This window comes from Dermacentor variabilis, chromosome 9 (genome assembly GCF_050947875.1).
Source record: "Dermacentor variabilis isolate Ectoservices chromosome 9, ASM5094787v1, whole genome shotgun sequence".
Classification (NCBI taxonomy): Eukaryota; Metazoa; Arthropoda; class Arachnida; order Ixodida; family Ixodidae; genus Dermacentor; species Dermacentor variabilis.
This window is the reverse complement of record NC_134576.1, coordinates 40,637,375-40,709,463: the sequence shown is the minus strand read 5'-3', so window position 1 is coordinate 40,709,463 and position 72,089 is coordinate 40,637,375. Positions and strand designations below refer to the sequence as shown.

Genomic DNA, 72,089 nt, shown 5'->3' with positions numbered 1-72,089 from the left:
GTGATCGCGGAAGAAGCACGGGCAGTGCATCCGGCCGCGTAGTGCGTTGGCAGGTCTCTGTGCTGGACTTCCTCGCCGCAACGCGAACACTCCGTGGTGTGAAACGTGCATTCCTTCTCGTAGTGCTCCAGCATGCGGTCCATGGTGCCCGTGTGCTCGCAGCCGCGCTCTTCGTTCCAGCAGTACACCTAAATAACAAAAAAAAGAACAATGCAGCTTTTTGGCAGAGAGGTTTTTACAAAAGGCGCGTTCTATCACTTTCCCTTAGACTTAGAGGGTATCTTTAATTGAACGCAGGTGTGAACCAATGTATACGCGAAATTCTACAAGGACGTAAATATACTCGAAATCATGCAGCAATATCTGTGGCTGTCTGAACATTAAAGGGGCATCAAACATGAATATTAGGTCAAGGCTAATCACCTAATTATGTTTACATCAGTCGGATACGTGTGTGCCATGGTGGTATAATGAAGCAATCACAATATGTACTCGTAGCGACTTGGCAATGAATTCTGGATGGTTCCGGCGATGAGTTCCGAATGAGATGATGAAGAGGTCCGAATGGTTTATGATTGAACGCCGAGAAAGGAACGCAAATAAATGAAAGCAAAGAACGGTACGCAAACACGTTGTACTTAAGAAGGTTTTGTTGGTGATTAACTTAGATAAGTCATTATGCTTTCGCATTCAAATCACGTAAGGATACCTAAGTGACTAAGATTTTACATCGTAGCTTGCTCCTCAAAAAGAATAGCTCATCCAATGCAGGCCAATACAGTTGTTGTAGGGCAGTTGGTTGGAGGAAACAAAGAGAGCAGTAGTGGTTGAGGAATAATGTCTTAAACTAAGGATTTGGAGAAAATGTAATGTGTGGAGTAACGCTATTGCTTACACAAATAAGTAATGAATGCATCTTTGTGATGTACCCAACTTGCTTTTCTGATGTTTCACTGCAAAGTTTACGACAAAGAAGAATAATGTTTGAAGACAAAGTGACTATATATATAGATAAATTAAATTGGCCAATTTCTGCTCGAATTTTTCTGTCGAAACCAGAATGCCAAGTCGTCAGCGTGACATGGCACATTTCAAAGTATTGTGCTTTTTTGTGTATTTCCCTCTCTCCATCTTTGAGACTAAGAAATTAATAAATATTGAGTTCCGACACGATATTTCACTTGAGCATACCGTGACTTTGTGTTGTTTTAGTGTGTTGGTCTTGATAGACACGAAGTCGCAGTTTCATCCGATAGGCGAAGAATCGATTGCGATAGCAAATTAGCGGGCAACCATAAGAAGTAAGGATAGCTTTATAGGCCGTGTAAATCTCCAAACATAGGCACACTAAGTAAATAAACAAGCATGGTGTCCCGCTCGCACAAGCAGACATGAACACATTTCACTCGATGACTGCGGGAACTCGCTGTCAAAGCGCTGGAGTGAGGAAGCGCTGCAGCAGGAGCGAGCTAATTGACCTTCGTGCTGCGTCTCGCAACTACGGGAACTAAGCCGCAAAAGCACAGCGTACGGGCCTAGTCTGCTCGCTCCCAAATGGCTTTCAATATACAGTGGCCTGCGCGGGCGCGCGCACCCGCCCGGGCCTCCCAGAGTCGACGCAACCCCTCCCTCCCTACCTTCCACCCGGAGCATTCGTTGTGACAGAACACGGCGAAGTTTTTCCCCGCTTTCCTCGTTTTCGTGCGCGAGATTGAGCCGCGATCGCCGACTCACCCTTGCAAGCTTTCACTCACATATACAGCCTACGGCGCGCGGAACCTCACGGCGACGGCGACGCCGATCGCACAGACACACCGGGAGTGTCCATATAATTGCTATACACCGCAATAAAAGGAACATTTATTCAAAGTGAATTAGTAGATTACAGTTCTGCAATAGTAGAACGGCCACTCTTATTGTTATGCATGCAGATATGCAGTAGCGCACCTAATGCTAATGCATAAATCTCCTTCCAAGCCTCTTCTCCACAATAGAACGGCGGAATTTCGCTTTCTTTCTTCTACTCACCTTCAAGCTCCTATTCCTGGCTGCAAAGTCGATACTATGGCATTCTACTTGCTTGAATGGCTCTTGATCTAATGGACACCGTGGATGAACAGCTTGAGAAATGGCGGCATGGCAAGAGTGGCACAGACCGTGTCCGCATGGCAACAGCAGCATCCGTTTCGGGATCATGCGGCAGAGGCCACATACACGTGAATTTGGCACCTCGCCGACGAACCGCGTCGGTCGCCAGTTGACGCCGGCGATGGCGTGGTCGCGAAAACGGTACAACCGTCCTTGTTCATGATGCGGCATGGCGGTGTCCTCAGGCGCGATTCCTACTGCCACGAGCTGAAGTAGAAGAAGACAAAGCATACAGCACCAAGCGGTGAAATTATACTCCTATATTTTATGCCGGATTCCTGGCAAGTATTGTGACCATCCGAAAATTGTGTTCAGAGAAACCTAAAGTAACAATGGTTACAGACGTGCTTTCGGTCTGAACACCTTTAACTTCTAAGCATCGGTCACACCTGTTGGGTATATTTTCGACTCTTGTCCCATCCGGAGGAGGAAATAGAAAGAAGAAAAGAAGGAAGGGGAGGAAGGCCGACGTGGCCTATAATTTTTGAACTGCTTATCCCGTTAACTAGTTTAGATAGTAATGTGCACAATTTTGTTAATTACTAAAAATTTCAAAATGCATTAAAATCAGCTTTACACGCTCAGGAGGGCATGGAGAGGGATATTAAAGCAATGAGCCTATGTTCCATTCTAAAACAGTCATCAAAAAAGCTCAGTTTGTTGTGCAATCTACTAAGGGTGGATCATATTGTCCCTGGTGGAATTCTGACTGCGAGCGAGATTTTAGACGTAGAAAAGCAGCGTGGAAGAAACTTTTATTCAACCAAAGTCCTGTTAATTGGGCTGATTATACATATATAGCTACTACATTTGAACGAACAGTCTCAAAAGCTAAGGAGGATTATGATTCCAAGCACTACACATACCTTTCGAAGTCTTGCAATAGAAAGGCCCTGTTTAAATTTCTTAGATCTCGTAAAGTTATACCGGCGCCCATGAATGTAGATTCTGTCGTTCTATCAACAAAAGAAGTATCGGAATCACTTGAGAAAATTGTGCAAGGACTTGCGCAACGTTTCAAGCATAAATTGCCCTAAAGCCTAAAGAAACCTCCCTTGGCAGACGACTTTGAGATAGTAACAGCGACAGAGATTGAACGCATTATTAGTTCGCAGCCAGCGTCATCCCCCGGTCCAGATGGAATTACAACAGGAATGCTAAACGTTTTATTTGATTATGCGCCTCAGGACTTCCTAAACATAATAAATTTCTCTCTCAAGAATGCATGGGTTCCAAAAGAGTGCAGAGTAGCTAAAGTTATTCCACTATTAAAGAAAAAATCAGCTGGACTTGACTTGGACAACATAAGACCAATTTCTCTTACTTCCAATGTCGTCAAATTAATAGAAAGAGTTCTTCACGGTCGTATAACAAATTTTATGCAGGATGACACCCTTCTCAGACCTTGCAAAATTGGAATTCGTCCCGGCCACTCCATATGGTGCGTCCATGTAGACTTAGAGAGCCGCGTTAAACTTGCTCGCGGAAAACGACAGTACGCAGCTTTGGTGACGCTAGATGTATCAAAACATACGACTCTGTAGAACATTGTATTCTATTCGATAAACTTCATTCTACGAATATCCCAAAATATATAACCGCTTGGATCTATGAATTTATAAGAGATAGAGAGTCTTATTGTTACCAACACGGTATTTCGACGTCCGAACACAAGCAGACAAGAAGTGTACCACAGGTTTCCATTCTTTCCCCTATGCTACTTAATAGTTTGCTAAGCGCAGTTCCTTTGTGTCCGGAAGTACATGTTTATGTTTACGCGGACGATATCGCATTTTTTACGTCTGCAAATAGTATACATTCACTACAACAGTCGTTGCAGAATTACTTAGGAATGCTGGAGACATGGCTAGATGGGTTATGCATCCCGTTAAATATTAGCAAAAGTGCGGTATTGGTATTCCCATTAACTGCACAGGTGCAAATTACTTTACAATACCGACAGGAAATCATTCCTCAAGTTGACGAAGTCAAGTACCTTGGTGTCATTTACGATGGCAAACTCACCTGGCGCAGTCACATTGAACATATTAAAACAAAGGCAGAACGAGCCGTAGCTATGCTCAGCCGGCTCAGCCACCGTCGCTCTGGACTACGCAGGGATACCTTACTGATGATCTATAAAATGTATGTTCGGCCCATATTAAAATTCGGCTGCGTGATATTTTCCGGTGGCCCCGCCTACAAAATTAAACCTTTCGTACTTTTAGAAAGAGAAGCTCTACGGTCATGCCTCGGGCTTCCTAGATTTGTTGTCAACGCTGTTTTATTTCAGGAAGCTCATATACCCAACGTAGAGTGCGCATGCTTACGGTTCAGACATTTTTAAAAATTATTGAGTTTTCAAAAAGACGTAAGCAATATGCTTTTATCACTGAACCTGCTGAGTTTTTCCAAGTATCGTGGTCCAGATGCCACAGTCCTCAGATAGTATTCGTGCAAGCACAGTTACAAAAACTGGATGTATCCATGCGCCAAGTTTACCATTCAAATGATGCCTTTACAGACCTCAAAATTGAGTTCGAGGACATATTTCCTAATCATGCTAAACTATTACCAAGGCGATATTTAATTAATATCTTACACGGCCACCTGTACCAACTAACCACTGACAACGTAATAGCTACTGACGCTTCTGTTCGCAATGAGAAGGCAGGAGTGGGGATCTTCTCTGAATCTCTTCAATGGTCCTACTCCCTTCGCCTTCCCGACTTCACACCTATATTTCAGGCTGAATTATTAGCGATTATATTAGCATTACTGAAACTCCCCCAAAAAGACCGATTAGCTGTTATCGTGACCGACTCGCTATCTGTATGCACAGCACTAACTGCATCTTTAAATTCAGCAATTCAAAGGACATTTCGTTCGATGATACCTCCGTACTTACGAAAAGTATGTTTGCTTTGGGTACCGGGACATTGTGGGTTGCACTTGAATGAAATGGCCGATTCACTCGCACGAGCATCCCTGAACGGCCTTATCATATCTGTTTTGCCGACATCAGCTTATGTCACCGCGGCAAGGTACAGAAATTTCGCTATATCTCAAAATTCTGAAATTTCCATGCTAAAACCGTGTTCTGAATTCCACGATCTTGGCTTCCCATGGAATATTCATTGGTGTCCTTCAAGGCAATTGTAAGTATCTTTTACAAAATTGAGATGTCGTATACCTCCTCTAAAATTTTACTTACACAGGTCTGGTCTCGCTATGTCCCCGCTACGTGGTTATTGCAGTGCACCTGAAACTATCGAACATTATTTTCTCTCATGCCGCCGCTTTCTAAGACAAAGAAAAATATTAGAATACTCATTTACCAAACTTGGCCTATCGCTAACCTCGACAAGCATTTTTTCTTTTGGGGCAACTTCACTGGGAGCCAGCCACAGGGATGCTTTTCTTGCAGTTTACAATTTTATTAGAGAGACAAAAAGAGTACCTTGCTGATTTTCTTTAATTATCCATAGCTTCTATTACTTCATTTCCTTACGTTAAATTACTTTATCAAAATTCTTACCAATATTTTCATTGCAAGTCTAAATTACAGTTCTATCGTCCCACGCTACACTATTCAAATCTAGTTTCTCTATACTTCTAACCTTACGGAAAACCGCCTGCTTCTTGGCGAACCCCCATAGTGGGTACGCGCCACTGTCTCGGACACAAGACAAGACAAGACAAATCAAGACAAGACAAGGAGCGACCAGCGAGGTGACAGGACACCGCTAGAGAGGAAGAACAAGCAAGAGGCGCGATCGAGCACTTGGCGGAAGGGTGGTGAACCGCTGGCGTCGGCACCGATGACTTCGACAGGAAGAAGACACCAGTGGCAACACACTAGGCTGGCTTGATCTTCCACGCCCCATGGCTGTGGCCATTGGTCTCCGGCAAAACTCAGCCAGAGTACAACGGTCCCGTCCTACGCTACGTTGACTGTAGTGGTCGCCACGCATCTGCTGGCCAGTGGTTCCCTCTGGTCACGAGCAAGGGGACGCGTTCGAAATAAAGCACTTGAAGTTTGGTTCTGAACGGGGGTGCTTGTCGTCTGGCATGCTACGCTCCGTCGTGGCCTGCCAGCACGGCCTGACGGGAGCGCAACGCGATATGGTGTCAGAAGTGTTGAAAATGGCTTCACGTAAATGGCGCTCGGGAGAATCAAATGGCAACAGGTTTCATTGAGTCCAGGTTATATGGCACAACGCATTACGGAATACAGACCACAACTCGGGATGCAGTAGAATCTAAAGAACACATTTTTAAAGATTGCGTGGGAAGATGTTAAAAGGACACAAATGGTAGATTAACAAGTAATAGCAATAAGAAGTCTGACAATTTGTGAAAGCGACAATTCTGAAACCGGCAATTTTTAATCGCCAGCTGGCCATGAAAATTTCGGCTCCTCTAGCTGGTTCACTACTTAGCGAATTACCATCAGCTATCTCACTGTTATGAAGGACCCTGCTATTACCATAGGATATGTCCTCAGCAATTGCCTATCGCATTACCAGTAACATCTTTCAACACAATAACGTCCATTGGGCTACAGTGTTTCGGCATCTGGGTCTTTTCTAATTCATCGTTCTGTATTTCCTGAACTTACATTAAAATTATTGTACCCAATCATCGCTTGAGCAATTATCATCGTATTTTGGAATCTGAACCTGGCAACGTTTAACGTTAGAACGTTATCCACTGAGGCGAGTCTAGCAGTGTTATTGGAGGAATTAGAGGGTAGTAAATGGGATATAATAGGGCTCAGTGAGGTTAGGAGGACAAAAGAAGCATATACAGCGCTGAAAAGCAGGCACGTCCTGTGCTACCGGGGCTTAGCGGAGAGGCGAGAACTAGGGGTCGCATTCCTGATTAATAAGAATATAGCTGGTAGCATGCAGGCATTCTATAACATTAACAAGATGGTGGCAAGTCTTGTTGTGAAACTTAATAAGAGGTACAAAATGAAGGTTGTACAGGTCTACGCCCCTTCATCCAGTCATGATGACCAGGAAGTCTAAAGCTTCTATGAAGACGTGGAATGGGCGATGGGTAGAGTGAAAACAAAATACACTATACTGATAGACGACTTCAATGCCAAGGTAGGCAAGAAGCAGGCTAGAGACAAGACTGTGGGGGAATATGGCACAGGCACTATGAATAGCAAGGGAGAGTTATTAGTAGAGTTTGCGGAACTGAATAATATGCGGATAATGAATACCTGCTTCCGCAAGCGGGATAGTCGAAAGTGGACGTGGAGGAGCCCGAACGGCGAGACTAGAAATGAAATAGACCTCATACTCTGCGCAAACCCTGGCATCATACGAGATGTGGACGTGCTCAGCAAGGTGCGCTGCAGTGACCATAGGATGGTAAGAACTCGAATTAGCCTAGACATGAGGAGGTAACTGAAGAAACTGGTACATTTAGACGAACTACTGGTTCAACCTAGAGGAATTCCGGATCAAGCTACAGAACAGGTATTCGGCTTTAACTCAGGAAGAGGACCTTAGTGTTGAAGCAATGAACGACAATCTTATGGGCATCATTAAGGAGGGCGCAATAGAAGTCGGTGGTAACTCCGTTAGACAGGAGACCAGTAAGCTATAGCAGGAGACGAAAGATCTGATCAAGAAATGCCAATGTATGAGAGCCTCTAACCCTACAGCTAAAATAGAACTGGAAGAACTTTCGAAGTTAATCAACAAGACAGCTGATATAAGGAAGTATAATATAGATAGAATTGAACATGCTCTCAGGAACGGAGGAAGCCTAAAAGCAGTGAAGAAGAAACTAGGAACAGGCAAGAATCAGATGTATGCGTTAAGAGACAAAGCCGGCAATATCGTTAATAATATGGATGAGATAGTTCAGGTGCCTGACGAATTCTATAGAGATTTACACAGTACCAGTGGCACCCACGACGATAATGTGAGAGAGAATAATCTAGAGGAACTTGAAATCCCACAAGTAACACCGGGAGAAGTGAAGAAAGCCTTGGGAGATATGCAAAGGGGCAAGGCAGCTGCGGAGGATCAGGTAACCGCAGATTTGTTCAAGGATGGTGGGAACATTGTCCTAGAAATACTGGCCACCCTAAATACAAAATGCCTCATGACCTCGAGCGCATCGGTATCTTGGAAGAACGCTAACATAATCCTAATCCATAAGAAAGGGGACGCCAAAGACTTGAAAAATTATAGACCGATCAGCTTACTGTCCGTTGCCTACGAAGGATTTACTAAGGTAATCGCTAATAGAATGAGGAACACCTTAGACTTCTGTCAACCAAAGGACCGGCCAGGATTCCGTAAAGGCTACTCAACAATAGACCATATTCACAGTACCAATCAGGTGATAGAGAAATGTGCGGAATATAACCAACCGTTATATATAGCTTTCATTGATTACGAAAAAGCGTTTGATTCGGTCGAAACCTCAGCAGTCATGGAGGCATTACGAAATCAGGGTGCAGATGAGCCATATGTAAAAATACTAGAAGATATATATAGCGGCTCCACAGCCACCGTAGTCCTCCATAAAGAAAGCAACAAAATCCCAATAAAGAAAGGCGTCAGACAGGGAGATACGATCTCACCAATGCTATTCACAGCGTGTTTACAGGAGGTATTCAAAACCTGAAGTGGAAAGAACTGGGGATAAGAGTTGATGGAGAATACCTTACCAACTTGCGATTCGCTGATGATATTGCCTTGCTTAGTAAACTCAGGAGACAAATTGCAATGCATGCTCACTGATCTGGAGAGGCAAAGCAGAAGGGTGGGTCTGAAGTTTAATCTGCAGAAATCTAAAGTAATGTTTAACAGTCTCGGAAGAGAACAGCAGTTTACAATAGGTAGCAAGGCACTGGAAGTGGTAAGGGAATACATCTACTTAGGGCAGGTAGTGACCACGGATCCGGATCATGAGACTGAAATAACGAGAAGAATGGGCTGGGGTGCGTTTGGCAGGCATTCTCAAATCATGAACAGCAGGTTGCCGCTATCCCTGAAGAGAAAAGTGTATAATAGCTGTGTCTTGCTAGTAGTAACGTATGGGACAGAAACCTGGAGGCTTACGAGAAGGGTTCTACATAAATTGAGGACGACGCAACGAGCTATGGAAAGAAGAATGATGGGTGTAACGTTAAGGGATAAGAAAAGAGCAGATTGGGTGAGGGGGCAAACGCGGGTAAATGACATCTTAGTTGAAATCAAGAAAAAGAAATGGGCATGGGCCGGACATGCAATGAGGAGGGAAGATAACCGATGGTCATTAAGGGTTACGGACTGGATTCCGAGGGAAGGGATGCGTAGCAGGGGGCGCCAGAAAGTTAGGTGGGCGGAGGACATTAAGACGTTTGCAGGGACAACATGGCCACAATTAGTAGATGACCGTGGTAGTTGGAGAAGTATGGGAGAGGCCTTTGCCCTGCAGTGGGCGTAACCAGGCTGATGATGATGATGAGCTTCTGCGGCGGCAGTGATGTCGCTCATCGGCTACTTTTAAAGCGAAGCTTTCTTTGCCTCTTCTGCGCAATTTTGGCCTTTTCTCTGCTCGCGGGTGCCACTGGGTTTCTCGCAACACCGCCAGTTGGCGCCCGCCTTCGCGCAACCCGGCCGGCGGCGCCGCGGCAGCGCTTCACGATTTGTGCTTACGGCACGTGCTGTGCTTGCATTCCTATGCGACAAAAATGCATGGAGATGGGCTGTGCAGGTCGCTTCCGGGGCTGTGTTAGTGTAAAGATAACGATCGTCCATAGAACGCAGAGAGCGCTTGGAGCTGGCGTCTGAGCCGCGTGCTGACCCCGTATGCAGAAGGAGCGGGTAAACGCGCGGCGGCAAAATGGCTCCAAAGCGTGCTCTCAGCGTTGAGGACACCTAGGCCCGAAAGAAGCGTCGCGTCGCGCGGAACAGGACGTCTTCGCTACGCAGCGAAACGTGGTGCAGACGGCGAATGTATGCCGGCTCGAAGACTTGAGGCAAGGCGACAACATTTGGCGGCCGCGAAAGACGAGTGTCGCAATCACTACGGCCAGAAGCGACAATCGGAGCAAGAACGTCACGGTCACAGAAGACGAGGAGCGCGGTGATCACCACGAACAGAAGCGAGCAGCACAATACCTATAGTCAGTCAAGCAAGCAGCATAAGAATCTTCGCTTATACCAATTCCCACATTGCAAGGGATCCGCATATTTTTGTCCACCTATGCACCAGCTCGGTGCGCGCAGTGCCCACCTGTGGCGCAAGAACTGCGGGCAGTCACGAGTTCCGCCTGTCGCGTTTCAATCCCTAAGCATTGTCATCTAATGGACGACACATGGTAAACGCCTTGTATTGTCAAATTTGTTGCGAATGTGAGGTTTCTAAGCATGTTTTCCTTGATCAAGTGAAATCACTTTATGCCCAGCACTCATTCTCTGCACATCATCTTGTTCTATCTTTTTAAAAACTGTAATCATGTTTCTTAAAACCTTGCATACACTGCTAAAATTACACTTTGTGGCTGTTTGGTCTTTTCATTCGCGCTATTCGGCCAGAGTGGCACAAAACATCCCAGAAAATCAAGTTACCGATTTCCATTGCAATTTCCGCGTTCGAAAATCTCATTGATTACAGTTAACAATTACTTCCTCACGAAAGTAACTGAGCATTGACTTAAGAAGAAGGTAATCGTTTACTTTTGCGTTACTCTCCTGCCAGCGTTTGTCACAAACACAGTAAATAAATGAACTGGCAGGGCTCTCCGAGTGCGTCCTCGGCATCCCTTCACATGCTGTTTGTGTTTGCCTAAAATTGATTTTGAAATTGTTTTGTCGGTCATCTCCCATCGTTTTATTAGGAAAGAATCCGCAGCAACATTGCAAACCTGCTCGATTTGTGCGCTTGACAAAAGGCATGTGTTGTAATGTACCAACAACCTGCAAGCAAGATTGCCTTAGTCAATATCGCGATGCTTTCAGACCGGTCTCTCAGGAAGCGCAGCTCTTCAGTGTTTCGGGGACTCCGAACAGGCGCTCCTGCTAAACCCGATAAAACGCTGCAAAAATCGTCCGTAGGCGATTATCTGGCATCAGCGTCTGAAGTGGCCATTGCTATCGAGAAGTGACAACATCGGTTCAATTCATCAGCGAAAAAATCTGGTGTAGCCAAATTTTTGAAAATGCGTCAGCCGCATTCCGATAAGGACGTAATGCAAAAGAACGTTGGTGTGATTACACTTATGTTCACGTTAAAAAAAACCCAGTGAGTCCAAATAATTCTTATAACAGGATCGTGGTTCTGGCAAGTAAAATCCCATAATTTTTCAGACATTTCAAGGATCAATTAGCCAGAACCACAAAACACATCGAGACTTGTATTGTCATTTAAGATTATTTTAAGGTACCAACATTCTATCCGGGTCAGCCATGGGGGAGGACAATCGTGGATTTTATTTACATGTAGAAAACGACTAATATGCTCTGGAATGTATGTACCGGCTCGTCTATATATCTCGAAAGCAATAGAAGCCAACCACTCGGGAGCACCATGATCGCACGCGTAATCCTCTCGTGGCAAAGCCAACTGTGTGTTTTTGATGCGTCTGGCATATCCGGCACGTGCCATTTCTCGCATATTTCTCTAGTGCTATGATCATGCTATGCGACGCTGTGGGTTAAACTGCACCGCATGCAGGTTCGGCCCACATTCCGCGGTCCTTTCCTTGTAGCAGCCAACAAATAGACATTGTGCCACATTGCACCCCCGCTTCATAATTTCCCCACATCGTAGCAAAACAGGTTGTAACTTGCATATTTGTTGCAGTGCAAATAAATGCCCTCGTCGTACAATTGCCAGCATAATACCATCGTCACCGCCTTTGCCGCTGTCGTCACACACGCGTTCACATTACACACACAATTGCTCGCCTTGCGCAGGCATGTTAGACTGTCTCCTTATCAGAGCCCCAACATATTCTGAACAGCCAGCTAGCTGCCCAGTTTTGCACATAGCACCATTGCAGCAGTGAAGTGGGCTATGCATAATTTTTTCCGCTTTTTGCGCATTTGCAATAATTATAACACATACAAAGGATTATTTCCAAAATACCAGAGTCAACGAAAGAAAGTCAGGCTACGCTGAAGGCAGCACTGTTAGGTAAGTATGGCACTAGAAGGCCTGTTCTGCGGTCGTATAACTTCACCATTCATTATTCCGCACCTCAACAAACAAGAATAATTTAAGTTACCTCGTGCGACATCGTCTACAACAGCTGAACTGTTCGCAATCTTACATGTGATAACATTTATATTGTCAGTAAGAGATGCGCTAAAATGGATAATTTTCAGCGATTCACAGGCGGCTCCAACATCACTCTGCAGCACAAAAGGGAAAACGTTTAGTGATAGTATAATATACGAAACACTTAAACACCTCAAAAAGGCAAGAGAAGTGAAACATACAATAGCATTCCAGTGGATACCCGGACATTGTAACATTCCAGGCAACACAGCAGCCGATGAAGCAACACGACAAGCACACATCAAAGATGATGTGGTTCCGCTCCCGATATCAAAGAATGAAATATGCTGCATTATAAGAACAACGGCTTTTAAAATGTGTAGAAACACTTGGTTTGACCAGAACTCTAAGAGCTCGGACTTCTACCTTATTGATTCGTTTATTGAATTCAAATATTCATTGTCATTAAACAGAACTACGGAAACCCTCATTCATCGATTAAGGCTAGGCGCTGCCTACACAAAGCATTTCTTACACAGAATTGGCCGTGCGGAAACCTCCTAATGGGATTATGGATTTGTAGACGAAGATGTATATCACCTCCTTCTACATTGACCACATCACGACACACCAAGATGCCGCCTTCTGTCAACCCTAATTACATTAGACCGCAGACCTCACAGTTTAAAGCAAGTTTTGGATCCTTTGAGAACAACGTCATTGCGGAAGAGCGCTTTAAAAACGCTAAAGACTTTTCTTGATGACAGTGGCATTGTTGAACGTTATTAAAGCTCGTATTGTTCCTTTCATTTCAATGTCGCTGTATATATGCATCTGTTTGTGAATTATGTTATGTTGACTGTTCTTTTGTGAACATATGTGATAATGGATTTACTCGATGCATGTACCACTCGCTGACTAGAGACTGTGTTATTAGGCGACAGCATCGTTTGCATTTTTGAGACATTTATCTACATAACTGTGGGGACATTTACCTTGTATATTGTATGTACCGTGTGTTTCTTACGTCATAGTCTTCCTGTGAAATCGTTGCGTGTTAAGCCTTGGTGCTTGTGTGAAAAGGTGGTTTGATACGTAATTTTGAACCCTGTATGTTCTATGACAGAACCATTCAAGAGATAAGGAGTAGCCGGCGCCTTAAATTGCGCGTCAACATCTCCTTATATCATATCAATAAAAAAATAAGATGTCTGGAATAATTATTTCCAAGCTAAGACCGTGCGTAGAAAATAGAAATACTCAATACTCAAAGAAATGGAAAAGTGACACTTCTAGCTAAATAAGGTGTCAAAGAGTTAGGCTGATGGTGCCTTGTGGGTCTGGTTAGTAAGGGTGTTGGATACGGTGATGGATCTATCTTAAGTTAGCGGTTAAGAAGCAGTGAAAGTAAGTCATTTCGGAACTGTTTTCGACGCGTTTTAAAAAGGGGAATGTCATTGGCTATCGTTATTTCAGATGGAGAGTCACTTCGTGAGAATTTGTTGTAAATAAACCAGACTGCTTCCCTCTGTATTCTTTCAACACACTTAATGTTTATTTGTGTACACGGGTACCATACTGCACTGTCTTATTCTAATTAGGGGCTGATTAAGGAATAACAGCATAGTACTTCAACATTGCTTGGGGTTGTTTAAAGTTTATGTTTTAGGAAGCAGAGCTTTCGGAAGGCGTTGCTTTCGAAAGTGTGTTGGAGGTAGAGAACATATGGCAGAGCGTAGAAGAGCGTGCATGTGTGTGTATATATACGGTGTGATCATCTTTAAGAGAGAGAGAGAGGGAGTGTGTGTGTGTGTGTGTGTTTGTGTGTGCGTGCGTGCGCGCGCGCGTGTGTGTGTGCGCGCTCTTCGGTTAGTGTTTGGTGTCTGCAGTGCCATGTTTTCGGACACATCCCCATACCATATGACGTAGGGTGTCTGCGACATCACAGTACTTGCACATGTGTGAGTGCTCAGATGGTAAAATACGTTTCAATAAGATTCCGTGGACGTAGATATTGGTTTGCAATTTCCTAAGTGTTACTGCTTCTTCCCTAATTAGGCTGGGGTGAGGTGGCGGGAAGTTCTTCTGTCTAACCTGTTGTGTTGCAAAATATCGGTGTATTTTTTCCAGATTTCATTCTTCCTCTTTAGCGTGTCGTGTGAGCTTACCGCAAACCTATAAAATTGCCCGTTGCGAGGAAAGCATAGGTCGCCTTGAAGAAGACAAGTCCACTTGTCGAAACGTTGGCGCCTGCTTTCACCTAGTTCTCGTTTTGCTCATCGTCTTGAATTTCCATCTCTCGCATTCCGCGTGTTTTCGTTGCAGACAACGTAATTCCTATCCTCGATCTGGATTATTCAGAAAAGCGGACATTACTTCCAGGATATATCGACACACGTAAACAACTAATTAACCAAAAATGAGTAATTGGATTCGCAATTAATTATTTCACGGCACATATTGCAACTCACGCATAGTAGCCGGTAAGTTTGCGAGGCATATTCAATTGGAATGAATTTCAAGAACGACAAAAAGTTGGGGCATATGAGCCATCAAATTCGCCATAAAAATTTATTATTGCGCTATTGTTCCACTTACTCTTTTATAAGACACTCTTTTATGCCTTGGAGCTCGAAATTAGCTGGAATGCGCATGTATTTCCTCCCACACATCGGGTAATACTATCTCGAAACTTCTGTCATCCTGAAGAATCATTTAAAGTGGATGCATATATCATATCGTAAAGTCACCGGCTAGAATTTGAAATTGTATTATATGCCATACATTATTTAAGACGTTCATTATTGATTTTGTTTGCTAAGTGGTTAAATAAGTGTTTTGTTTTCCAGCGCTAGCAATTTCCTCCTCCTTGAAAAAAATATCCAGCTCAAGGTCAAGAATTATGCTATCTGCCCCAACAGATTTCTTGAAATTTCGGAAAACTTAAAAATGATCACATATATAATGCAACTGACGGTGGTCCCCTCCGGACCGCTATCACTTGCACTTCGTTCCTCGAAGAGGCAGGACATGTGCCGAGTGAGCTCCTGAACAACTCTTTGCAATGTGGTGCAAGCGGTTTAAATCATGGATCTGGGACATCACAGAGCTGCAACGTAATGCTGACGAGTTTTCTCTCGAATTTACCTCTGAATCGCCACTAACGAAATATTGTCACGTGGTGGTGACGTTGAATAACACAGTAGCAATACTGTGAGCGACAAAACTAACTTTTATTGGGCGAACCTGTGCCCACAAAACAGGCTACACTTATAGCACAACGATAGCGGCGAACACGGTCGGCGATCAGCGGGTCAGCTGATCAGCGGGTCAAGCGCGTCGGCTACAATAGTCGTCGAATGTTCCAGACTAATTGTTGGGACCCGCGTGCCTTCCACAGAGTTCTACACCATTCGCGTCAGGCGATGAAGTCAGATAACACAAGGTTCGGCGACAACAGACAGCGGATAGAAGCATCGATAACTTGGGATAACTTTTAGAAACTTCGGACACACGTAGGCGCGTCCCACGCTGTGCGATTACATTTGTTAGGCGGCGAAACGTGGTTGCCCGATAAAGATGAGTACACGTGTTAATACCCCCCTCTTAAAGAGCATCGTCCCGATGCTACAAATATAAGCGACCGAAACACAAATAGACACTTACTAAAAATAAGTAACAAAACAACGAAAAGAAACAAAGTCCAAAGGTCATTACTCGAAGCTTCAAAGTTCATTAACGCTGGCAGTACGGCTTGAGTCGCACGACGTGGACTATTTCAGGTCGTGAGTGGCGCCGCTGTGATAGCTAAATGCCGTCTAGCACGACCTCATAGTCCAGTGCGCCAATACGTCGGATGATCTTGTAGGGTCCGAAATAGCGACGCAAAAGCTTCTCGCTCAGTCCTCGTCGGCGTATAGGGGTCCAAACCCAAACACGGTCACCGGGCTAGTACTCGACGAAGCGTCGTCGTAGGTTGAAGTGTCGGCTGTCGGTCCTCTGCTGGTTCTTGATTCGCAGGCGGGCGAGCTGTCGGGCTTCTTCGGCGCGCTGGAGATAGGTAGCGACGTCAAGATTTTCCTCGTCAGTGACATGCGGCAGCATGGCGTCGAGCGTCATCGTTGGGTTCCTGCCGTAAACCAGCTTAAATGGCGGGATCTGTGTTGTTTCTTGCACCGCCGTGTTGTAAGCGAATGTTACGTACGGCAGGACCGCATCCCACGTCTTGTGCTCGACGTCGACGTACATTGCTAGCATGTCGGCGAGGGTCTTGTTGAGGCGCTCCGTGAGACCATTCGTCTGCGGGTGGTAGGCAGTTGTTCTCCTGTGGCTTGTCTGGCTGTATCGCAGAATGCCTTGCGTGAGCTCTGCTGTAAAAGCCGTTCCTCTGTCGGTGATGAGGACTTCTGGAGCACCATGTCGCAGCAGGATGTTCTCGACGAAAAATTTCACCACTTCAGTTGCGCTGCCTTTCAACACAGCTCTAGTTTCAGCGAAGCGGGTGAGATAGTCCGTCGCCACGACGATCCACTTATTTCCGGAAGCTGATGTCGGAAACGGTCCTAACAAGTCCATCTCGATCTGCTGAAAAGGTCGGTAAGGAGGCTTGATCGGCTGTAGTAATGCCGCTGGCCTTGTCGGTGGTGTCTTGCGTCGCTGACAGTCGCGGCATGTCTTGTCGTAACGGGCGACATCGGCGGTTAGGCGCTACCAGTAATACCTTTCTTGTATCCTCGATAGCGTCCGGGAGAAACCGAGGTGCCCAGTGGTCGGATCGTCATGTATGGCGTGCATTACTTCTGGACGCAGGGCCGACGGAACAACAAGAAGGTAGTTGGCGCGGACTGGTGAGAAGTTCTTCTTTCACGAGTAGGTTGTTTTGAAGCGTGAACGAAGATAATCCACGCTTAAATGCCCTAGGGACAACGTCGGTCTGCCCTTCCAAATACTCGACTAGGGCTTTTACCTCCGGGTCTGCCTGTTGCTGTTCGGCGAAGTCTTCCGCGCTTATTATTCCAAGGAAGGCGTCGTCATCCTCGTCATCTTGCGGCGGCGAGTCAATGGGGGTGCGTCATAGGCAATCGGCATCTGAGTGTTTTCGTCCGGGACTTGTATGTTACAGTGATGTCGTATTCTTGTAGTCTGAGGCTCCATTGTGCTAGCCGTCCTGAAGGGTCTTTTAAGTTAGCTAGCCAACACAACGCGTGATGATCACTGACCACTTTGAATGGCCTGCCATATAGGTAAGGGCGAAATTTCGCTGTGGCCCAAACGATGGCGAGGCATTCCTTTTCGGTTTTAGAATAATTCCCTTCCGCTTTTGACAACGATCGGCTAGCGTAAGCTATCACGTGTTCATGTCCATCTTTTCTCTGGACTAGGACGGCACCGAGGCCTAGACTACTGGCGTCAGTGTGTATTTCAGTATCGGCGTGCTCGTCGAAGTGCGCAAGTACGGATGGCGGCTGCATGCGTCCTTTGAGTTCTTGAAATGTGTCGGCCGGCGGCGTTTCGCACTTGAATTCGACATCGCATTTAGTTAGCTGTGTGAGCGGCTCAGCGATGCGTGAAAAGTCCTTGGCAAATCGCCTGTAGTAGGCACACATGCCAAGAAATCTACGCACTGCCTTCTTGTCGGTGGGCTGCGGGAACTTTGCGATAGCAGCTGTTTTCTGTGGGTCGGGGCGTACTCCGGATTTGCTGATGACGTGGCCTAGGAACAGAAGCTCATCGTAAGCGAAGCGGCACTTTTCCGGCTTCAGGGTGAGCCCTGATGATTTGATGGCCTCTAGTACTGCCGCAAGCCGCCTAAGGTGGTCGTCGAAATTTTCGGCGAAGACAACGACGTCATCCAAGTAAACAAGACACGTCTGCCACTTCTATCCTGCTAACACCGTGTCCATGACACGCTGAAACGCTGCAGGCGCCGAACACAGTCCGAATGGCATAACCTTGAACTCGTAGACGCTGTCTGGCGTGATGAAGGCGGTCTTTTCGTGATCTCTCTCGTCGACTTCTATTTGCCAGTAGCCAGACTTGAAGTCAACCGACGAGAAGTATTTAGCGTTGCAGAGCCGATCCAATGCGTCGTCTATCCGCGGAAGAGGTTATACGTCCTTTTTCGTGATCTTGTTCAGTCGACGATAATCGACGCAGAAACGTAGGGTTCCGTCCTTTTTCTTCACTAAAACAACTGGAGACGCCCACGGGCTTTTCGACGGCTGGTTGATGTCATCGCGCAGCATTTCGTCGACTTGTTGTGTTATAGGTTCTCGTTCTCGCGTCGAATCTCGGTAAGGGCTCTGGCGTAGTGGTCGAGCGCACTCTTCGGTTATTATGCGTTGCTTTGCAACTGGTGTTTGTCGAATCCTCGATGACGTCGAAAAGCAGTCTTTGTATCGTCGAAGCAGACTTCTGAGCTGTTGTTGCTTAATCACGGGGAGACTTGAATTTATGTCGAAGTCTGGCTCGGGAACTACGGTCGTCGGGGCACATGCGACAGAATCCGAGAGGACAAACGGATCGCTGGTTTCCTGAATTTCCTCAATGTATGCGATCGTCGTGCCCTTGTTGATGTGCTTGAACTCCTGGCTGAAGTTTGTCAGCAACACTTTCGTGTTTCCTCCGTGCAGTCGAGCGATCCCTCTTGTGACGCAAATTTCACGCTCGAGCAGTAGACGTTGGTCGCCTTCGATGACGCCTTCTACGTCAGCGGGTGTTTCGGTGCCGACCGAAATAACAATGCTGGAGCGCGGCGGGATGCTCACTTGATCGTCGAGCACACTCAAGGCGCGGTGACCACCAAAGCTCTCTGATGGTATCGCTTGATCTTCCGACAGCGTTATCGATTTTGACTTCAGGTCTATGATTGCGCCGTGTTGGTTCAGGAAGTCCATGCCTAGAATGACGTCTCGTGAACACTGTTGGAGGATAACGAAGGTGGCAGGGTAAGTCCGGTCATGAATGGTAATTGTTGCCGTGCAGATTCCAGTCGGCGTAATGAGGTGTCCTCCAGCGGTGCGAATTTGGGGGCTCTCCCATGCAGTCTTAACCTTCTTCAACTGGGCGGCAATGTGTCCCCTCATTAAGGAGTAATCGGCCCCTGTGTCGACTAAGGCAGTGACTGCGTGGTCATCGAAAAGCACGTCGAGGTCGGTGGTTCTTTGTCTGGCGTTGCAGTTGGGTCTTGGCGTCGGATCATGGCTGCGTTGGTTTAACCTGTGGCTGGTATGGGACGTCGTCAGGTCGTCTTTCGTCGTCGTATTTTTTGCTTTCACACTTCGTCGGGACGGCGGCTCGTTGTTATGTCGTCGAGGTAGTTTCATCGGCGTCTTCGTCGGCGGCTGAGGATCTTCGTCAGTTCGACGAACAGCAACCGCACCTCCACCGGTTGCTGCTTTTAGTTTTCCGGATATTGGCTCGCTGACCCACCCCGGGCTGGGCCAGTGTATGGTCGGCGCTGCGGCAACAGGTAGCCGCCTGGTGATGGCGAACGCGACAGTCGTCGAGAGCTCCATTGAGTAGCGGCGAGGTAGTCGGCGATGTCACGTGGGCGCTCTCCAAGCTGTGGAAGCGGAGCGTTGACGGCGAACCCTCTCAGTCCCAAGTCGCGGTATGGGCATCGGCGATACACATGGCTGGCTTCTCTGCAGTGATAGCAGAGGGGGCGGCAGTCGGGGGCTCGCCAAATATCCGTCTTCCTCGCGTATGTGCGCTGGGCGATGGGTGGGCGTGCTGGCGGCGGCGGCGGCGGCGGCGGCGGCGGACGACGGAATTGCGGCGTTACAGGGCCCTGGCGCGGTCGTGGAGGGGGGCCTTGACGGCGTGAGACGGCGGCGTAGGTCATCGCTCCTGGCTGGGGCTGCGGTAACTGAGGTTGCACCTCAGGAACTCTAAGCGATCGCTGAACCTCATCTTTCACGATGTCGGCGATCGATGCCACTTGAGGCTGCGACGAAGGCAGAACCTTGCGCAGTTATTCGCGCACAATGGCCCTGATGGTGTCTTGCAGGTCGTCGGAACCCAATCCTTGGATGGCGTACTGCGGCGTGAGCCCCTGGTGGTTATGTTGCCGGGTGCGCATCTCCAGAGTTTTTTCGATCGTCGATGCCTCTGCAGAAAACTCAGGTACGGTCTTCGGCGGGTTACGAATAAGTCCGACGAAAAGTTCTTGCTTGACGCCCCGCAATAGGAAGCTGATTTTTTTCTCCTCCGACACTTCCGGGTCGGCGTGCGGCAAAAGACGGGACATCTCCTCCGTAAAGATCGCGATCGTCTCGTTTGGCAGCTGCACTCTGGTTTCTAGTAGTGCTTGGGCTCGCTCTTTTCGCACGACGCTTGTAAACGTTTGCAAGAAGCCGCTTCGGAAGAGGTCCCACGTCGTTAAGGTGGCTTCTCGATTCTCGAACCAGGTCCTGGCGGCGTCTTCCAATGCGAAATAGACATGCCGCAGCTTCTCGTCGCTGTCCCAACTGTTAAACGTAGCCATCCTCTCATACGTCTCCAGCCAGCTTTCCGGGTCCTCAAATGTGGAACTGGGGAACGTCGGTGGCTCCCTGGGCTGCTGCAGAACTATCGGGGCTGCTCCGGCTGCCATTGGGGCTGTCTTCTTGGTCGTCTCTGGTAGAATTCCGTGTTCCGGGGGCAGCTGCTGTAGCCGGCGGCTTGCTCGATGTTCCGGGACGGCGCTGGTGTTGTCTTTGCGGTCCGGGCTTGGATTACGGCTTGTCGGGGGCGTCCGGTACATGGACGTAAAGCACCTCCACCAGATGTCACGTGGTGGTGACGTTGAATAACACAGTAGCAATACTGTGAACGACAAAACTAACTTGGGCGAACCTGTGCCCACAAAACAGGCTACACTTAAAGCACAACGATAGCGGCGAACACGGTCGGCGATCGTCGAAAATCTGATCAGCGGGTCAAACGCGTCGGCTTTTATACAATAGTCGTCGAATGTTCCAAAGAGTTCTACACCATTCGCGTCAGGCGATGAAATCAGATAACACAAGGTTCGGCGACAACAGACAGCGGATAGAAGCATCGATAACTTTCCAGAAATTTCCGACACACGTAGGCGCGTCCCATGCTGTGCGATTACATTTGTTAGGCAGCGAAACGTGGTTGCCCGATAAAGATAAGTACACGTGTCAATATGCAGATGCCACGCACTGTGGGGGTCGATATAAGCGGAGCTTTGTCTGCTGTTTGCGTTCCCTCACGTTATTTGGCGGTGATATAATTAAAAAATTTAATTATGGGGTTTAACGTGTCAATACCACTTTCTGATTATGAGGCGCGCCGTAGTGGAGGACTCCGGAAATTTCGACCACCTGGGGATCTTTAACGTGCACCTAAATCAAAGCACGCGGGTGTTTTCGCATTTCGCCTCCATCGAAATGCGGCCGCCATGGCCGGGATTCGATCCCGCGACCTCGTGCTCAGCAGCCTAACACCATAGCAACTGAGCAACCACGGCGGGTGGCGGCGATATATTGACGGCATACGACAGTCATGACGGGTTGTGAAATGTTACCTTGCCTGATCCGCTCCACGCTCTGTGCGAGCCTTCGTCTCGTCGGCACGAAGTGCACGCTTCGGCGCCATTCTGGGTTGTAGCTCACAAAATTGTCTACTTTCTCGCTCTTTCTATTTTCTCGCTAATATTCTTTCCACCTCCTCCCGCTACAGTCATTGCTGCTACGGGTGAGCATGAAGACAAGCGTGGCAGTTCCTGCACAGCATTTGTGAGGGGTTACGCCTAGTTACGGCGTCCAGAGGGCGTTGTGCAGATGCGACGTGGCGTAAATCTTGACACGAGTTTCTGTAGCCGTCCTTCCTTTGCGCCACACTCCTGTCGTGTACTTACATAGAGAAAGAAAAAGACTAAGAGCGGACACTCCGAGAAATCTGGCCTCAGGAACTACGTCACGGCTACGTAACGAACTAATGCTCTCATCAAACGCCAGGGGACGCAGGCGCAAAAAAAGAAAATTTTGTAATGAATTCTGCTCAATCCCTTTACAAAATAATAATTATACACCCAAATTTGGCGTGTTTCTTATACATAAAAACAGAATTTATCGAAGACACCTTCCGTGCTTTTTGTTCTTCATTCGTACTGCCATCAACACCAATCACCATTCGTCCATCGAGCAGAAATGAACGACACCAGCGGCGTGCCAGCGGGAACGTCTAACGTCTCGTGAGCGTCGGCTGCGGCGGTGTTCTTGTGCGTGAGAAAGGTGAGTCGTGTTTTTAAGCGAAGCTTGGAGTAATTGACTTGTGAGCGCGACGAGGTTCGCTAAAAAAAGCAGTTTGCGGCTCTATATGAGGCGGCTAGACCCGAACAATGCGAAAAGCATGCCCCCTCTAGAAACGCGTAGCACGAGGGCTGTACTAGCTGTACTTTCTTGCTATCCCCACCGAGAACGGCATAATCTTTGTTGGTTGCGTTCCGTGAAAATAATCAAACGACGCGAAGCTGCCATTAACTTGCACCGGTTCACGGCTGTGCACTGCGCTGCGACTCGCAGCTTGTCAGACGCCATCAAGACGCTGCGTCTCGGTTTGCGAGGGTAAACCGTTCTTAGCGCTGTTTGCGATAACCGCGGTATCGGCGTTTCATTTCGGCGAATAGTTCGTGTTCAAAAACGCTCGAGGTCAATATCGGGAATTGCGCATTTCAGGAAAATTCCGGTTCCGAGAAAATTGAATTCCTAACCTGCGCTTATATGACCGCGTGACGGTTGACGGTGCATTCGTTGGCTCGTTCTAGAGGCTGACGAACGCTGGAAAGAACACAATAGACACCACGCCGATTCAGACTGAAAAACGGTGTTCCGGGGACGTGCGCTACCTAAATAAAGAAAAGCAGGACGTTAGGCACGCTGTAGCCAAGCTTTGATTGCTCGTTTCTCGTATAGAGTAAGGGCTCCTGAATATTTTAGTAATATTGCTTGAAAACAATCGCATGTGACATAAACAGCGAGCGTAGCTTATTGCGTTTTGTACTGCAGTGAGCTGTGTATCTACGGCGCACGGACGGACGGTGGTGTATACGTCCGTGCGGATTGTTTATACAGAAAGGTAACGATGGGGAAAATTTCCCAATGACTACTGCATGTACTTATTGCGGCGGCCGTGTTGGGAAGTACTGCGCATTCATGTAACTTTCAGTTCCTTACCATTTTTTCGTGGCGGAATACATTGCACAACGTATTGTCGCGTAGGCGTGGCGTGGCGTACATTTGAACAAAGGCCTCGTATTTGGACGCTTTGGAATGATCTTTACCACGCTTATGTGAACTGCTATTTTGCCTCCCAATGTACTCCCTATACTGAGTACGTACAGGGGTGTTCAAAAGTTCACAGGCCGCGATGCCATGAGATTACATATGATGTACAGGGGTGTTCAAAAGTTCACAAGTCGCGATGCCATGGGATTACATAGGATGACGGCCTGGGAACATTTGGACACCTCTGTATGTGGTCTTAACATGTATTCTTGTATGTCTGACTTTTATGGGTCAGAGGTCAGAACGTGTCGGTGGTTTCATATTGTGCATCGGTTCGCTATTCATACAAACATATTACTTCTACATATGTTTTTGGTAATTAACGAAGCGTGCACTTATTGACATTTTCAGAGCGTGCTGATGCCATGCCGTCCGGCGGTCCAAGTTACGGCAGCTACTGCTGTGTGTCGTGGTGCTTCAACAACGGCAAAACCCATAAGAAACCAGGAACGAGATTCTTCCGCATACGACGGGACGGCAGGTGCGTTAAAGCTCGTGTATGGTTTGCATGTCTTCACGCTGACTGTTTGTGCTTACTCAGTAAGGGACACAATAAAAAAAATCACTATTCAAGTAGTTCCGCTTTCCGCTGATAGTTCATTGCCAATACAGGATGACAGCATGGATGCAGTACGCTGGAAGAGACGATGTTCTGAGTAAGCCGGGCAGCGTATTGTACGCAACCTACAGAGTTTGCAGCGACCATTTCACTGCTGAAAGTTTCATGGACCCTGGGCATACAAGGCTTACAAAAATGGCTGTGCCGAGTGTGCACCCAGTGCAAGTTGCACCTTGTAAGTAGTTGACAAAAACTCGATTGTATGCAATAGCAGCAGTGGCGACAAATAATTTCGAAGGTGTTTGTAGCCGATGGACGAACCTCGCTGTAGGAGCAGTATCTCTTCGAAACTCCTAAATTCTCTGAATTGTGGGCTATTACCTACCTTGCAACTAGACATTTGCCATTTTTAACGCTGTTGGCCTGTCTAACTTGTTTTGAAAGACCTCTAAGGTCTATTGCACGTTTACTTGAAGTCCGCGTGTACTTGTATATATACCTCACACCAATGTAACGTTGCGCTATTGATAATTCCACAGATCATAATTGCTTGCTTCTCAGTTGGTTGCTTCTCTACTCTTTTTTTCACCTGCCAAGCAATACGCTTGGAAGTGCTGTTTAATTTTTCCTATGCTACAAGCTTTGCAACTTGTACCAAGTACACATATATGCAGGTTCTTTAAGCGTCGCTTCTACTAGTGACCGCCACATGACTGCAGAAGCTGCACTACAAGGTGAGGATGAGGTTCAGTTTCTTTTTTAAACATGTTACTGACAAATCGTTGGTGTTTAGTTTCTTCAGGATCTGCGGAAGAGGCTTTGAACAGCGACCCCCACACATTGAGGTGCCCTGATGAGCAGGGTGAGTTCAGCGCTGAGGTTGCTTTTTTTGCGCGAAATTGAGTGCTTACCAAACCTCTGCAGTTGGCAACTCCCTTGTAGCTGGCAAAGGGGCATCTGCTGATCTCGGCCTGCTGGAGGAAACCTTGACCAATCGTTCAGTTGTGACAGAAGGTACTTCTGTGATCGGTGAGTTTGATGTTGATTTCTGCGACAGATTGTATTGATACAGAGATTTCCACAGGCACCTTGCAACTTTCTTCCGACAGCAGTGTCCGAGGCGCTGAACAAGCTTCACAGGACACCTCAGAAGATGTGTCTGCCAACAGCTCCATGAATGAGTGCCCTACTGCAAATGGTAACTATGCCTTTAGTGTAGCTGTTTTTCACGTGATACATTATGTTTAGAACATTCTAAAAACTATCCTCAAAAGGACACTGTGTGTGCAACAACAAATTGTTAGAGTGAGCTCTCAACGATGCTTTTAATTTTTTTGGTGTCATTCTGTAACAACAGGAACGATGGAACATTTTTTTTTCAATTGTTGTTGCGTGACTCCACAAGAAAGAGAATATGTGTGCCACAATTTAGTGGTTACTTACGGAATAAGAGCTTGGAAATTCAAAGAAAAAATTCATCGTTTAATCGACCACCAAATTGCCACCGCCAACTGAGGGAAGCTTACGCACACCTGCATTCGCATCGTTATGAAATTATCGCACATGGCTCTCCGATTGTACATCTGACACAGTCTGTAAGCACACAGCACGTTTCTGTCTACTGATCCTTCCAAATGCCGCGCTCGTCCGTGTCTCCTCTTGAGTCGTCTGTTTGGCGCTTTAGTACATCAGTAACATGCACCAACTAGCCCAACAAAAACTTCTGCTGGAAGCAGAATGGAAGTGCATTAGGAACCTGCAACATAAATGGGCTCCTTTGGAAGCAGTGCAGACTATTAAGCAGCTATTAAATCATTCTTTGTATTGCCTGCATAGATTGAAATTAGGATGGGCATAATTTAGGCTTATATTTTCCCATGACTACATGATAAATCTCGGTTTATGAAGTTTTGTGGAATGGTGTGTTGGGGGGGGGGGGAGTTGGGCATCTTGGTATCTTGGGTTTGAAAAATCGAGGAAAATGCTTGTGCGGAATTATTTGCTGTTCGCTTTTACATTGATTTCTTTTGTTCATTGCAGAGCTTTCCTGCGTGCCAACGACAAGTTGTGCATCAAAAATGTACAAGGAAACCATCAAACGTCTCCAAGCCAAAGTAGCAGCACAGCGGAAAACTATCAAAAGACTGCTGAGACAGCCTCACAAATCACCGTCATCGACTACAAAGGCTCTTGGCATTATCCGACCATACGTCACCGAGGAGGTTTTTAAACTTCTTTCGACACATGTTCGCTTGAGGCCAAAAGGCAAGGGCAAGCGGTTTCCCGTTTGGTTGAAGGAATTCGCTCTTCACCTAAACTTCCGTGGCCCGCGAGCATACCGATTTCTGGCTCCATATTTTTCTGTGCCCTCCCGGCGTTCATTAAGAAGGTGGCTAGCCAATGTAAAGATGACTCCAGGCACAATTCCTGGAATCATTTCTTCCATTACAACAAATACTCAAGCTTGGAATGAACGTGACCGAGTGTGTGCTTTAGTTTTTGACGAGATAGCACTGAAAAAAAATTTGCTTTATGATGTTGCACGGGACGTTGTCCATGGTTTCACAGATGATGGCGCTCACCGCACTTCAACCATTGCTGACCGAGCAATGGTTGTTCTCCTTGCTGGTGTTTCGAAGAAGTGGGTTCAACCGGTTGCTTTTACTATAGGGCACACATCAGCACCATCATCTGTTATGCATAACCTGCTGTTGTCGCTCATTGTGGAGCTTAGAAGCATTCATATTACAGTGAAAGCAGTAATATGTGACCAGGGTAGTTCTAATGTCAGTCTCGCTAACCAACTAAGAGTGACTGCCGCAAAGCCGTTTTTTGAAGTTGATGGTGAGCGGGTATATTTCATCTTTGATGTACCACATTTAATTAAAACAACACGCAATAATGTCCAAGCGTACAAGTTGTACATAGGGGATGAAATTGTTGACTGGTCACACATTGTAAGCCTTTACCAATCTTTGCATGAGTTGCGGTTGCGACTGGCTCCAAAGTTGACTGAACGGCACGTTCATCAGAAACCTTTTGCCAATATGAAGGTCAGCAGAGCAACGCAGGTCCTCAGTGAATCGGTATCCATTGCTATCACGGCATTGGTGTATGCAAACGCGCTGCCTGCCTCAGCCATCGCTACAGCACAATTTTGTGATCGTATGGACAGGATTTTCGATTCCCCGAACAGCTCGAGTAAAAAAGAAACTTCGCAACAGCTCCGGCATGCAATCATGAAAGAGAATCCAGAACTGATTGACTTCCTTCAAGGCCAGCTTCCCTGGATTGCATCATAGAAGTTTGATGGCAGATGTCAACCACAAACCATTGTTGGTTGGCAGATTACAATTCAGGCCATTTGTCAACTGTGGTACGATCTCTCCAAAAATTAAAATTTTCAATACCTTCTAACACGCCGACTGCAACAGGATCCCCTGGAGAACATATTCGGCCACATTAGGCAAAAACAAGGTTGCAACACCAACCCGAATGTAGCACAATTTATCTGTGGCCTGAAGCACATCTGCATAAGAAAGCTGTTCAAACTGTCAGAATACGGAAATGTCGAGGATGATGAATGTGACCTCCTTCAGGAGCTCTCGCCATTCTCCCTCACCAGTGAGTCTCTTGTGAATATGAGGAGTGTGCAAAGCCACATCCTGACGACTTTCCCGCTCTGGACGATCTTTCCGAACTTGCGACTAACATTCACTCCCATGTTATTGACGACTCCGCTGCATATTATGTAGCTGGCTTTCTGATCAAATACTTTCTTCGGAACGCAGGTGAAACTTGCAGTTGCCCACAGTTATTGAAAGACGACAGCGGGACAATCAAGGGTCCCCACCAATATTTCACAATGCTCAAAGCATACCTTGTCCCTAGCAAACTTTTTGGGGATCTGACTGTGCCATCGGAAGCAGCTTTCGCATACGTACAACAACTTGAATCTCACTTTCTTGCCATAATTGAGGTCACCGCACATCACTCGAAAGTGTGCGACGTTCTGTATCGCCATCTGTCGAGCGTTGGCAATTTTCATTTCTGCTCTGCTGGGTGTCGCAAGGAGTTTCTCAAAATGTTTTGCCGGGTTCGTTTATGCTGGCATGTGCGTTTCGTGAACCGAAACTTGGATAAGGTTAGGTTCCAGTCTTCAATCTCTGGCATACAACTAGACAAGTTCAAAGGTTAGCAGTTCGCGGCAGCTTTACGCAAAGGTACTGGAGTTAAACCCAGTTCCGCGATCACTTTGCTGAAGTCATCACTCGTTATAGCAGACTTCATTATGGCCTTCTATTGAGTTCAAGGGAACTAGGCGCTCCTTTGTTTTATCCATTGTTTTGTTCACCCACTATGAGGAGTAGGAACACTACCTGTATTTGCTCGAAGGGATTTGCATGACCTTGAAAAGAAATTTGGTATATTGTCTGTATATTTGTAGCATCTGCTGGCAAACTCTACTTGCTATTGTGGGTCGGTTAGTCACTGTGTGCGCTTTATCTCTCTAGCTTAAGTAATACATTGATAACAAAAGCACTTGTTGAAATGCGTTAAAGCGGGTAGTACATATAGTGGTAAGGAACATATACTGGTACATATAGTGGTAAGGAACATATAGTGGTACATATAGTGGTAAAGAGGTTTACTTCGGCTATTAGCCGCGTAATAGCGCACTTGTAGCACCAGTTAAGGTGCAGAATTTTGGAGAAGTGAAGACTGCAGTGTATTTCACCTTCACCTTGAACGCTGCCAATACGTAACAGCAACACTCAGTATCAAATCACTTAGGCTCTAAGTTTTTCATGAAGGCGACACATAAGAGGAAAAATGCCTGCCAGTGTTGTAGCAGAACGTTTGTTTTTCATGTAATGGGCAAGCTCCAAAGCATCACCTTTTCGAGAGCATCCAGCCAATGTTCAAGCAGCAATTTTTTTTTTTTTACATTTTGGGCTAGCTGCTTTTAAGGGCAGCCTACGCACTCTCTTTGCTTTTCTGGTATCTTGCGTCGTGTGGTTTTTGTACCATCTTTCTTTCTCTGTGCATTATTTCGGTTAACCACAGTCGTGACTAGCGACTTAAGTGCTGTGTGTATGTTGCGCCTTCCTTCATCAGTTTTGTACGCCGCGTTTGTTCCATGGATTCTTGCCTACTGGGCGCTGATCAGCGCTCCATACTTCACCAGCTTGCCGGCTTCTGCCAACACTTGTGTTTCCTGTGTATTTGTTGCAATATTTGTTAACTTTGTAAGCAAAGATGCAGGTATATTTCTACACCTTCCATTTCTGTACGATGCTCTTCTCATTTTGTGCTTTTTGTCTGCTCAGCCTCTATGTTGCCTTGGAATAAAAACATTGCGAGAACTCTGTCTCTTTGATACATATGAGCGCTTGTACCAAAACACAGAAGACAAGCGCGATGGATAAAGCCGTAGTGAATTATGATTACCTCTATCTCCATCTGTTACAACTTAATCGAAATAAAAATTGCGTCACTACTTCAATTCACACCAAATATTGGACTAGACAAAAGAGTGAATCGCTAAATCAAAGCGACAAATAAATGCGTTGCCATTTGGGTGACGAAAAGTGGTCTGAAATGACAAGCTTCCGCGACAGCCCAACGTCGGTTACGAGGGGTAATCCAAATTTCGCGCCAGCGAAACCGAAACAGGAAGTGCAGGCCAGTTGCTCTCATCAACCGCCAGGCGCGCTAGGGTCGATTGGTCCGCTGGGTGTGTATGCATAGAGTTTCTCACTACATTACCTAGAGGGAAATCTGGCGCTGCTGCGCTGTGGTATGCATAGAGTTAGTAGAACAACTCTAGAGGAAAAGCTGGGCCGGAAAAGTGGGAACCTCTAGGGCGCCGCCCTGTTGCTACTGGCCAATGTGGCCAGCGCAATTACTATTGAAAGAGCTGAAAGCAAGTACAGGTCACCTTATGCTTTCTCATCTAAAAACGCATACCTGATGGCTTTATGAAGGTGGTACGTTAATATTAAGTTTACAGAAAGCGATCGCTAAGTCCGTGACTTATGTAAATCACGATCTACGCATTCATGCAATAAAAGATGACGCGAATTTCGGTTTCGAATCTGTTTTTTGGATGCGTAGTAGTTTCGCACCGTTTAGGTTTGACATGCGATCGCTCGTCGACAGCGGACGCTATGGCACACTCGTGCCTTATGTGCCACCGAAGCCCCCAAGTGCTCTGGCATATACCGTCACATGTAAGTAAACGAATGTATCTCCTTGTTGAGACTATCACGCGAGTATGCAGCTCTTGTGGTGAATCACAATCGTTTGAGAAGCGTCACAGTAGAGCATTTTTCTGCATGCGGAGCGGTGTTTTTATTTGCAGGTTTCCCTTCAGTAGGAAATTGCTGGACAGGCGGACCAGCGCACCGGAATTGTACTGGCGAAGCCGCAAGCAACTTAAAGAATCTGTTTAATTGTTGCACTTTGAACAATCATGCTTCTACAAAGGCCACAGCAGACAAACAGTCTGATGCCGAGTATTTCTCTGCCACGAAGTAATCAAGAGGCGAGTGCCTAATGCGGACGAAATCGAGTGCATCGAGACTTAGAACGGCAGAAAGCTCAGCTACTTGGTAAGGATTCATTATGCAAAACAGAGGTGAGGCGTGCAGACAGGACACAAGAGTAGAGAAGTGGGCGGCGCTCGTGTTGTTTGCTTGTAAATACTCTGCTCTTTGTGTCCTGTCTGCACGCCTCACCTCCGTTTTGCATAACGAGTGCATCAACCCACATATTAATAGCGTAGGCGTTTTATTAACTGTGCAATATTTTCAACACTTCCTTGCATGCCATTTCATGTGGAATATCTTTTCTGGTCACAAATTTGTGCAGCGAATCTATTTGCATGATTGACTCCGGGCCTGCGGGAACGTTCACTTGCACTTGATGCTGAGTCTTTTACATGTATCCATAAACTGAAGATATGCACATCGGATCCCTGCGAGCATTTTCAAAATTCAATTATTTTAGACAACAGGCACATATGCAATACTGACATAATCCCGAGTACCACTAAGCAGCTGGGACACATTTTTGTTGACCATACTCGCAGGTAAAATAAGTAGATCATGTGGACAGCTCCAGCTCATTCTCCTTAAATCAGTGTGTACAAGGGGTATGCAAAGATAATTTTTTTCTCGCGCACCGATTATTTTGCTGTATAAGCAAGAGAACCCACCACGTTAGTGTAACGTATCTTGCACATCACACTAATATGTGCTTTAATTTACCAAGTGAGATGAGTTACTTTTATGGCTCATTCAGTCATATCACACTGCAAGCTGCATTCATCAATCCTCAATTGGATTTTGCAAATGTTTAATGAAACATGTTTCCCTTTTATGCAGATATGCAATGGCAAGCCCTTCCGTGTGTTCCAAAGGTAAAATTTAAGCTTTAAATTAAAAAAGACATTTTTAGTCAGAAACAAGCAAAAATGGTGAATGCAGAGTATCGAAGCCCAAGGTACAGAAATTATTAGAAGTGTCGAATGGTTTTAAGGAAAGAGTCGTATTTGCAAATGCAACTTTTTAGTGGAGGTCAAGCAAGTCAATATAGGTAGAATAATCTGCAAGATTATGCGAGTGAGGGGATGTCAAGCAATGGGTCAGGAAATGCCTTGTTTTTCTGCAAAACAAAAGCTATGATTGTCATTACATAAGTTATTTTAGCATCATGAGACTGGTGCTTGATAAATTCAGTAATAAAGCAAAAAACAAGACAAGCAAAAATAAAAAAAACAATTTAATGATGCCCTCTCCACACTGGGATAAATAAAAATAAACACATCACATCTAATGTGGACATATCGGACGCCTTGTGAAACACGAAAGGAAAAATTCAGTTTCGAGCTATGGAACTTGCCGCATAGATGTGGGGGGCCTTGCACTAATAGTGATAGTTACCACTGCATTTAGAAATTGAAAGCATTTGTGCAGACAAGGATGATTCTTTATATTTTTGGCTACCACTTCAAATGCCTCCACCAAGTGTTACAATGCTGCACGCAGCCATACTAAGGATCTCGCAGCAACACCTGCAGGTAAAAAGCAGAAGCAGTCAAAGTCCTGGTGTGTACTGGACACCATGTTTGAAAATTTTTGGGCAAGAAGAATGCAATAATAATAATAATAATATTTGGGGTTTTACGTGCCAAAACCACTTTCTGATTATGAGGCACGCCGTAGTGGAGGACTCCGGAAATTTTAACCACCTGGGGTTCTTTAACGTGCACCTAAATCTAAGCACACGGGTGTTTTCGCATTTCGCCCCCATCGAAATGCGGCCGCCGTGGCCGGGATTCGATCCCGCGACCTCGTGCTCAGCAGCCCAACACCATAGCCACTGAGCAACCACGGCGGGTAAGAAGAATGCAAGAAGCAGACATAACTGCATTGATTTCAATAATTTCCCATTTGAATGGCCTTTTCTTTTTGTTTAGACAATGCCTACGCCTAGCCACAGCAGCTCCCTCATACAGACTCCGCAAGCCAAGAGGCCGTGGAGGCAAATGCAGGTAAGAGGCAAGAAGCAATAGCACTGGTGTCGACATTCATCTAATTTCTTTCTTTTTCTTTCGTTTAGGCAGCCAGCACACCTCGAACAGCCACTTTGACTGTGGTTGTGTCACCCTAATCGTAAAGGAAACATTTGAGGGAAAGCGGCAGGCAATGTGAACAGCCACTTCTCCATGTAAACGATACTCTTTCTCTCGGATGACTCCTACGCCTCGCCACGCCAGCACACTTGTGCACAAAGATGCCGCGGAGGCACGTGCAGGTCAGAGGCAAGAAGCAGTGGCACTGGTGTCGACATTCACCCAATTTCTTTTTCTTACACTGAGACAGCCAGCACACCTCGAACAGCCACCTTGACTGCGGGTGTGTCAGTAGATTCCTGTTGTACATATGCTCATAATAAACTTCAGTAAACTTGAACTTGATAATAAACTTGAAGGCAAATGGGACATTGATGCATTGTATTTTTGAACATTTATTGTACACATACAATATATGCTACACTTTGCAGTGCTACAGAGCGTATTTTGAAGCTTCCCCCTATATTTTGCACCTTTAATTACGTATGTGTTGTGTGGCCCTCAATGCAGTTCATGTTGTAGCAGCTGCTTTGTCTGTGTATCGCACATTGGCTTAAGCTTGTGATATCCACATACTTCTCTCACATATACAAAATAAAGTTCTATGTAGTCCTCAGTGTTACAACAAAAAATGAAAGTAAACAATCCGATCGTGGAATTGTGTTTAATACAGTGATTCCTATGACAGTTACTGAGAAGTTGACAACTTGAACTGGTCAATTGGTCCATGGCCTCCTCTATTTTTCAAAAAATAAAGGAGGCTATGGATCTGTCATGGCAAGGAATTGTATGTATACATAAAAAGAGGGGGGTATGTGTGTGTGTGTGTGTGTGTTTGTAGTAGGGGGTATAGGATTAGGGCGGTACGAAAAAAATGTACCAACACCGTCCTCTAGACCCATTGCGTTAAGGTACCGTAACAAAGCGTATTATGCATAAAGTTCACACAACCAACTCTGATATTACTGCACACGCCAGGCGACACGAGCTACATTTGTCATGACGCATTCGCGACTGCACCAGATGCCCTCCATATTATTCTCTTTAATCGTGCACACTGCACCGAGGCAAAAGAAAGATCATGGGCGCAGGTGCCTTTAAAGTATCTCGACCTTGCGAGGCTCTGCTGCGCGTGTCAGGGTAGCTGTCTGTGCGAACACTCCCTGGCACACACACCTGCCTCGGCGACCCCAACCTACGTACCGTTCTGCTTCGAGCTTTGATCCCCCCACTGTCACTTCGGTGCCCTGGAGTTCTTGCACCGCCTGCTTTATTATAATCTCAGGTGCTCTCCTGAGACTTCCGTTTGTCGGTTACATGTGCCGTACAGCTGGATCAGTACTCATAATAATAATAAAAAAAACGATCTATCGTCGCGGCGATAGATCGCGAAAGCGGCTTTTGCAACGTACCGCGCCCGTGCGAAGAGAATTACGGAACGCCAACGAGGAATCTGACCACAGCTTCGAGCTCGTAACCTCGTCGAGTAACACTCCTGCAACAGGCGTGACCGCTGAAAACCGCATACCGCCGGAAACTTCAACAGGATCATCCCTCGGTTGCATAACTGCCACCTGTACGGCCAACATGGACCACACCCGCACCGTCCCGCAAGATAGAATAAAGAACCAACTTATAAAGCCCAAACACACGGCTGCACGCACACATCACGACAGTACAAGCGAGACGCCATGCTACTACGCTGCTACTGTTGCCGGATTAAAACTAACTACTGTCACCAAGTCTAGCAAGCGTCTCAGGAGCTGGCAACCTCGGCGCGTAGCAACATGGCGGCGCTCTTGCGGTTCCCGATTTCAATGCATGGGCCCTATGGGTAGCTTGTCCTCTAGAGTCAGTATAGTAACTCTATGGTGGTATGCATGGGAATGCCGGTATATTGTGACTTCGGATTGGCATCGTTCACGGAGAGACAGCAAACCTTGAAGACGCGCTTGGCAAGTACCGTTCCGTCTGTCACAATGATTTATTTTCTACAAAAACAGCACGTGAAAAGCTGTTTTAGCTTTATTATTACGCAAAAACATGTTTTGTTTAACTATGAGAACTTGTTATTGCGTGTACGCTTATATGTTACGTAAAAAGTATCAGCGGGCCGCTAAAGTTGGAGGACAGACGACAAGGTTCCCGCTCGCTTTGAAACAGTTTGTCGTCTGTTCTTGCTTATTTTCGCTTGGTCATGCATTGTGGGTGAGAAAAGATGTAATATGCGTGAATGGAAACATTTTATGAAGATTTTACTTTGAGAACGCGTTATTTGCACAGCCATATGCACGTTTTAGACGAAGCCTCTTACAACACCAGCCAACACGAGCCTCGCAGACACATATACCGTGATTCCCATGGCGGCACGGTGCCCCCTTAAGAAACTCCCATAGGCGGTGGCGCCAGATTACCCTCTAAGTGTTATAGTGAGAAACTCTATGGGTGTATGGGAGTGGCCACAACTTGTTTTTCTTTCTCTATGGTACTTACGCGACAGAGTTAAGCGCCACTTGTCGCAGAAAATTTGGTGCCGACGAATAATCATTCTGAACCACAACCGCGCAGGCCCTCCAGGTGGCGCAGGCATTGTTTTAGATTGTTTACAACGTTACTCCTCAGAAGTTTGAGAATTGCAGCTCATGAGCAAATGCCATGAAAGAAAACACCGACAGCGCCTGCCTTTTATGTAATTTTGACATGGTCCCTTCTCGACCACCTTCCGACCCTCCCACCGTTAGCTGCGGGCGCCTCTACTACGTCCTGACGAGGCCGGCGTTACAGCAGCAGCCGCAGCAGTGGTAAGGCTAAAGGAAGAGGCAAAGACAGCTTCGCTTTATTATTTTTATTGTCCTGGTCACATGGCGCTACTTGAATGTACCTTAGTCAAAAAGAAAGGAACATCCATAAGGCATAGCGGAGAGTGCTATGCCCAGATGTAGTGAAGTCTCTGAAAAGCTCTGGCCGTAGCGCAGTAGTTAGCTCTCAAGTAACGACGCACTCCTAAATACTCGGAAACATTTCCAAACATTCCGAAACGAGGCCCATAGAATTTCCTGAAGGTGTGAGAGCTCCCTCATCAAACTTTGACGCCTTTGATGCATTACTTTTTCTTGCTTCTGCGCAGTTCGCCCGTTTTTCTTTTTTCTCCCTTAAATATTATTTTGCACAAAAGAATATATCCCAACTATTTGAGGAGCCTATCGACCTAAGCCTGTGCGAAGCACTTCAATAAGAGAAAGCTCGTCATAACCATGTGGTGCCGGATAATTTTTTTTTGTATCGCTTTCAAAACCGTCCGTATGTGTTCAGCGGCGATGCGATCCATCTGACAATGAACGTTTTTCGTAGCAGTACTTCGAAATAGTTGCAGTCGTGGCTACCATCGTCACTAACGTGGCGTCACATTATAGTCCGACACAACACAGCAATTAATTAAATGTAACCTTCTGGCAATAAGTGAAAGAATACGAGGACGACGTACTCAAAGAATATCGAGAGAAAGGAACTGAGGTAATCGAGATATAGTATAGACTGCCAAGACGCGTGAACCACACGAGGATCATCCCCGTGCCCGTATCGTACGGGGCTTACCCTCGGACCGTTCTCTACCGGACAAGATCGACGGCACCCAGGCTGTGCTCCTAGAAAGAAAGGGGGCGCAAACAAACGACTCCCGTTTCGTGTCTCGCATGAGATGTCGCCCTGACCCTCACTGTCTGATAGCCCAGTATCGAGGGCCCAAATAAGAAACTCGCCCATAGGGAGCTGTGTATGCAGCATACGTCTTTGCTGTGACCATGTGTACTATCGGCCTAAATTCAAACGCGAACAATTCCGAAGTCACTCTAATGCGTTGCTGCGTTTCCGGGTTAACCCGCATTTGTAACAGTGACTCAATTCCGGACACTGAAATACGCACTAGCGACTATTCCTCGTTGCAGAACCGGCTACAGAGCGATTACATGTCGCACCTCCATGTAATTACTCATGCCGTAAGCCTTCTGATCGATTGCTTCCTCCTTCCATTTCAATTTATGCCGATGATGCGTTAGACAAACAGTACGCTGAGCCATTGAAAGTCCCAGAGGAATTCATCAACATGTTAAGGTCGCATCAATCTCTCATCTTTTGGGACACTGCCATTCGTTCCAGTGCCATCATTTGTTCTTTTTCTTTATTTAGCTTTTCTTTCCGGAGACAAAATGTATTATTAAAGAAAACAGAAGCGGAAATTGAAGGCTATACTACCCTGACAGGGGTTCGTTTGCTAGGAAGTACAGCCATTTCGTGCCGGCACCGTGACCAGACTGTAATCCTATATTAGAACGCATAATATTTTGTATTATATTACCCTATATCATAGGCGGACGATAATTATTATTAATATTCTATTTCAAGAATGCCACTCGGTGTATAAATGAAATATCTTTGGCTCTTCGCGATGCAGAGACTGCATTTATTACCGCTAGGCAGGTGCCTACGTGTGTTTCCCGCTCCCGCGACGTGCGCAGTTTGTCTGTATATTCTGGGTGTATTTCGAGCTACTGTAAATGGCATTCCATATACACATTAACTGTGGGTGTACCTATCATGACGACAATGATGATGATGACGACGACGACGATGACGATGATGAATTATTGGCATCCCCTTTGAAACGGAGCGGTGGGGAGTAGTCACCTAGCCTGCTTGTACCACGTGACTTGTAACGTGCCGCATCGCGGACGTTTCGCGTAATCTACTATGTCGGCGTGCGCCTGCCGCTGGTGTGTGTGCGTACTTAAAGTATACCAGGTCTGCGTACCTCCAACGCTTGTTGCCGTCGCACAGGCTGTGCTGCAGCTCTTAATAGGCACGCAAAACGTCTTCTATCACGATCGTGTGTCTGATCTGTCCTGCGCTTCACGCTACAGACGAAAAACAGCAAGCTGTTAGCGACCAACTTCAGCCAAGTTGTTAAATAAAGCAAGTAGAATTTATTGGAACGTGAAAAGACCTATGGCGTTCGGCATAACCAGTCCGCGCTTTCACCGGCAGGAAATTTCGGTGCGAAAGTTATCCACGGATAGTTAGGTAAGGTTATTTCAACAAGTTCTCAATTTCTTCATTCAAGGTTTAACTTCCGAGGCGCGTTGGGGTGCGATCGTGTGAAAACTTTGCGCATGTTGGGCGCTGCGAGTGCAGCGCGGAAGCAAATAAGTACGCAGAACGGGGCGGGAGAAAAACGAACGAATTCGCTGCTTCGACGCGCAATACCAGTTATGCCATTGAAAGTCCTGCCGTGAATTCAAAAATGAGAAGCTTTGGGTATTGGTCTCGAGTAAACCGGATACTGGCGCACAATAATCATCCTGGTGCCGGATGAGAACAAATGTCTGAACATCATGGGCCTCATATTACATATACACATAACTGACCTCGTAGTTTGCATTCGTTTCGTGACTGCCATATGGTGCACCAGATCGTCGAGTGCGAGTCATATTTTGCGAGCTCCACAATTGACCGGACGCCTATTTGTAAGTGCCAGTATTGGTGGGCGTGAAATAATTTAAATAACTAAGGTTTTATTATGAAGCGAACTACAAACGAACTTCACATTTCACTTTTGTTCATAAATCAGGAAACATTTTGTATACAATTCGATATGTCAAGGTTGTTTTCCTGGAATATATGTACTCGGTTCGATTCGCAAACTTCACTGTGCAAGCCCCTCTACATTCTTTTTTACTACTTCTGCGTCACTCGCAAGTTAAAGTTCCTGCACAAGGGCGTGGTGTAGCTTTTGCGATGTCTAGATTGAGCATATAACCTGGCATGAACTAGCTCGCGAAGCGCAGAGCCAAGTCAAGAGAATTATACTTTCATTCATTGTGGGTGTCGCGCCGGCGTGGCCGATAAGCGCCCCGAAGGGAAGCGTCATCGTCGACGGCGGTAACATCCTTCCGTCGTCTGAATAACTTATCTATATTGTTATGTGTAGCTGAAGCCCAATGCTATATACACTTAATTTACAGGGAAGCTAACTGAAGGCCAAAATGGCAACGCTATATCTCAAGCGGGCCCACGTCGTCTTCTTCCTCCTCAGTGCAGCCTCACTGTGGCGGCTGTTCCGTAGCATCACCCCCGGCGGTAGAAGCATCGTCCCGGTGCTTATTCTACACATCCGCGGTCAAAGGTGTGTGGTATGGCTTTAGTCTCACCCCGTGAACGATGTCACTTGCAGCCGACGATGGCGCTGAGAGGCCGGCGGCGATGACTTCATACGTGACATCGCTCACTTGTCGCACCGCACGATATGGGCCAGTGTAGCGCGAGAGCAGCTTTTCGGAAAGGCCTACACGTCGAATGCGTGACCAGAGAAGCACCAGAGAACCCGGGGTAAAGCACGTCGCGATGGTGGCAATCATAGAGGCGTCTCTGATGCTCCTGTGAAGCCTCGAGACGGGTGCGGGCGAGCTGGCGGGCGTGGTCGGCGTGTGCGATCGCGTCGCGGGCGTATTCAGTGGCTGAACGCTTGGCCTGGGGCAACAAAGTGTCTAAGGGCAACACGGTTTCTCAGCCATATACGAGATAGAATGGTGAATAGCCGGCGGTGTCGTGACGCGATGAATTATACGCGAACCTCACATATGGTAAGTGAAGATCCCAGTCGTGGTGGTCGGTCGCAACGTACTTTGAAAGCATGTCGGCGATGGTGCGGTTGAAGCGCTCCGTAAGGCCGTTGGTCTGTGGGTGGTAGGACGTGCTGAACTTGTGCTTCGTCGAGCAGGAGCGGAGGATGTCCTCGACGACTGCCGACAGAAAGCTGCGGTCACGGTTAGTTAGTAATTGGCGCGGAGCACCGTGCACTAAAATTATGTCATACAGCAGAAAGTCAGCAACGTCAGTAGCACAACTTGTCGGGAGGGCTCTGGTGATTGCGTACCGCGTAGCATAATCAGTAGCGACGGCGACCCATTTATTTCCGCAGCCCCAGAGAGGAAACGGTCCAAGCAGGTCTAGGCCAACACGGAAAAGGGGTTCCAGTGGGATATCGATCGGCTGGAGACATCCATCTGGAGCTGCGGAGGGCTTGTTCAGGTGCTGACAGGGCTCACAAGCGGCAACGTAGCGCCGCACGGAGCGGGCGAGTCCCGGCCAAAAGAATCGACGTCGTACACGGTCGTAGCGCGAGACACCCAAGTGTCCAGCCAAGGGAGCGTCGTGAAGTTGTTGGAGGACAGTCGAACGCAGGTGCGATGGAATTACGAGTAGAAGGTCAAGACCGTGTGGATCGAGATTGCCGCGGTATAATGTCCCCTCCTTAAGGAGAAACATACGGAGAGAGGCGTCGCCAGGCGTTGACTCCAGATGGTCAATGAGGGCTCGTAATGAAGGATGGCGGCGTTGCTCGTGGCCGATTTCAAGCAACTGGGACACAGAGAAAACGGAAGCGATGGCGTCCGCATCAGTTGGTTCGTCAACGGGGTAGCGGGACAAGCAATTGGCCTCCTGGTGCAAGCGTCCCGTCTTATATACCACGGAGAAGGTATATTCTTGCAGGCTTAACGCCCAGCGAGCGAGTCGTCCCGTGTGGTCCTTAAGCGAGGATAGCAAGCAGAGCACGTGGTGATCAGCGATGACACAGAAGGGGCGTCCGTACAAGTATGGACAAAACTTCGCAACAGCCCACACAAGAGCGAGGCACTCGCGCTCTGTGATTGAATAATTGTGCTCGGCGCGTGATAGAAATCGGCTGGCATAGGCTATAACGCGATCATGTCCACGCAGGCGCTGTGCCAACACTGCTTCTATGCCGTGGCCACTGGCATCAGTTCGAACTTCTGTTGAGGCAGAAGGGTCAAAGTGGGCCAGGATTGGAGGCGTGGTAAGGACAGTAGTGAGCTGCGAAAAAGATGCGGCTTGGTCAGGTCCCCCCAAACATGGGGCGTCTTTCTTCAAGAGGTCGGTAAGGGGACGTGCAAATGTCGCAAAATCCTTCACAAAGCGTCGGAAATAAGAGCATAGCCCTACGAAACTACGAACGTCCTTGGTAGACTTTGGAACAGGAAAGTTCGTAACGGCGCGAATTTTGTCCGGATCAGGTCTCACGCCTCTGGCGTCCACGAGGTGTCCAAGGACGGTGATTTGGCGGCGAGCGAAGTGACATTCTCACGAGTTCAGCTGGAGACCGGCGCGGCCGAACACGTCAAGAATCGCTGAAAGACGGTCTTGATGCGTGTCAAATGTGGGCGAATAAACGATGACGTCGTCCAGATAGCACAAATAGGTGGACCACTTGAACCCCTGAAGCAAAGAGTCCATCATTCGTTCGAAGGTGGCGGGCGCGTTACAGAGACCGAAAGGCCTCACCTTGAACTGATAAAGGCCGTCAGGGGTAACAAATGCAGTCTTCTCTCTGTCCATGTCGTCGACGGATATCTGCCAATAGCCGGACCGTAAGTCGATAGAAGAAAAATAGGTGGCACCGTACAGGCAGTACAGGCACCGTACCCTGCACCTCCACCAAATTAATGTTACGTGTAGCCGAAGCCCAGTGCTATATACACTTTATTTACAGGGACGCTAACGGAAGGCAAAAATGGCGACGCTATATCAACCGGGCCCACGTCGTCTTCCTCCTCCTCAGTGTAGCCACACTATGGCGGCTGTTCCGTTTCATTATGCACGTTCTCCTTTCCGCAACAGATATGGAACAGCGAAGGCAAGACGTAACGGTCTGCAACTTAAGAAACGCCGACGGGACTTCCCGATAGTGAAGAACAGGCCTGTCGATAGTCATTCTGGCACGCTGTCAAGAAGGAGCCACCGTAGACTATAGTACGGGGTGCGAGTGTCTTGCCGAGGTGTCAGGCCTTCTGTCAGCCGTCTGCTTCGAACTGCCTTCCACAGTGATTCTCATTACCTGCGTCCTTCTGCACGCATCGGTACTGGCAGCACGCTTATCGCTGTCCGTTGGTCAGAACACGGTACCCGCTGGCGACGAGTTCTCACCGAAGCCGCAAGGAAGGAACATCAGCGAGCGAGCGACTTGCGCGGTCACGAGCAGCGTCGACGTGGACGCGACGAGAATCCCGGCTGAGCTGCCCGCGGTGAAGTGCAACTGCCCGAGCAGCCTGTGCAGTTCCAAGGGCGACTACCGTTGTCAAGAGGTGAGGAGCACATTTCGTGTGGCCTATCGGGGCGGCGCCAGCGGCTTGGAGCTCGACAACGGGATGGTGGAGCTGACCACGTCGTGCGTCTGCGCCGTTAGCCGGACGGCCCCTGCTGGTTCTGGAGGTGGAGTCAGGACGTCCAACGTCGACGAAGAGCCGGTCTAGAGAGAGCATCGAGTTCCAAGGCCTCGAACCGATTGGAATTTCGACTCGAATGGCGTGTCGTCGCAAGTGCGTGCGAGTTCACGTTGGGACATCTAGAGTCGTTAGCTTCAGAAATTGAACCCCCCCCCCCCCCCGCCATCTGGATGGAACTCACGGAAATCAAGGATTTCAACCGGCAAGACTTTCGAGTGACGCCTTTAGACCCGTACTTCGTTAATTTCTTTATATCACTCAGAACAACGGCTATTTCTAATCTGTATATTTCTTGTTTCTTGTGGGGAAATCATTGCAGCAGCAACGGTTCGACAGATCTATGAACTTTTGATGTTCGGTTAATGCGGTAAAAGTTCCTATCTTTCGACGTGTCTGCTATGGTACGGCACCTTTCCTCTTGCATGAATGAGCATCAATTGAAGAAGGATAATGTTGGTAGGAGATTACCGCGCTCAGTTCCTGCTAGTTTGTTGCTCTTTCCGTATAGTTTCGAACAAAATCCTCGATTTTTTAATGCAGGAAGATGTGGTTGTTCATGGTGACCTTAGCTTAGTCCTCACATTCGCTTGTATGTTTAGGCTTTTCAATAGGACCTAATGCGAGCAAATCTTCAGCGGGGCGCAGGCGTTGGCAATCCAGTGAGCCTAGTTTTTCAAGAAAACGGGAATTAACATGAGGCAGACCTCTGACGTTTAAAAAATTGAACAACAAATTAGAAAAACACCTGATTAAGAATTACAATGCTGATCCTATCCCCCTACGGAAGTAATATTTTTCTGATAGAGTGTATTTTATTAATTTTTGTAATCAATTAGATATGTGTTCTTTACCTCAAATTTATTGTAAATGTTTTTTTTACTATTTAATTACGTGCTTTATATTTCATCGCTCTGTTCCCTCTCTAATTTTTCGACGGTACGTGCATTCTTACTGATTACTATAATTTCTCATTTTTTTATCATTCTTAACCGGCCGACACCTCTTGATGCAATTCAGTTTCTTTCAAGGTTTTCTTTCTTCTTAGTCTTTTGTTATTTCCTCATTTTCAAACAACCAACAGCATATTGCTATCGCTTGTTACTCGCTTTGTGAGAAAACAGAAAGCAAATGTCTGGTACAGTTTGACGGAATGAAATCTGCAAGTAATGAATACTGAGCTGCGCTGCATGTAGCTCTAAAGTTTAAGACATACACGAAGAATTAAAGCAGGATCACCGTCACAAGTTCACGCGTCTGTATTATCATCTTTTCTTCGCCGGGGTTTTATTAGAACTGTGAGGTGCAGCTTGGAATAGACGATAAAGAAATACATGGTGTTTTAGCGAACACTTTCAAAAATCTTTAAAAGTTGCCTGTTGCAGAGAGAGAGAGAGAGAGAAAGGCAAAGGAAAGACAGGGAGGTTAGATATCACAATTCTGCTTCATGAGCTGGTGTACTACAAGCGGCGGACAATACTTGCACTGAAAAATTGAGGTGCAAAATAGACTAATTAGTAAAAATTCACTGTTTAAGTTTTCAACTAATTACATTATGGGCCATATTGCAATATACAAATGCTAGCCATGGAGTTCGCAAGACTTTGAATGAATTTTCAAGAAGGCACCAGTTTCGAGATATAAATTCCCGAACTTTGCAGAGAAACGCATTGGCGTTCCAGTTAATTTGCTAACTAAACGTCGTTTCACGCACTGAAGCACACAACTGGGACGCCAATGCCTTTCTCAGCAAAGTGCGGGAATTCGTATGTCGAAACTGATGCCGTCCTCAGAATTCGTTCAAAGTGGATCCGCCTTGTGGACTCAATGGCTAGAATTTGTAAATTGCAATATGGACCATACTGTAATTGGTTAAAAACGTACTTAGTGAATTTTTATTAATTAGTCGATTGGGCATCTTAATTTTTTGTGCAAATATTGTCCGCCGTTTCGAGTAGACCGGCTCATCAACTAGAATTGAGCTATCTACCACAGGCAACCTCTAAAAAAATTTGAAAGTGTTCGTTGAAACACCCTGTATATGCCTAGCCCCGATGCAACCGGTCGAAACGTCTTCAGGTAGAAGCGCAAGTTGTCATGTTTTCCCGGCGAGTTGTCTTGGTTTTCTCAGAAAAAAAAATTTCTTTCTCACCCTTCGATATAGCGCATCTATGTACTCTTCTTACTCGTAGGGCTGACCTTTTCTTTCTTTTTTTTTATGAATCCACTCCTCCTTGGTCAATATTATGTGGCCACAATACATAGAAACAATAAAGCTTGCTGAAACCAAAACGTTCCCTTAAAAAAATTACGAAAAAAAGACACCGACGCTATAAAAAAAGTTGTTCAAGAATTCACTGTTTACACCGCACAATACCTTTAGCCTGTTCGAACAACGAGGAATCTGTGGGATTCGAACGCAATCTTCAAAATAAGAAACAGAAAAGAAAGACCGCAACGACTTTGTCAAAAAAAATTATTTCGGAAAAAATTCACTGTGCCCATCCTCAAACTCAATTTCCAAAGCTAATGCCAACGAAGTATTATTTATTTATTTATTTACGCACGTAAAGGCCAACCTCCGTGGAGCAAACTTTCGCGACCAACTTTGTGCTGCGGCAAATCCATCGCGGAGCACCGCCATGTGTTCTTTATGCATAAAAAGGTGAGGTGTGCAGACAGGACACAAGAGAAGTGGACAACACCAGCTCCGGCGCCCTGTCTGCACGCCCCACCTTTTTATGCTTAATGAATCCTTACCAACTAGCTCAGCTTTCTGTCGTTCTAAGCGTGCGTTCGTCGCCCTACGATATCTCTGCGAGTGAGAGCAGGCTAACGCCGCCGACCCCGTTGCCGCCTGCCGTGACGGCGACCCCAACCGCTACGCAGACCGCGAGTGATCATTGTGGCCAGACCAGCTCGACCAACACACACTGTCGGCTCGACTCGGGCGCCCGACGGAAGCCAGCGGCGGTGCTACGATGTGACTATTCAGCACAATATATATATATATATATATATATATGCGTATATATATATATATATATATATATATATATATATATATATATATATGACCTTGGCATGCTCCGGTCTCTGGTGAATGCTTATCGAATGCTCTTGAATAACCAGCACACTCCGTCAGCGCGAAGTGCAATGCAAGTGCTGGATGCTCTAAATTCAGTACTTGCAACTCCTGAGTAAGCATCATGGCTAAACCGCATCATTCTATTCGCACTGAAGTCAAAAAGGCTAGGGTTTAGCTTAACCATATACTTCCACGCACTGCAACGTACTGCTGACGCCCACCGACTCCTTGGTCTTCACTGGTGACTTCAAAGTCTATCACCAGCTATGGGGAAGCACCGTGATTAGGTTCAGACACCAGAATGATGGAAGCCTTACGTATCGGCGGAGCACTTGCTTGGACTTGACTGATTTCTGGGCGTTTTGCTGGGTGCACACAGTGTTCCCTCTATCTCGCTTTCCTCTTTCTGTTCCCCGTTTCCCTTCCCTCTGTGTAGGGTTGCAAACCGCACACTCGTCTGGTTGACCTCCCTGTCTTCCCTCTCTTTGCTATCTCTCCCTATCTCTTTCGCGCCGTCAGTATTTGTGCGTGTGCAGCTATTTACAGTGGTTGACCGCAATCAATCTCAAACGCACATCAACACATTGTGTTATTTGTGCGCATAAATATTTTGCTTGCCGCGCAAAGGAAGCAAGAAGCAGCGGTGCGATGCTTCGGTGGACAGCCCAGGCGCGGTCGAACTAGCACCACATACTGCGCTCGAACTGCTGAAGAGCGCGTCGAACGAGTGGAATAGCCTGGGAAAGACAACGCGCGCCCCCCCATCTCGGAGGCTATGTCGGCAGGTACGGACTTCGCGGTGGCGCCGCCAGGAGGCGCAGCGTGTCTAGAGGGAAGCGCGAGAGAGGAGCCTGTCTGAAGTACAGGCCTCATGCATGGTGCGTTTGGGCTATTGGGATACTTGAGCAGTCAAAGTATTTATGGCAAGGGCCTACGATTTTACTAATGTCGTTATATGAATAAGATACATGCTCCTTTTGTGCTTAACGCTCAAGAGACGACCAACGTATGCAGAACGTTTTGAAGACAATGTCTTCTGTGCTAACATTACACGGCTCTTGCGTATCTGGCTATGTATACAGGTGACCGCTTAACAAAAGGAACAATTCCTTTACTATAGAATGTCGTAGCGAGTCGCAAAATTATAAGCATAAACTAATGCACGGCGAGTACAGGCTCTAATTTGTCAGCACTAAACTCCACGTGGGCGAAAGTGCAACAGGTCTTTCGTCATCTCTCTGGTCAGTTCACCACCTAGCTATCCCGACTGCAAACTAGTTTCAGTTCCGCTAATTTAGGGAGGTAATTAAGAGGCTGGTATGCAGAAAACATTCTTCCAAGTCTCAAAACAACGATAACAATTGTGGTCCATTTATTTCATATTCTAATGCTTTTATATGCAGTTGTCGAAGCCTTAATACTTTGCAAGAGCCCCCCCCCCCTCCCTTATTGCTTCTGATATTTTAGTTCTGCTCGGCCACATAAGAGCCAATTACCACAACAGGCAAGTCAGTCACATAGTTTCTATAGTTGGATATAAACATCCACGGAGTGGAGGAAATTTGGCGGCAGTAACATCCGCCGCGCTAATGGATTCGTATCAATGACTTCCAGGAGCGTGCAACTTCCTGTCGTACGGGAAGTGGGAGCGCATCTCAATCTCGTAGCGCTCACTTCCAAAGTTATCGGGCGCGTGCCGACGTTGAAGACCGAAAAGAAGAGGGAGTAAAGAGTGCTGTGACAGCTACGCCTGTATTTTCTGCTAACAAGCGCGGCTATAAATGATCGCAGCAAAGGATACGCCGCCCTCTATTGCAGAAGAAACGCTGTTTGAGGTGGAAAACAACTCCGTCGAGCTAGTCACTGTTACAGAGGCTGCAAAGTCGAGCTTGGCAGATCGCCTTGCGCCAGCTGCGTAAGAGCGCCGCCTTATAGCCCAGCTTGAGACAATCCGCCCCTGTAAATGCAAAGGTCGTTTCGAGCACCAGCATGATCACCTCACCGAGCAGCAAGTCTCCGTGGCTGGGGTCAATTTTAGCTTCAACATTCGTATTCGCCTCGTTTCTGGCCACTGTGGTGTCCTACTCAGTGACCGGCACGGCGCACTCAACCACCAAGTGCTCCGAGAAGCAGTTCAGGTGCATAACTGCAGGGAACTGCCTGCCCGGAATGCGGCAGTGCAACGGAATGTCAGATTGCGAAGACGGATCGGACGAGCAGGGCTGCAACGATAACAGGACGTGTTTCGATGAAGGATTCCGTTGCGAACAAGGTGGTCGGTTCATCCGGGCAGCTTGGAAGTGCGACGGCCAACACGACTGCGCAGACGGCTCGGACGAAAGGAACTGTACGAATTCGCCGAAATGCCCGGAAAACGAGTTCGCCTGCAGGAGTGGCAGTCAGTGCATTTTGTCGACTTGGCGGTGCGACGGCCACCACGACTGCCATGACGGTTCGGACGAGGATGGTGCCATGTGCAATGAACGTTTTACCTGCCCTCCCAACAAATTCCCTTGCAAGTCTTTCGGTTCCTTTGTCTGTCTCCCCACACAAAGACGATGCGACGGCGACATTGACTGTGACGGCGCTGTAGACGAGAATAACTGCACTAGACCCAAACAATCATGCGCAGAGAACGAGTTTACGTGCGTCGACTTACATCAGTGCATACCTGCAGCTCTGGGCTGTGACGGTAAACCGGACTGCAAAGACCGTTCAGACGAAGACTGGGTGGGCTGTGTCAGTGATGCGCCTTGCCCGTCGGGCCAGTTCGCTTGTAGACGCACTTATGGGGGCTCAGTTACGTGCTTGCCTGGGACGTCCCTTTGCGACGGGCAACCGCAGTGCGTCGACGGCTCCGACGAAGTCGGTTGCCAAGACCGCGTCTGCGAAGCGGGAGAGTACAGCTGCGTGGGAGGGCGCTGCATTCCGCAGCAGTGGACGTGCAACGGCAAGCTCGACTGCCGAGACGGAGCGGACGAAGACGCGACGTTATGCCTCCTGTATAGGTCCATGTGCCGTTTGGTGGGTCAGATTCCCTGCGACTCGCCCAACGGTAGCGCTATCTGCATCGGCGATGAGCAAAGGTGTAACGGGCACGTGGACTGCCGGGACGCCAGCGACGAGAGGCGGGACTGCGCCAAGTGGGCCTCCCATTGTCGAGGAAGCTTCTTCCGGTGCGATAACGGCAGGTGTGTACTGAAGCACTGGAGGTGCGATGGCGACGACGACTGCTTCGACGGAAGCGACGAAAAAGATTGCGCCGGTGCCCATGAACGCTCCAAGAACTGCTCCATTGGCGATATTTCGTGCTTCTCGGGTTTCGGACTGCTTCTCACTCAACTTGTGGTGTGACGGCCGCCCGACTGCCCCGACGAAGCCGACGAGCGTGATTGCCCCAACCGTGACGTCTACTTTCATGTGAGGTCACCAATGCGAGGTGTCTTCAAAGGAAGTGTCATTTTGTGCGTTTTTGCACGCGCAGAGACCAAGCGGCGCCGACTGGGGAACCGCCACTTGCGGGAAGCAGACGTATACTCTCAAAAGCACTTGGTCAGAGACGAACTTGGTGTGGCGTGTAGCATCGACGACTTCATCTGATTCCGATAGTAGGTCTTCAGGGTGTCGTAGCCGCGCATGCGGCGGCCCTTGAGTAAGTGTCTCCTCGGCAGGACGCGCGAGTTCGTTTTGGCTTTGTGCGCCACTCGGAAGGAAAAAATGCTTCGTATTGACATAGACAATCATCAAGGATGCTTTCTATCGTAACTTTTTTTGTCGAACGTATACGTGTTCTAATGAAAGTGTTAACAAAGTTCTATTTAACGTCTTTTTTCATTCTGGCCACCGCAAAAAATGTTTGCAATACCAGTGTTGCAGGCATTGAGTGCCCGACGATCAGTCGTTCTCCGCAGTCCCAGTTAGCCTTAAGGCCTCCTTTCTTCTCCCTTTTCTTGCGCTGTTCCTCTTTTAAGCATTTAAGCGTTTTGTACCAACTAGCCTGACAGCGAAATCTCTTCAAGTTCTCAACTGCCCTCAAACACCAAGCACCCCTGTTGTTTAATCTCGCTGTATCTTGCTCAAAAGCAGAACTTGTCTGTTAGATTGATGGGTGCCTCTATATTCGTTGCTGGTCCAGTGATTCGTCCAGCGACAAGGAGTCTAGATTTCTTGCTTCAAACACGAAGTTCCGGGGAAAAAAGACTGAACCTCACAATAATTAGACCCGTCAAATGGCACTCCGCGTTATTTCTCAAGGAGCCTTATGATATAACTTATAAAAATCGGGCACTTGGAATCCTTTCTTCTCGTTCACTCCGTGTTATTTGAATTTCGCGTTTCTAGGATTAAAATGCCTATAATCAAAATTATGATGACAGGTGGCATAACATGACAAACACAGCAGATGATCCGACATGGCAAGCATTATAGGTAAATCAGTATTTGGTGCCCTTATAAAAAGCCGGAAGAGTGCTTCTTCTTCTTTGGCCTCAGAAATGCTTTTATGGCTTTCGCCGTAAGTTTTTTTTATTACATTCCAATGTAAAGATTTCATGTTTGAAATAAATCAACTACGGCAATGGTCCAATTTTTCAGCTGTATTCGTGGTATCTTAAGACAACTGACACATTAACGCAAAGTGCAGTTTCTAGTTGTGCATTTCCGTTACGTCTTGGAGAATGTCTGTCTTACAAGTTGCTATTTTTGTCTTAAAGCGGGGCACAGGTTAACGGCTCCGATATTAGTGCTCGTGACGTAACTTGGCATTAAAGGGGCACTAAAGGCAAATATCAAGCCGACGTGTAGTGTTTACATACCATTCCAGAAACCTCGCAAGGTTGTTTAGTGCCAAAACTTAGTTCACAAGAAAATTGCATCTTAAGAGTCCGAATACCTTTTCGAAATTTAAATCTCCCGCCACCCAACCGGGGAAGTGGTGACGTTGCACACACCATCACCACGATTTTCTGCCGTCGGTGAGTGAAATGGCCAAGATAGCTAGGTAGCCAAGATAGAGCAGACAGAGCGGCGGATTCGCCGCTGCAGCTGCTTCTTGGTCAAGTGCTGTAGACCGTTCGGGCATCGATGCCGCGACATCACATGGAACTTGAATTCTGTGCTACTTGCAATTGGCGCGAATTTCGCAAGCCCGCAACACCAGCGCGGCATTACGCGATAACCCAACTAGTGAAACGCGAAAGCGTGGGCGGCGCAGGGTCGAGGAAAAACGAAACCTTTCGACCACTCGCGTCGTCGTCAAGAGTAATTTCATCGAGTTCCTTTTGTTAATGAATTAGAACTGGAGAAGTAGCATTTTATGTCATAATAAAATACAATACAAGGACGTTTATTGCGAAGAGTAGTTTAGTACTAGTGACAGAATTTAAGTGAGGAGTGTTTTCGTCATCGGGCAAATGCTTGAACGTCGTGCGGGAGTCTCTATGTCCTGCATTTACCGCAATTTCTCGATTATTAAGGCTCTGTTTGCGATAATATTGACGCCTTAAGCATTATTTAAGGATTCTCGGGCCCTAATCTGTCACTTTAGCTTGACCTAATATTCGCCGCAGGTAGACAGGTGTCACTCACCATAAAATTCAGTAAAGGGGGCGATCTTTACAGTTGACAGTCTTGCGAAGTTACAAATATCATAACCGGAGCTATTACGAGCTCAAGTCAAGCACGACCTAGGGGCGAAGATCCAACATCACAGCCCTGCCCGAGCCCGCATAAAAACTTGCATACCGGATCCATGATGTAGGGTAAGTGCGAGTCCGTGCGGTGCCGGCAACAGTTCCTCTGGCTATAATCCACTGTTATTACGGAAAGACGCAAGGTTCTTAAAAAAAATTAACATGCTTGTGGCGAAGATTTGGCTGGGTACCCAGAGATGATACAGCAAAAATACCATATGGTTATCACAAAAATTCACACTCCCCTGAAGAATCCGCCCCACCCACAGAAGAACACCATTACTGGAGCTCAAAAAAGTTTTCACGCTTCTTTACTCATTCACATGCTTGCCGGCACTTACGTAAGGTTTCGCGTGGATAGCTCACCTGACAAGTGTAAATAGTCATATCTTATGTGGAGCAAGCGTGTCTCACATTTATTGCATACCTCACAGATACTCTCTGTCCAGGAGTGAAAACACGGCAGAAAACTCCCAAGGGTGCGATAGGCGAGGCCGAGAAGAGATCGCCTCTTTTACTCGGGTGTGTCTCTTTGGCCTGCGCGTATATGCGCTCCTAAAGGCAGACGTATCTTAGTACGGGTCGAAAAACTCAGCCCTTTTCCACGCACTGCAGGCCACCAAACTGGACTCGAGGCTCAATAAAGTACTGTGTCTCGTGGTTACTCCATTTTCGCCTCCGTTCTCCCCGCCTTCATTGTCATCTTTCATTGCTGTTTTTTGCCACCTCTCCTTCTTTCCCTGTGCAAAGCAACCTGGTCAAAAGATACTGACTCAGCAAGTAAACCTGCTGGCCTTTTCGGTAATAATTTCTCCTAACTTTCTCTCCGCGCTATGGCCGAAATGACGTGCGAAGATTGCACGCCACTTACAACACTGAGTGGTAGGCCACTGCACCTGAGAGCTACCTGATACTCTGTCGGGAGAGGTCTATTTATAGGGGAAGTTGACTTGCTGCCTTTAACTGAAATCGGCTTTATTTATGGCTTGGGCCGATGCGCTTATGTAATGCTTACTTTTTCTGTAGGGAGAGGTATGTTACGCACCCTCGCGAACGCTTTAAAAAAATAGATAGTCGAGCGCAGGGTAAACGGTGGAGAAGGCAGATATATTTCTCTGGCTTGTAAGACCTGAGTCCCTGTACTAAACTTCCACATTCCTAGCCCATATCCGATGGCCGCAAAAAGCAAGCTCATAAGGCTTCGCAACATCCATGCTGCTTGGCTCTCGTTCGACATCAGCGAACAAATACACCCGTCAGTTCCTCACATATCGACCAATCACGCATCAGCAACAGAGTGACATAGCCTTTCCTCCGTAGGCGTTGCGGAACGTGCTGCAATAAGGCTGGAAATATAGGGCATGCATGCAGACTTAGCCTGCGAGAGTTTCAGAGCTTCACCGACATTGAGCACGCGCTCAAGCTCGAGCCTTTTCAAAACCGTTCCGCAGTCCAGAGGCTTGCAAACACAGCGCCACCGGTCGACAGCATCATCCCTTTTAGTGGTTTAGGACAGATGATCACATTCTGCTAAAGTTTCTCTTCTTTTGATCCCCAGCTGAACGAGGGACCGGTGTATTCATGTCTCCCATTCCTGTAACCCCTCCTGTCTCTGTCGGTCTTCCTCAGCACTCTCACCCCAGCAGTGACCTACAGCGTTCAGCTAGCTCGAAAATCGGACCCTTGCTTGACAAACGAGTTCAAGTGCGCAATCAATGGTAACTTCATTCGGACGGCGTGTCTCTGCGACGGAATAAATGAGTGTGACGACGGCTTCGACGAAAGTGACTGCGCACGAGACAGCCGGTGTTCGGTGACGGAGTTCCGTCGCCAAGATGGCCAGTGCATCTCGAGCTGGCAGCGGTGTGACGGCAGGCCGGACTTCGACGAGCGTTTGGACGAAAGCAAGGCACTCTGCAGGTCCGAGAGGTGTCATGCTGATAACTTCGCGTGCAAGAACCGCCCAGGCGCTTGTATTCCCGCCGAGTGGCACTGTGTGCTGACGGCTCCGATCAAGGAGACTGCCGGAATGTGACCTGTTCGGACGAGACGGAGTTCGCTTGCCGAAACGCCCGATGCGTCCGGAGGCGTTGGAGATGCGACGGTGACGACGACTACGGCGATGGGCCGTACGAAGAGAACTGCCCCGCGCGAAGCGTGCTCGTCGTCAAAGTTCACGTGCGGCAGTGGCGAATGCATCCCGAGTTCGCTACACTGCAATAAGCTTCGCGACTGCCAGGACGGGTCGGACGAACATTTTCGAACGTGTACCCTGCAAGGGCGGGCCACAACGACGAGTTTGCCTGTGGGATTCCCGCCGACGCTTGCCTTTCGCTGAAGTCTCGATGCGACGGCCGCGAAGACTGCGTCAACGGATCCGACCAAAAGGAGTGCGTAAGTGCGACCTACGTCAGGTACGACGTTTCGTGCGCTAACGACCAGTGCTGCAGGATTTTGACGTGCTGAGACCATCGGCACGATTCATTCTTTGCCCGGTCGTGTAGCTAAGAAAGACAATCACTTCCTCTAGGAAACTTCTGAGTTTTTCTGAACTTTCGCTGAGATGGCCCCGAGAACATTATTTTTCAAGAAATAGGGCACAGATCGCAAAGTCCAGGTCATTCAGCAGGCTGAAGAGGCCGCCAGACCTCTTCAGCCTGACAACCTAGGTGGTCAGGAACTCCTGACCACCTAGGTGATGCACCTAGGAGCGCCGCATCACTCCTGCGCTTGGGTCACAACAAAGTTTTCACTCCACTCTAGAGTTGAACAAGTTCCAACGACGAATGAATGTGTTAACAGCGGTCAGTTTCTACTTCAAGGATGCAGCGTGTGATGGATCTGAAGGCTGCCAAAGGCAGTTGGACACGATCTAGTTAATCTTCAAAATTAAGACACATATCTTCCGGTGAAATTCGGAGCTAATTTCAGAAGAGCTTGCGTTTCCTAGAAATATCGGTAGCGACAAAGACTATACTGCACTGCAAGCTGTCACCAAAGTACGCAGAGACAAACGCCTTCTCATTTGCCCACCTTCATAGAGACATATATAGTCAAACACTGTCTATACAGTCGCTGTAGGCCCAATGTTTGTGTACCAACACCTGGAGAATACTACGTCGACAACACCCGCTCTCCAAAGATGCACAGAGTTATCTGACAGCACCTCAGCCAAGTGACGAAAAGAATCAAAATTAAATACCTGAACTAGGGAAATAGTTCTGCATTTCTTGCTTCATTTTTTATCTCATGGCCGTGCGTATACTGAAAATATCAGTTTTCGCGTCCTAAAACCTAGCTGTTCATCTATCGAATGCCTTTTAGCGTTCGCCTCCATTCGGTGACTTCATGATAGTCACTTCTCCCCGTTTATAAAGATATTCAAAATAGAGCGTACAAGCCTTGCCAAGGCCTTCCACGGGTTCTTGTCGTCCCGCTCTCAAACATCACCATTTCTTGCAAATGCAATGATGGAAAAATAAAACTGAAGGTTATGCGAAACATAATCAACCGCTACTTCGGGGAGATTCTCCGGGATGTTGATTCGGACTGAACTTTTTTTTTTGCTGGCACCGCAGTGTGTCAGTGTACTGCGGATGTACGTGCACGAAGCGTCTTGCGCACGTCCCTCAGTGACGCACTCTCTGCAAGAAAACCCGGAATAGCGATGAGAACTTTATGTTTGAATCTTTGAGGACTGTAGCTCTGTGTGTTGTATTTCGGTGTTTATCCTGGAAACAAGGCTTTCTTTCGTATTTCTTTCTCGCCAAGCTTGTTATTAAAACAACGTTGTTTCTGTGAGTATTTTAATACTTTGATTTAAGGGACCACACTTCTTTACTTACATGGAACCGCGTCTCGTTTTCGCAAATTTCGGATTTCCATTCGTTGAAGTTGACTTCCTATGTGTTCATACTTTGCTTCTAGTTGGTGCGAAGACCCGCCACTATTACTATAAGCAACGCGAAAATCTAAGGGTGCATGGAGGGGGTTCCGTAGTGAAGCAAATGTAACTATCGCACGCACGTGCCACAGAGCTCATTGAATGAGCCTTATATAAGGTGTAGACGTTGACAAACGACTTGACGCCTGTGGCAAGGAGCACGCTTAATTGTTACCCGACACGTTTATTTGGCACAACAAGGCTTGGCCGATCTCTACGTCGTCTCACTTGGCTCTGACTGGAGTAAGTCAGTGTAATGTCCTACTGTAATGAGAAAGGATGTATCTTTCCCGTATTACTCTTGAACGTGAACATCACCACTTATTTTGTTGTTATGTCTTGTGTTGCCTTTTGTACGCAAACACTATGAGATACAATCCATTTCTGAAAAAAGTAAACGCAATGCTTGAAAATAAATCCGAACTTATACGCACCTTTCCTGACGTATCGTTTCCTTTTCATTCGTTCTATCTTTTTTTATCGTAAGTGGTTAACCTAAGGCACAATTCGGAGTTCAACCAATGACGGGATTCGTAGATTGCACAAGTAACTTAAACAAAGTACCAAAGAAATCATGTGTGTTTTGTCTAGCCAATTCGCTGGGGCGGGCTGCGCGTTTTGTTCTTTCCACGCGAAGTTTAGACGTCCAGAAAAGCGTGGATTGTTCGCGAGTGCTTTTAAAGGGCATCTCCTTATTAGCGGGGCCACTTACATGCTACCCATACTTACTAATATGCATCTACATGTATGTAAACATACATACCTTTACATGTAACATGTACATGTAAAGACGTAACATGTAAACATGTAAACATGTAACTTGTAACATGTAACATGTTTACATGTAAACATGGGCATGTATATGTACATGCTTACATGTTACATGTAAACATGTACCTTTACATACATGCTTGTAGTCGAAAGAGTGGACCCACGTTATTATTTGTAGAAAGGGCCAGATGCCCAAATGTGGCCATTGTGTTGTTGGTAAACTTGCCCTTATTACTACCTGCTTGCTAAATGCTAGCACCATGTTAAGCAACTTGAGCAAATTTGATACTTTCTTTCTTTGTTTTTCAGCATAATGTTCGTAAATGATTTAAAATCAAACTCTCTATAAAACCTACTTTCTCATATATATAACATGATGCCTAGTAAATAAAATGAATTTGGAAGAAAGCAATATGCGAATGGTGCAATGAGTGTTTGATGTAAAATGACCATGTATGAGACAATGACGTAAAAGACAACTTCATAATGTAAAATACAACAGAAATCTGAAGACAGGGAAGGTCAAAACATACGGAAATCATTCTTGAATTTCTACCTGGCTAGGTACTTACTTCTCTACTCTTTTCACGGGAATGCAGCCGCTGATTCTTCACCCGACTGCGTGTTTCTTAACCCATTAAAGACCAGCGTGACCATATGGTCACGTTAGTCTGCACAGTGAATTTCAATTAATTAAGACTGACAAAATGGCACCAAAATGGCCTTTTACATGCCGTTTGGAAGATTAGAGTTCCCTTTATGGATACCAAGCGGCAGCAGCTGTCAGTCGTATTGTGGGAGCCCCTCGCAAAGGCGGGAATAAGTGTTGCTCTGTGAGTAGCGTTGCCATGCATCACTCCATGGAGTAAGTGTGTTTTTTTTTCACTACTTGTTTAAGCAATAGTCAGATATCCTTACCTCCGTATTGCTCTTTGAACATGTGACCTTCGATGAACATTTGTGAAAGATTAATGTTTTATTTATCCATGAACGAACGTGTTATCTTGCGCGTTGCCATATGGTCACGCTGGGCCTTTAGGCTACCAAACTTTTTATTTATTTAACTGCATTCTCATCTCTTGCACGTCTGCTGGCGCGTTCTCGCAGTGGTTATTCCTTATTTTATTGTCTGAATAGGTTGATGTTGGAAGAAATAGCGAAGGTAGTCGTATACGAAGACGACCACGTGTGTTATTTATATCGAGCTGCCAGAGGCTAGCACCTATTCGGATGAAGACTCGGCCGATGAAGACTCAGCTTGGCTCATTGGCAATCTAAGCAGGTGGCAGCTATGAGCCGGCGCTGAAACGCGGAAAGCCTATCCACTTCGGGTATAAAGTATGGTGCCTAAATGCCAAGAACAGATACATTGTAAACTTCAAAGTGTATCAAGACAAGCAGCGGATTCCGGAACATCTGAAAAATATGAAAAGTAATTCGCAAAAGCAGCGGCGCCACTTCTTCAAATGGTGGAAGAACTCGCAGCATTGACGCACGACCTTCCTTTCTTTTTCTATTTTGATAATTTATTCACAAGCATGCAGCTACTCAGGCATCTCAAGGCACAGGGCTACGAAGGCACGGGCACAGTGAAGCAGAACTGCGTTCCCAAAGAGTGCCCTACCGCTTGACCAGAATTCATCAAGCGCCAACCTCGCGGGTACGAAGATACCGTGCTGAGCGATGAATGGGATAATTGCTGTCCGCTGGATACACAATTCTGTAGTAAAGATCGTCAGCACCTTTCACCGCATAGAGCCAATGTCATCTGCAGACACGTACTCTCGTGTTGAGAAGAAGTGAATCAAGGCGGCCCGTCAAAACACTGCTGCTCAGTACAAGTTTTATAGGAGATACGGACCAGATGGATGCAAATGTAGGCGCCTATAGGATTGAATCTGTGACAAAAAGTGTTGATGGCCGATTTTCTCTTGACTTTGTAATCTATCAGTAACGCTCAGGCGCTAATTCGTAGCGCAGGGTTCAAGGTCCCGCAGGTGGAATTCCGCAGGCAAATTGCACAAAGCTACCTGATGCGAAGGGACAATAAGCCTAGAGGACGTGGTCCACGCAGAATCCCAAAGACTGGTGATGTCCAAAATGGTACACGGTATGATCAAGTGGCCCACTTTGTTGCACCAATGCCTAATAGCAAGAGGTGGAGGTGTGCATGAGATAATTGCAACAGCGCCGTGCGCACACAATGCACAAAGTATGACGTCAGCATGTGTATTCCATGATTAAACCATATCACACTAAATAAGTGCTCGACTATTCGCTATGTATGTTTTTTGTGATGTTTCATGGCTTGAAATAAATGTTTTTAACTTCGCGTATTTTGCTGTAGCGTAAGGGCCCAGTGTGACCATATGGTCACGGGCTATATTTCAAAAACTAATTTGGCAAGAGCAATAAATTCTTGCATGTGAATTATTAGTATAAAGATAAGCTAATATATTAGATTTATTTCAAGATAGCAAGAAAAAAAAGAAACCGGTCTCTAATGGTTTAACATTTAATTACTTGTGACAACTATGATATCACATGCATCTACACACTCCTATAAGCAAGGAGATAAGACGCAAACATCTATATGAGTCAGTTCAAAGTAAACGCGCGCTGCTGACAATCTACCACTGTTAAAAACCTCAATGCAGGCACACTTTGCATACACCTCATGTTCAAGTCCTTGGCACACCACACCTTCACTAAAAATTTTTTTCTTGCTTTTGGAAACAGCGTGAAACTGGTCAGTACTTGCGCCCATTCACCACTGCTATGCGTAACATGTTTTTTAATCCATCTTTTTCCCACTTAACAAGAACTTGTGTGAATGCGTGGCGGTACACGCAAACGTTTATGAAACTTCACACCAAGAGAAGCGAAACTCTGCAAGAAAAGGCTTCCCGAAAAGAATTCTCGCTGCCGCGTCACCTATGGTGGCGAACAGAAAAATAGCGCTTACAGTTCGTCTTTTGAAACACAGAGGGCGCGCGAAGCCCTTCACGTGTTGTGCCGCGTTCGGGGTGGCTACTTTGAAACTGCATCTTTGCACTCATTTTCACTGGCACACGGGGCACATGCCCCTTCCGGAAATTTCTGTGTAACAGGACGTCCTTAAACACGACGTCGTAAAACGATGTCGTAACGCGAATGAGCAAGTTCGTCGTTTTCATATGCCGAAAGGATCAGCATAGCTTCCCGACTCGACAGCGGAAGCTTTTCAAAACGAAGCATAACTTCTCCTGTGGAGCACATCAACTTGGTTCCTGTCAGAAACGCAAGCATTTGTGTCATCCACGCGGAGTATAACAGATAAATGAAGCATTTGTAACCCCACTCCATGGTAATGCTTCAAAGCCGAAGCAACGTGTTCGTCAAAACATAGACATCATAGCAACGGGTCAATGTAAATTTTTTTTTCCTTTCATACAGGTTTGCTCCACATTGTGGGCTTCCGTAGAGCGTATCTGCCATATTCAGTGTTCCCAGTGCTTCGAGTTGTCGAATAATTTGCCCTCGCTCTACGATGTGCTAGCCTCCTTGATTAGCTGAGAGGCGACCGTTAAGCGAAGGTACAAAAGTGCATTTCCTACTTAAGCACGGTTTAACAGGTAGCGTTTCAGTATGCACTTTTTAGAAGGATGTTTTGGAGTGTGGAAAAATAGGCATTTTATAGGCTCGTGCAAGCAGGTCATGTCCAGGTAAGCCGATGTACAGCAATCGGCGTAACGTAGGTTTAAAAAGTGTATCGAATAAATGTTTATACATATTTATTTCCGTGAGATATAGAACAAGTATTCCTTTGAGAACTTCACTGCCAGAAAGCGCGCTGAAAGGCGCACGTCCCACATGAATTCCTGCAAATATGGATGTGAAGAAAAATGGTCGAAAAAAAAATTGGTAAAACGTTGACAAGATTAACTTGCAAGAACCTCCGACGTAATGGGTGAGAACATTCTCGAAGAACGGATAAACGATAAATTAATTGTCCTGTACATAAAGGTGAACCAGGCCAAGGGCGCCTGCACTAACTGGTTTGAAGATATTGTCACACCTCATTGGCTCATTAGCTGATGACGAAATAAAGGTTGCAAATATTCGGTCAAAGCGCAGAATTTATACCCTGGAACAATGAATTACTTGCAGCACGTAGAAGAGTTTTGCTGCCAAAAACAAGTTGCACGTTTTAGCTCTGCCAAAGATTGAGACAGTATGCGGAGCGAATCTTTGGGCATAACGCCATAGGGTTGATACTTGTTCTCTCCAGCAATGTGCACTTGACATATATGCATCCAATGGAACGGCTAGGTATTTTGGTAACTCACAATATCATTCTATACAAGTAAACTGTGTCGGCTTAAAGATCCATGAGCCAAGCCACAACCCAAAAACGTGTATCACAGTTCATTAGTGCACCAGAGATGGTGGCGAATGTCTCTACTTTGGACAGCACAGTTCTGATACTGAACTTGTCCGCACAAAAAAAAAGAAAAAAAGAAATCGAAGTTATCAGCATATGCCAGCACTTTTCCCTCTGTTCCGTTAACGTTGAAACCATGAATCTTGCTAGAGTGAATTATGTTTAAATTCCAAGTAAAGGGCGAAAAGTGATGGCAACAAGGGACAAACTTGCTTTACAGAGGAACGAATGGACACAGGCTTAAACAGGCGACTATTAACAATCAAATGAGTTGAATAATCGATACAGCACGTTTTCACACCTTTAGAAATAACGGAGCCTACGCTAGCTTGCTCGAGAAGAGGAAACAGAAAAGAATGGCCGACCCTACCAAACGCCTTAGCTCAGTTACTCGGAGCATTGCTAGTTACTTGCTCATGAGAATTGGAACAATGTTTCATTACTGTACGGGCGATGTGTATGTTTGTATTGAGCGGCCTTTCAGACCGCAGCTCTGGTGAGAACCAATAAGAATTGGCATTGTAAATTGTAGTCTGTTTGATAATACCTTTGCAAAAATGTTATAGTCTACATTAGACAGTGTAACAGGTCTGTATGCGCTTAGATAGATAGATAGATAGATAGATAGATAGATAGATAGATAGATAGATAGATAGATAGATAGATAGATAGATAGATAGATAGATAGATAGATAGATAGATAGATAGATAGATAGATAGATAGATAGATAGATAGATAGATAAACTTTATTAAAAGAATAGTCAGAGAAACCGCTAATGGTCGGGGCCCTTAGTCCAGGGCTCCGCTGGCTCTTGCCATCTTCTCAGCTCTCTTAATCAGCTTGAGCTGGTCGTCGAGGGCCGAGCTGGACAGCAGTGCCTCCCATTGCTCCCTCGTTTTGTTCGTGTCTGGGTGTTCTATGTTGTGTAGTGTGCACTCCCATGTAATGTGGTATGTGGTAATGTGGTAGGCTGTGGGGTGTATCCGATGTAATATGTGCAGGTTCGTGTAAGTGCCTGTCTGGAGCCTACGCCAGGCAGCGGCATCTTCTGTCTTTAGGTTTCCATGGGGTGGTGGATATCGCAAGCGACGCCCTCTGTGGTAGTTCACGATGGCTGAATACTCGAGGTCGACAGGGTCCAGGTCTTCTGCAGCCGGCGTGATGAGTGCTCGGTTATGTACGAATCCTCTAGCTGCTCTGTCGGCTTGCAGGTTGCCCGTGATGCCAGTGTGGCCCTGTATCCAGATGATGGTTTGGGTGGGGAAGTCCTCAGAGTCCTCCTTGAGTATTCCGGCTAGTACTTGCGCAGCAAGTCTTCCAATTCTACCCTGTAGGAAGTTGCGGCAGGCCTGCTGGTAATCCGTGAAGATCGTCAATGGTTGGCTTGCGTGTATGCCCTCGCGGATGGCTAACGCGATGGCCAGCTCTTCGGCTTCCGTAATCGTCCAGGGGCGGGTCGATGCCGCGGAGGTAACGTGGCCTCGGTGGTCGCATGCCACTGCAACTGCGCCCTTGTTGTTCGTCACATACATGGCGGTGTCCGTAAAACGGGCCGTTGTACATAACCTGAACGCTTTCTCCATGTACTGGGCCCTTGCTCTCCTTCTTCCGGAGTGTAGATTAGGGTCCATGTTGCGTGGTATCGGGGCAACGTGAAACCTGTCCTGGACGTGACGAGGTATCAAGCAGGTTTCTGGGGTTCGTATTGTTATTGCTGGGAACCCCAAGGTTTGTAGGACCTGCCGGCCCGTGCGAGTCGGCGCAAGTCTCTGTTTTTGCGAGACGTAATGGGCTTCTGTCAGTTCGCTGAGGGTGTTCTGCAACCCTAGCGCCAATAATTTTTCAGTCGATGTACTCATCGGCAGGCGGAGAGCGGTCTTCAAAGCCAACCTGAAAAGTGTGCCGGCCTGCTTTGTCTCGGACTGTGTGAGGTGGTAGTTAGGCAGGCTGTATGTAATTCTGCTCACTACCAGGCTACTGACCAGTCGGAGGGTGTCCCTTTCCTTCATGCCTCTGTTCTTGGATGTTACGTGGGAGATCATGCGTGATATCGGCTTGACACTGGTTTTAAAGAGTGTAAGGGTGTGTGTGGCCCGCTGGTTGGACTGCAGCCACATGCCCAGCACCCTCATCAATGGCTTCTCTGGTATGAGGCCCCCGTTGAGGCGTACCTCGAGTCTTCTTGTTGGGTCTGTGGGGAATCTGTGGTTACCCCGACCTCACCAGACTCGTAGGAGCTCAGTTTTCTCGGGGGAGCATTGTAGACCCCGTTGGCTGACGTAATCTTGGATGAGATTTGCTGCAGTTTGCAGCCGTTCTTATTTTTCAACGAGGGACCCTGTTGTGGTCCAGAGCGTTATATCGTCTGCGTAGATTGCGTGCTGAAGACCTGCTACGTCCTGCAGTTTGCTTGCAAGACCGATCATGGCGACATTGAACAGCGTGGGAGAGATGACAGCACCTTGTGGTGTGCCCTTGTTGGGAGGGTCGTACACTGGAGTCTGGATCTCTCCCATCTTCAGCTCCGCCGTGCGGTGGCTCAGGAAGCTCCGAACATACTTGTACGTTCGCTGGCCGCAGTTGGTGTTGGCCAGCCCTTCTAGGATTCCTTGGTGGCTGACATTTTCGAAAGCCCCTTTGATGTCGATTGCTAGGATGACATGTTCTCCGCTGCGGGAAACGTTAGTGAGGACTTCTTCCTTGATTTGAAGTAGCACATCATGTGTGGACATACCTGTGCGGAAACCGTACATGGTGTCCGGCAGGTGTTTGTTATCTTCCAAGTGTCTCTGTAGTCTAGAGTTTATAATTTTTTCGTACACCTTGCCGAGGCAGGACGTGAGCGATATGGGTCTGAGGTTTTCAATTGCCAATTTCATGCCCGGTTTAGGGATCATGATTATTCGTGCGTGTTTCCACATCGCCGGTACCGTACCTTGTTCCCAGTGTTGGTTGAGAAAGGCCGTGAGCGCGGAGATAGACTTGTCGCTCAGGTTCCTGATCATCGAATTCGTGATTTGGTCCGTGCCCACCGCTGTGTTACGGTGGTGGCTGCGATGACTGCTCTCAATTCGTTTTCGGTGATAGGTTCATCCATTCGTGGGTTGGGTTGTCCTGTGTAGGGTGTTTAACATGGTTGTGTGAGAGTGGGATCTCCATAGCATTTGGTCTTGATGGCATCGATGAGGTCTTGTTGGCTGCCTGGGTAGGTGTGTAGTAACCGTTCCAGAGCCATGTGCCCTTCTCCTTTGGTTTTGGTGGGGTCCAGGATGGCCTTGAGGATGTGCCACGTCTTGGCCGCGTCCCGCGTGCCACCGAAGTAGTCACAGAATCTATACCAGTTCGCTGAGGCGAGTTGCACGGCATATTCTTCTGCTTCCGCTGTTATTTGTGCTATGCGCGTCTTCAGTTTCCTGTTATACTTCTGTTTTTTTCAGCGGCGGGTAAGGCCCCTTTTGGCATCCCACAAGTGCAGTAAGTGGGGATCCACCTTTGGGGTCTCTTCCGTTCTGGCGATTTCCTTTGTGCGGCGTTGTTTATGTTGACGGAGATTGTCGCACCAGTCTTCCAGGTTCGTGACTGTGTCGGCGCCCTGTTCTTGGGCTTCCCTGATTTTTCGCCAGTCAGTGAGTTTAGCTGTGCCGATCAGCCTGCGTAGGCGTCCAGTCTGAAGCTTTATGTTTAGTATGTAGTGATCGCTGCCTAGGTTTTCGAGTGTGTTTAGCCATTCGGCTCGCGTGTTTTGAGTGATGAAGGCGAGGTCGGGAGTGGTGGCGCGTGTTACGCTGTTCCCTTCCCTCGTCGGTATGTTCGGGTCTGTGATAAGTGTGAGATGGCACTGTTCAATTAGTGTGTGTCGCTGGAGACCCTTCCAATCCTGCCTCTGGTACCCCGTAGCATGTTCTGAGCGTTGAAGTAGCCTATGATTAGCAGGGGACTGTCTTTAACGAGGCGGAGGGTGTCCCAAAAGAGTTTTCCTTTGTTTGCCCGTCTTTGACTGGGAGCGCAATAAATGTTGAGGATGGAGGTGCTCTGTTTCTGGTTGCCTTTGTATATTATTTCGAGAAGTACATGTAGTATGTCCACGTCGTCTATGGGTTTGTGTTGTATGGTTGTGATGTTTCTGTCTACTAGTGTGGCTACCTTCCACTTGTCGTCTTGACTTGTGTGCTATTCTTCGTAGCCATGTAGCGTTGGTCGGGCACCGGGCTCTTGCAGAGCTATGACCCCCGGTGGCTTTGAGGAATGGGCGATCAATTGTGTCAGCAGCCCTTTCTTCCTCCGGTACCCACGGCAGTTCCATTGCCAAATTTCTAAGTTTTCTTTGACTTGCCTGTATCGTCTAAGCATTGTTGGACGTTGTGGTCGGTAATGTTACGATTTGGTTCGGTGCTGCTACAGGTGTGGCCTTGTAAAAGTTCTGTCGTAGCGTCTTTCGTAGTTTTATGGAGTGAAGCTGGTTCCTAAGCTTGCCATCTACAGTGGCTTCCATGTATTTTATTGCTGCATCTGTGCGTTGTATTGCACTCTGTGTTATTTGTTCCAACTGAGCGCGTGTAGCGTCCATGAAGGCTTGCATCTCGGTACGGATGGCATTGACATGGGTTTGTAGGTCAATGATGTCCTTGTTCGGAGCCATCTCTTGTGGTATTTGTGTGAGCTGTATCACTTGTTGTTTGAGTTGTCTGTTTTCTTGTGTGAGTGTTTGTATCTGTGCGCGCATGGTGGCGAGTTCCTGCTCCAATTTAACGGATGGTGGCGTCTGTGGTTTTTATACGAGGGGGAGGCTACTGCTGCCCAGCTTAGCTCGTGTTCTTTGGTGGTAGTCCTCTCGAGTGAGGCTTCCTTGGTCTTTCGGTGGTGCTGCCGGGGCACCTTGTCATTGATTGCCGCGGTGGCAGGTGCCGCGTGCTGTCCTTGTTTGGGCGTCGACCGAGATCGCCGTCTGGGTGACCGAAAGTGAGACCGGGGGCGAGAGCAGGAGCGGGACGTGGACCTTGGGTTGGAATCGGACCGGGATCCGTAGATGCTCGGAGACTCCGAGTAGTCGGAGTCTTCCCGCTCGGACCTGAACCATCGCGGGCGAAGGTCAGCCGCCTTGGTCGACTGAGTGACCGGGCGGGGCTGTCGTTGAGTTTTGGGTGTGGTGGTGGAGGCAGACTTCCATTCGGGTGGAATGCGCTTGAGCTTGTTGTTGCACTCTGTTGCGGCCGTGAGATGGGCCCCTCCGCACAGGGCGCACTTCGGAACACAAGTGTGTCCGGCGTCTGGGTTAATGTGGTTGCAAACGTTGCACGCACGAACCGTTGGGTTGGGGCAGACGTCTGGTCGGTGTCCGCGGATTCTACAGATGGAGAAGAACTGCCTTGTCGGCTGGTAGTCTCGGCAAGGCATCTCCCCTCCGTAGTAATACACAAATCTAGGCACCTGGGGTCCCTCGAAGTGGAGTAGGGCTGTCTGGGATTGTCCGAGCATACGGGCCCGCACGATGCGGACTCCATGTGTGCGGACCCGAAGATTCGCCATAAGCTCTTCTTCGCCGGTGCCTGCGTCGATGCCGTGTACGACACCTTTAAGCAGGCCCTCAGGTTTTGATAGATACACCTTCACAGGGTGTGATCGTCCGTGAAATGGTGAGGCTTATAATTTTCATGAGGGTGGCCGCCGTCGCCTCGTGAGGGGTGATCACGATGATGATGATGATGATGAATCACGGAGCCGATGCAAAGCACGTCTGCACGCTTCGAGCTTCTTCTTCGCTTTCTTCTATGCGCTTAGACAGATCGCAGTTTCTCCCTGTAGGTGCATTTTAGAATGAACATTGTTTTTTCTAGTGAATGATTGCGGAAGAGTATCCTGATCAAAACCAACTCTGAAAGTCTTGAGGGACAAGGGAGAAATTATGGATTTAAAGCTTTATGAAGATCCCGTGGAATGCCATCCGGAGCCAGCGTCCTTGATATCGGTAATTCGTCAATAGCTAAACTATTTCTTGTTTAGTGAAAGAATCACGACGCCTCTGTAATGTACCCGAAACTATAGAACACTACTTTATTGACTGCAAGCACGCCATTTTCTTTGGGACGTTCTCCAAAAGACACGTAGAAAGGATGCTGTTGTAAATAGACATAGGATACGATATCTTATGTCTCCTAAGTTTGAAGATGCGCCTTTTGAGAAGCTGCTACTCATGCCTTTGGGCAGTTTATGGAATACTCGCTTGTTTGATTGGAATGCAGAACTAATTGTATCTTCGCAGTCACATTTCATTCAGATGATTACACAACTGAAGGACAGTTATGATCGAAGAGACTTCCCACCAAAGTGGATTCCACTGCTGATGCAGTGTATCCTTTTGCCTCGCTTTTAGAGCGATGTTTGCTTATAATAATTATACAGTGAAGTGTTTTTCTTTTTGTTCTTGTAAACTGTTTTCGATGACTGTTTTGGCCGCTATGTAGATACCTTACGCAAGTACGTATTACATTCGTAGTAAGTACCATGATAGAAAAAAAAATCACTGACGTCGACGATACTCCCTAATCAGATATTTGAGCGCGGCTGTATACGTGTTTTCATTTCGCGATATCTTTAGGCGTTGTTTCGATCACCTCACTAACTGGCGGAGCCATGACGCACGGCGCTATAGGGTGTTCCACCTAACTTTAGCCAGAGATTAAAATATATGCAAATGCCACGTAGCTGGACAGAACAACGGTAATGTTTGCCGTCGCCCGGAGATACTCAAACAATCTTTTCATTCTGCCTAATTAGATAATTAGTCTTGTTAACTGCTCAACTCAAACATCATAATTAGACTAAAAGTGTCAATGTGAAAACAGCGAAGCGGCATGAAAAATTCCCGATACAGCTTTCTATTCCTCAATACGTGCTTCATAAAACTGTTTTTCCGAACGTGAAAGAAGCCTGCAAGTGCACTCAGAATTGCCACGCGAGTGGCCGCTCGACGCACTTTCCGTGTATTCGCATGCTTCTATCACGCTCGGGAAAACACTTTTACGCAGCACGTATTGAGTAACAGAAAGCTGTATCGGGAGTTTTTCGTGTCGATCTACAATTTTCAACTAATTATATTGTTCTAGAAATCAAATATTTATTAAGACAAATTATCTAAATAGGCGGACTTAAAAAATTCAGTATCTCCAAGCGACAGCAAACAACGTTACCTTTGTTCTGTCCAGCTATGTGGCATTTGCATATTTTTTAACTCTGGCTAAAATCAGCTGGGACGCCCTGTATACAGACCGGTCACACAGTTGCCGCTTCACGGCAAGTGCAGCTTATGCAAACGTAATCTTTAGAAGGAAACACTTGCGGCGAAGGTTATGTGCGAAGGCGAGCTTTCTGGTTCTTTTTTTTTCTTTCCCCCACATGGCTGATGCGGCCACTGCCCCGGATGAGCGGACGTCATCGCCATCTGGTGGTGCTTCAAGGTGGCTTCCTCCATGTCCCTCCTCATGCTTACGCTACACCCTCCTTCACCGCTTTCCTCCTCGCGCTCTCTTCGCTCTCTCCGTATTTGATCGCTCGCTGCGCTCCGCGTTCGCGCTTCCATCTTTCGCTGTCCTCGTTCGCTCAGTTACGCCGCCGAAGCACAACGACGCTCAACACAGGAAAGGGCGGCGAATATCTTCGCTCTGAAATACTCTTATTCAACGTAATTCACTGCTCGCTATTACAGCGCTTTCACCACTATGCACTCCATCATTACAAGTTCTTGCTAACAGCTTACCTGTTACCGTTCAAATAGATCGGCCACCATTTACTTTTATTCCAAGAGACACTGACCAGATAACGTTACAGTTTTAGCCTCACTTTATCAGTGCGCTATAGGCGTATTTAGATTATGAAAGGGCAATAGACGGTACTGCCTATATATTGTGGGATTCTATGTGACATACTGCAACGCGAGCCAAAATCTAGGCACTCTTGCCGGCGATTTCTTTTGTTTAGGCCGTCAATGTTACAATAAAATTTTCCAAGATAGCCAATTCTAGGAAAATGAAACTTAAGATTATAACTCAGCAACTCAGCAGTGAAAAATGATATCACATTTCTGTAAATCGCGTCTAATAGCACATCTATAGCGAACAAATTTAATCTATTATACATGGCTCTCAAGTAGGCCACTATTATGTGAACAATGTAACAAATCCAAATAAGATATAAATTTTTCTACTAAATTTGCCGCTTTGGATGCTCTAACGTATGCGATTTACAGTACTGTGATATCTGTTCTGAGTGCAGAGCTACAAATTTGTAAACTTCGTGCTTCTATTTGTTTTAGACATACACATTTTCGTTGATTGTGTTTAAAAACTCAGTGCTTCAATCAAAATTTTGCTGGCAACAGTCACTAGGATTTACCTTTCTCTCTCAAGCGCAAAAAATTTCATTAAAATTGACCAAGTGGTTATCTCAGAAAATCGTTTCCCCGCTTTACATATATTTGAATAGCCGACATCGGTGTTTTGCCCGAGCTCAGGCTTTCTTGTCAGGGCAGCTTCAAAGAAAGATAGTGTGCCCTTGCTCCTTGGGCACGGTTCTTTATGATACCGCCATCTAGAAACGATGGCACTGAATTAGGGGCACCGAACTCTTTTTTACCCTCATTTCTCTGCTCATGTTGAAAATTATAAAATAAAAGGCACGCGCTATCAACAAAGCTGCCTAAATCCCTCTTTGCATATGTTAATACTGGCAACTGCTGGCATTACCGCAGAAAAACATGTTTACAATCGGTTGGGAGACCTAACGCGGACTTGTCAGGTGACAAATACGAATAGCTACCAAAGATGAACGGCTACATCAGCAGAAAATCTGTCCTTCTGCACAGCAACGACCAGGATACAAAATGTTTTGAAAAGATGTTTCGGCTTCCCCCCGTCGCATGGGGATAACTTTGTGTGATGTGCTCCGACCAGATGAAATCCTCTCAGACCATCGATTACGTCCCCCCGTTTACCCCAAAAGAAGAAAGAAAAAAAAAACAACGATATAGTATGCTTTCATAACATAATTGTTTCAAAGAGAAAGCTATGTTAAATTAAAATTATAAGATACTTACGTGCCAAAATCACTTTGTGATCATGAGGCACATCGTAGTGGTGACTCCGGAAATTTCTACCACCTGGGGGTCTTTAATGTGCACCTAAATCTAAGTACATGAGTGTTTTGGTATTTCGCCCCCATCGAAACATGGCCGCCGTGACCGGGATTCAATCCCGTGACCTCGTGCTCAACAGCCTAGCACCATAGCCACTAAGCAATCACGGAGGGTGAGAAAGCTACGTTAACCGAGTACCCTTGCACTACACGAAAAGACCACTGTTACCGCGAGAGAAGGCTGCGCACGGCAGAAGAGACAGAAACGATAACCGAAAACAAAAAAAATATTAGGTACGGACGGTTGCGCCACCTTGAACTTCCTGTAGCAGCTCGTCGTGACGTGGCCATGCATTTTCGACGGCTCCTGCTCGCGCGTAGGTGTAACACCTTATCGGCAAATACAAGCCATCTTATGCTAAATGAGCCAAAAAAAAGAAACTAGAGAGATTCGAGCTAGATTCGAGAACTTTTACTCTGCCGCAAAGGTCCGAATATGAGAAGACAGGCAGAAAGTCCATAATGTCGGACTGACGTACCGGTACAGGGGTTTCGGCGCTAAATAAAAAAAAGACGAAAAGCAAGTTTGGTTCTAATCATCGTCTCTTTGGTCTATCATCGCCTCCTGGCGGCCGATGCATGTCACTCTTGCATAGAATATTGCCGCCCGAGGTCCCCCTGCTGCCCGTCAATTTGAATCGGCCGCGCCAAAGCGGACGAACTGACGTAATACCCACGTGAACATTCTTCTCTGCCGCACCTCCTTGAGTCAATCAGTGCTGAAGTCACAGGTGAGATTCCATAGTAAAAAAAAAAGCAAATGGTGCCACTCAGACATTCCATATAATTATTTTCTGGCTTGCAAGAGCTCTGTCTACGCTGTGAATGAGAAGTTTCCCTAATAAACAGCCTTAATCTGTAGACCTAGTTCGACTTAATATTTTTCTTGAGTGTCCCTTAAACAGGCACTTGAAGCGCGGTAGACGAATGATTTTGCATTCCACCCCGAAAGAAATTAGGCCACTGCCACTTCATGCCATATACCCTGAAAGATATCCCAGTGTGGACTGCCCTGCCTGGGGACCAAGGGAAACATTGGACCATGTGTTGTGGGAGTGTGAAGCGATCGGCTCCTCCTTCAGCGAGGATAGACGGGCTGCGCTCTTGGGCAGCCCCGAACTCAACGACCAAACCCTGGCAGCCCAGAGCACCCGCGATCGGGCCATCAAGCTCGGCTTGGCGGTCCCTACGTGGGACTAGCCGCGTGGCGCGGGGTCTCCCCTGCGTCTTCTGTGGACCTAAACAAAGTTACTTCACTCACTCACTCACTCACTCACTCACTCACTCACTCACTCACTCACTCACTCACTCACTCACTAGCTCACTCACTCACTCACTCACTCTCTCACTCACTCACTCACTCACTCACTCACTCACTCACTAGCTCACTCACTCACTCACTCACTCTCTCACTCACTCACTCACTCACTCACACACTCACTCACTCACTCACTCACTCACTCACTCACTCACTCACTCACTCACTCACTCACTCACTCACTCACCGCCAGTTGGTTTAAAACCCCAAAGCTCCCGATCATAGCAGCAGAACGACGCTAGCACAGCGACACTGTAATTGACATGCCGAAAAAAAAAGACAAAGAAAGGCACGTATGACATAAGCCACGAAGTAAATAAATAAAAGCACTTGCTAACTGGCAGAATTCAAGAGGTGGCAAAACGTAAAACGACGGCAGAGAAGAAAGACGCACTCGTTATGCTTTTCATATGTTACACTTAATGAATCAGCTTTCGCAAATTTGCAAGTGAAATTTTATTTCTATATTCATTTAACTCTATCCATCTGAGTTGGCGAGTCCCCCATGGCGAGCATTGGCCACGAGCTCAGGGAACAACAAGAATTATATCTGTAGCCCTATATTTACCATGGAACGATAAGATGGAACACAAACCGGAGTTTTCTCGTTGGAATTGAATCTTGTGCCCGATTACTATAGTATTATTGCATTTGTACCTGCTATTTGCTCTGCTAGAAGTAGCATTTGTGCCATAGAGGTTGCACCTTACAGGGTGAGGCCATGTCAAGGGGAAGCTTGGAGCTTTTAGCCTGTAACTGATCTCCACAAGTTGATTTAAAACAAAGGTTAGTTTAATGAGATGTCTGTAGTCGTCAGGTCTGCCACACCGGCTCTGAAGGATAGTAGGGAATTGGCAGGTCCTAAGCTAGCAATTCACCTAGTTTTCCGGGGATTATTTGGTTTACAGACCAGAATTCGCTTGTTGCCGGAATGCAGTTGACAATTGTACAGAGCATTTTTCCTTGCCTTCTTCTACGTAACAATGTTTTTTTACTTAGAATCATAAAATTCCTCACATTCTAGCTGGTCATCAGCCTTCACGGCGCGTCCCACTGTATTGTCCTCGACGCTATCTTCTTTAATGCAAGACAACGGTTCCCGCTGATAGTTTGTAACTTATACATGCGGCCTCGTATGGGGACATGAGAATTTAAAACGTACAAGAATTCCTTCTTCTGCCCTCTGTTGATGCCAAGATGGCTTCGTATGCTTAGTCGCACCAAGATAGTGTGAGGCGGCAGTTCAACATAGCCTATCGCATCGAAGCAGTCTTTCACTGCTATTCTACGCTTGTAGTGAACCGGGGGAAATAGTCTGCCAATACATAGAGGGGGGAGAGGCGTGGCGATCACCGAGGAGTGTAGACGTGCTCGTGTCGGCTCCGTGTTCGTCAAATGATTTTGCAGAATTTTCTTGCGAATCCCGGCCTAATTTTTACACCAGTCGATCCCTGAAGATACCAGGCCTCCGTAGACGCCTCATTCTCAGGTGAGACA

General features: G+C 46.9%; 2 protein-coding genes and 1 long non-coding RNA gene across 3 annotated transcripts; all 3 read left to right on the top strand.

Moving 5' to 3' along the window:
• Positions 1–22,538: 22,538 nt before the first annotated feature.
• On the top strand, positions 22,539–24,483 carry LOC142558309 (uncharacterized). Its single transcript, XM_075670458.1, has 3 exons — positions 22,539–22,628; positions 24,033–24,162; positions 24,294–24,483. The coding sequence occupies exons 2-3, from the start codon at positions 24,047–24,049 to the stop codon at positions 24,481–24,483; spliced, it is 306 nt and encodes a 101-aa protein (XP_075526573.1). The 5' UTR covers positions 22,539–22,628; positions 24,033–24,046.
• Positions 24,484–32,650: 8,167 nt separating this feature from the next.
• On the top strand, positions 32,651–33,247 carry LOC142592632 (uncharacterized). The gene is made up of 2 exons (XR_012830750.1): positions 32,651–32,797; positions 32,866–33,247. It is a non-coding gene; the product is annotated as an uncharacterized LOC142592632 (long non-coding RNA).
• Positions 33,248–47,178: 13,931 nt separating this feature from the next.
• LOC142557986 (uncharacterized) lies at positions 47,179–49,840 on the top strand. Its single transcript, XM_075670158.1, has one exon. It carries the CDS (start codon positions 47,249–47,251, stop codon positions 48,611–48,613), a length of 1,365 nt encoding a protein of 454 aa, XP_075526273.1. The 5' UTR covers positions 47,179–47,248; the 3' UTR covers positions 48,614–49,840.
• The last annotated feature ends 22,249 nt before the right edge of the window (positions 49,841–72,089 follow it).

Bases quoted from the DNA above. Each gene is read 5' to 3' on its own strand.
- LOC142558309 (XM_075670458.1), top strand. From the start codon at position 24,047: ATGCCGTCCGGCGGTCCAAGTTACGGCAGCTACTGCTGTGTGTCGTGG. The intron at 24,163-24,293 runs GTGCGTTAAAGC...TTGCCAATACAG, and splicing joins CGCATACGACGGGACGGCAG to GATGACAGCATGGATGCAGT.
- LOC142557986 (XM_075670158.1), top strand. From the start codon at position 47,249: ATGATCACCTCACCGAGCAGCAAGTCTCCGTGGCTGGGGTCAATTTTA.